The 72,089-nt window shown below is 48.4% G+C and overlaps 1 protein-coding gene across 2 annotated transcripts; it reads left to right on the forward strand.

Annotated features, from left to right (window-relative positions):
• The first annotated feature begins 8,771 nt into the window (after positions 1-8,771).
• On the forward strand, positions 8,772-45,314 carry LOC127580817 (uncharacterized). 2 transcript variants are annotated; one of them, XM_052034731.1, is made up of 6 exons: positions 8,772-8,969; positions 29,270-29,442; positions 29,716-29,784; positions 31,828-32,048; positions 39,052-39,186; positions 43,099-45,296. In XM_052034731.1, the coding sequence occupies exons 3-6, from the start codon at positions 29,748-29,750 to the stop codon at positions 43,294-43,296; spliced, it is 591 nt and encodes a 196-aa protein (XP_051890691.1). In that variant the 5' UTR covers positions 8,772-8,969; positions 29,270-29,442; positions 29,716-29,747; the 3' UTR covers positions 43,297-45,296. The 2 variants fall into 2 exon arrangements, with proteins under 2 accessions (XP_051890691.1, XP_051890690.1); XM_052034730.1 differs by lacking the exon at positions 29,270-29,442 and having other exon boundaries at positions 43,099-45,314.
• The last annotated feature ends 26,775 nt before the right edge of the window (positions 45,315-72,089 follow it).

The raw sequence follows: 72,089 nt of genomic DNA on the forward strand, positions 1-72,089 counted from the left end.
AGTTTTTCACTGGACCTCGGTACATGTGACAATAATAAACCAATTACCAACTGCTCAACACCCTGACCTATGAAGGCTATGTATGCTACACCTTCTTTACCGCCCTATCCACTTGTGTCACCACTTTCAGGGAGCTGCAGACCTGAACCCCAAGATCCCACTTTACATCAGTGGTCCTTAGGATCCTGCCATTTACAGTACACATTCCTCTTACATTTGACCTCCTGAAGTTCAACACCTTGCACTTGTGCAGATTAAACTCCATCTGCCAAGTTGGCTGCTCAAATTTCCAGCTGCTCTATATCCTGCTGTATCCCTTGACAACCTTCCTCACTCTTGGTGTTGGGATTGGTTTATTATTGTCACTTGTACCGAGGTCCAGGGAAAAGCTTGTCTTACAAACCGATCGTACAGGTCAATTCATTACACAGTGCAGTTACATTGAGTCAGTACAGAGTGCATTGATGTAGTACAGGTAAAAACAGTAACAGTACAGAGTAAAGTGTCGCAGCTACAGAGAAAGTGCAGTGCAATAAGGTGCAAGGTCACAACAAGGTAGATCGTGAGGTCAGAGTCCATCTCATTGTATAAGGGAACTGTTCAATAGCCTTATCACAGTGGGGTAGAAACTGTCCTTAAGTCTGGTGGTACGTGCCCTCAGGCTCCTGTATCTTCTACCCGATGGAAGAGGAGAAAAGAGGGAATGTTCCAGGTGGGTGGGGTCTTTGATTATGCTGGCTGCTACACCAAGACAACGAGAGGTAAAGACCAAGGAGGGGAGGCTGGTGTCCGTGATGCGCTGGGCTGTGTCCATAACTCTCTGCAGCTTCTTGCGGTCCTGGGCAGAGCAGTTGCCGTACCAAGCCGTGATACATCCAGATAAGATGCTTTCTATGGTGCATCTGTAAAAGTTGGTGAGAGTCAAAGGGGACAAACCAAATTTCTTTAGCCTCCTGAGGAAGTAGAGGTGCTGGTGAGCTTCCTTGGCCGTGGCATCTACATGATTTGACCAGGACAGGCTGTTGGTGATGTTCACTCCCAGGAACTTGAAGCTCTCAACCCTCTCGACCTCAGCACCATTGATGTAGACAGGTGCATGTACACCGCCTCCTTTCCTGAAGTCAATGACCAGCTCTTTAGTTTTGTTGACATTGAGGGAAAGGTTGTTGTCATGACACCATTCCACTAAGCTCTCTATCTCCTTCCTGTACTCCGACTCATCGCTGTTTGAGATACGGCCTACAATGGTGGTATCACCTGCAAACTTGTAGATGGAGTTAGAGCAGAATCTGGCCACACAGTCATGAGTGTATAGGGAGTAGAGTAGATGGCTGAGGACGCAGCCTTGTGGGTCACCAGTGTTGATAATAATCATGCCAGAGGTATTGCTGCCTATCCTCACTGATTGTGGTCTGTTTGTTAGAAAGTCAAGGATCCAGTTACAGAGGGAGGTGTTGAGTCCTAGGTCTCAGAGTTTGGTGACAAGCTTGCTTGGAATTATTGTATGGAAGACAGAGCTGTAGGCAATAAACAATAGTCTAACATATGTGCCTTTACTGTCCAGAAGCTCCAGAGCTGAGTGTAAGGCCAGGGAGGTGGCATCCGCTGTAGACCTGTTTGGCCGATAGGCAAATTGCAATGGGTCCAGATTGTCTGTTAGGCTGGAGTTGATGCATGCCATGACCAACCTCTCAAAGCACTTCATGATGGTGGATGTCAGAGCCACTGGTCGGTAGTCATTGAGGCATGTTACCTTGCTTTTCTTTGGTACCGGGATGATAGTGGTCTTCTTAAAACAGGAGGGAACCTGAGATTGAAGCAGGGAGAAGCTGAATATGTCCGCAAGTACTTCTGCCAGCTGATCAACACAAGATCTGAGCACGCGGCCTGGGACACCATCTGGACCAGGTGCTTTCCTCATGTTCACTCTCCGGAAAACTGACCTTATGTCCTCCACTGTGATCACAGATTCAGCTGTGTCTCCGTCTTCCTCGTTGGTGAGGCCTGAGGTCTGAACTTAATTTTACTCAGTCTCCTTCAGTTTAATTTCAGTCTCACCATTTCCTTCTCAACATTCAGTTTTCTTCTGATGGAATAGATTCGATATTTATTCATAGGAGAGGTGGTTCTGTTAGAATACAGGGAGCAAGAACAGTGGTAAGCATGTCTTTTTAAATAGATTAATGAGGTCACCATAACAGGCACAGGAAAAACTTTCTCCCATGGTTTTGACAAAGTTCAGCTTTTTTATGCCAATTAAATCTTAATTTTTCAGTATTTCAATTTCAGTGGATGCTTGGGTGATGCATCACTTACAGAATTAAAGCTGTACAAAAGATTTCTAACAGAAGTGATCTGAAAAAGCAGTGAATGCTTCGAAGCCGGAAATGGAACTCAGGATATCGGAGGTACTTAATGCAAACTTAAGAGAACTGCTCTGGCAACGAGAAGGAAATTCCTGAGTAACTCACTACTAAAAAGAGTTCAGCATCACAGGAAATGACTGAGAAGGGGAATGTGGATATTTAGGAACACGGTGAGTGTGCAGCCATTACCAGAACTTCTGATCGTGACATGAGAGGCACCAAGATCACTAGTCAGAAAGGAGAAAGAGGGGGGCCAGACAATGACCGGTCCGTGCGACTTCAAAATTAATGAAGATGGTTCAGAACTGCAGCCGAGATGGAGAGGCCCCACCAAATGATCAAGGTCACACCTTCAAGTGTGTGACCAAATCCTTCTGCCATCTGTAATCGGTCCACTGTGTGAACATCACAAGAGGCAGGACAAGCTGGGGGTAGAAGTATGGTTTATCTCAGAATAAGGATGGGACACATTAAGATAAGCTAAGATAAGATAATATGTCTTTATTAGTCACAATACATCGAAACACACAGTGAAATGAATCTTTTGCATAGAGTGTTCTGGGGCAGCCCACAAGTGTCGCCATGTTTCCAGCGCCAACATAGTTTGAATAAATCCCAGGGATGGGTGGAATCTATCCCAGGATACTATGGGAAGCAAAGGAGGAGATCGTTAGGACTCTGGCAGAGAACTTTGCATCTTCTTCAGATGACGTTAGGTGATGTTTCAGAAGACTGGAGGACAACAGCTCATGTTCCCTAGGCTGGTAAACCTTACATCAGTGCTAGGGAAACTATTACATCAAACTCTAAGGGGCAGGATTTATTTTTCACTTGGAAAGGCAGGGGCTGATTCGAGGGAGTCAGCATGGTTTTGTGCTGGGAAGATCATGTCTCACAAACCTGACAGAGTTTTTTGAGGAGGTGACTGAGAAACCTGATGAAGACAGGGGGGTAGATGGAGTGTCCGCGGATTTTAGTTGGGCTTTTGTCTAGATCCTGCACATTAGGCTGGTACAGAAGGTTAAAGCACATGGGATCCATAGTGTGTTGGCACACTGTATCCAGAGTTGGCTTGGTGACAGGAGGCAGAGGGTGGCAATAGAAGGGTGTTTCTCTGACAGGAAGTCCTTGACCAGTGGCGTACTGCAGGGATCGGTGCCGGGACCTTCGTTGTTTATCAGATACTTAGCAATGATTTGGATGAGAATGAAGTTGGTCCTGATCAGTAAGTTTACAGATGACACTAAAATCAGTGGAGTCTTAGATAGTAAAGAAGGTTGTCTCAGGATACAGAGGGGCACAGATCAGCTGGAAACTTGACCGGAGTGGTGACAGATGGAATTTAATCTAGACAAGCGTGAGGTAATGTCTTTTGAGAAGTCAAATACTAGGAGGACATATAGAGTAAATGGTGGGGAACTCAGGAGGGTTGATGTACAGAGAGCCCTGGGGTACGTCCCTAGCTCCCTGAAAGTGGAGACACAGGTGAATAGAGTAGTTAAGAAGGCATTTGGTGTGCTTGCCTTCGTAGGCCCAGGTATTGAGTGTAAGAGTTAGGATGTCATGTTATGGTTGTACAAAACATTGGTTTGGCTGCATTTAGAGCATTGTGTACAGTGCTGGTCACCACACTGCAGGAGGGATGTGGTAACAACAGAGAGAGTGCAGAGAGATTCACCAGGATGTTGCCTGGGATTGAGGGCCGTGGTTGTAAGGAGATGTTGCACTGGATGGGTTTGTTCTCACTGAAACAGAGGAAGCTCAGTGTGTGTCCCCAGGAACAGCCTGTAGATCACTGTGTTATTCATCTGCTTGGGACAAAACCTCAGTAAGAACCACTGTATTCCTTTCTAGAACTTCTTGGCAAAGCAGAGTTCACAAGGAATCCCATAGGCGCCAGAGCCACCTCGAGGACTGAGGTGGGACCGAGACTCCAGCTGTACACAAAGGATCTGACGGAGAGGGGCCTTCTCTCTGAGCTTTCGGTGCGTGTTCTGGCAGCGAGGCATTCTGCCAAATGACTTAACAGTCTGCTCAGTGAACCATCCCACCAGATCCTGTGGGACATTCTGTGCAGACATAACAAACTCATCACCAAACACTAAACTCCGAGGCCTACGAGTCAACACCTCCCTCTGCAACTGGATCCTTGACTTTCTGACCAACAGACTGCAATCAGTGAGGATAGGCAGCAATACCTCCGGCACGATTATTCTCAACAATGGTGCCCCACAAGGCTGCATCCTCAGCCCTCTACTCTACTCTCTATACACTCATGACTGTGTGGCCAGATTCTGCTCTAACTCCATCTACAAGTTTGCAGATGATACCACAGTTGTAGGCCGTATCTCAGATAACAATGAGTCAGAGTACAGGAAGGAGATAGAGAGCTTAGTGACATGGTGTCATGACAACAACCTTTCTCGCAATGTCAGCAAAACAAAGGAACCGGTCATTGACTTCAGGAAAGGGGGCAGTGTACATACATCTGTCTACATCAATGGTGCTGAGGTCAAGAGGGTTGACAGCTTCAAGTTCCCAGGAGTAAACATCACCAACAGCCTGTCCTGGTCCAACCATATAGATGCCATGCCATGGCCAAGAAAGCTCACCAGCGCCTCTACTTCCTCAAGAGGCTAAAGAAATTTGGCATGTCCCCTTTGACCCTCAACTTTTATCGATGCACCATAGAAAGCGTCCTATCTGGATGTATCATGGCTTGGTACGGCAACTGCTCTGCCCAGGACCGCAAGAAACTGCAGAGAGTTGTGGACACAGCCCAGCGCATCATGGAAACCAGCCTCCCCTCCATGGACTCTGTCTATTCTTCTTGCTGCCTCAGTAAAGCAACCAACATAATCAAAACCCCACCCACCCCGGACATTCTCTCTTCTCTCTTCTCCCATTGGACAGAAGCTACAAAAGCCTGAGGGTTTGCACCAGGCTCAAGGACAGCTCCTATCCCGCTGTGATAAGACTATTGAACAGTTCCCTTAAAAGATGAGATGGATTCTTGACCTTACAATCTACCCTGTTATGACCTTGCACCTTATTGTCAACCTGCAATGCACTTCCTCTGTAGCTGTGACACTTTACTCTGCATTCTGTATTGTTTTACCCTGTACTGCCTCAATGCTCTGTGTAATGAATTGATCTGTATGAATGGCACGCAAGACAAGTTTTTCACTGTACCTCGGTACATGTGACAATAATAAACCAATTTGCCAACTTCCCTTTCTACAACAGCTGTGTGGAAGGGATGTCTGTGGACCTGTCTGCTGTTTGTACATATCACTGATACTCCACTGAGGGTTTGTTTCAGTCTACAACCTGTGCTCTGAGGCACCGGTACAAGTCTCCAGCGCACCGCCCTACACATTACGCAACAACTAACTGGCCTCGGCACTTCCCTGCAGCAGCCACGATATCCAAAAGTGATTTCTGGAGAAGTTAAAGCACAGTGTTGACCAGGTGTAGTAAGAGCTCACAACAAACATTGCATACCACAACAAAAGGAAACTTGCATTCTTAGACGTTTGATAAGGTTCCTCATGGAGGCTTATTCGGAAAGTCAGGAGGAATGAGATCCAGGGCAAGTTGGCTGTGTGGATTCAGAATTGGCTCACTCATAGATGATGGTGGTAGACGGAGTGTATTCTGCCTCGAGGTTGGTGACAAGTGGTGTTCCGCAGGGATCTGTTCTGGGACCCCTGCTCTTTGTGATTTTTATAAATGACTTGGATGAGGAACTGGCAGGGTGGGTGAGATAGTTTGAAGATGACACAAAGGTTGGTGGTGTTGTGGATAGTGTAGAAGGTTGCTGTAGGTTACAACAGGACATTGATAGGATGCAGAGCTGGGCTGAGAAGTGGCAGATGGATTTCAACACAGATGTGTGAAGTGATGCACTTTGGAAGATCGAATTTGAAGGCAGAATACAAGGTTAATGGCAGGGCTGTTAGCAGTGTGGAGAAACAGAGGGATCTTGGAATCCACATCCATAGATCCCTCAAGGTTGCCACGCAGGTTGATAGGGTTGTTAAGAAAGCATATGGTGTGTTGGCCTTCATTAGTCAGGGTATTGAGTTCAAGAGCCACGAGGTAATGTTCCAGCTCTATAAAACTCTGGTTGGACCACACTTGGAGTATTGTGTTCAGTTCTGGTCGCCTGTGAGGTTCTTTGGTCCTGAAAGAGATGTGAAAGCTGCTATAGAACGTAGAACCCTACAGCACAGTACAGGCCCTTCAGCCCACAATATTGTGCCAACTTTTTATCCTGCTCTAAGATCTAAAGGAAGGATGTGGAAGCTTTAAAGAGGGTGCCGAGGAGATTTACCAGGATGCTGCCTGGATTGGAGAGCATGTCTTATGAGGATAGGTTGAGTGAGTTAGGGCTTTTCTCTTTGGAGAGAAGGAGGATGAGAGGTGATTTGATAGAGGTGTACAAGATGATAAGAGGCACAGATCGAGTGCACAGTCAGAGACTTTTTCCCAGGGCCACAATGGCTCACACGAGGGTGCATAATTTTAAGGTGATTGGAGGAAGGTATAAGAAGGATGTCAGGAGTAAGTTTTTTACAAAGAGAGTGGTGGGTGCATGGAACGCACTGCCTGCAGAGGTTGTGGGGGCAGATACATTACAGTTACTTAAGAAATTCTTAGATAGACACATGAATGATAGAAAAATGGGAGGTTATGTGGGAGGGAGGGGTTAGATAGATCTTAGAGCAGGATAAAAAGTTGGCACAACATTGTGGGCCGAAGGGCCTGTACTGTGCTGTAGTGTTCTATGTTCTATAGCAGCTTTCAAATCTCTTTCAGGACCATCCAAAGAACCTCACAGCAACAAAGAAGTATTTTGAAGTGTGCCCATTACCAATGCAGGAAATATGGCAGACAATTGATGCAGAGCAAGCTCCCACAAATAACAATGTGATCATGACTAAATAATTGCCTGTCAGCTTTCTGCCATATTTAGAATCACAGGGTCATAGAATAACACAGCAGGAAACAGGCCCTTCAGCCTAACTGGTCCATGTCGACCAAGATGCCCATCTAAGCCAGTCCCATTTGCCCACGTTTGGCCCATATCCCTCTAAACCTTTCCTTTCCATGTACCTGTCCAAGTACCTTTTATATGTTGTTAATGTACCTGCCTCAACCTCTTCCTCTGGCAGCTCATTCCATATATGGACCACCCTCTGGGTGAAGAAGTTGCCCCTCAGTTCCTATGAAATCTCTCCCCTCTCACCTTAAACCTGTGCCCTCTAGTTCTTGATTCCCCTAAGCTGGGGAAAAGACTGAGCGCATTCACCCCCATCTTCACCCCTCTATAAGATCACCCCTCATTTTCCTGCACTCTAATGAATAAAGTCCTAGCCTGCTCAACTGAGCCTCGCAGGTCCTGGCAGCATCCCCATAAATCTCTTCTCCCCTTTACTGTGTGCTGTGTAATTAACTTCCATGAAAAATAAAATGCAAACAAATATCGAGGGCTTCCCACATTGAACATGGTCCATCACGATGCTGATTTATGTGGGGTCAGACTTGAACCAGCGACTCTCTGACACCAGAAGTATTGCATGGAAATGGGAGAGTACATTTCAGCCTGAAGTACTGGGAGTTGGTCGATGAGCAAGATAACAGATGGATTGATGCCTTAGTATAAGCATTCATTCTGACTATTGATATATAAACATTGGAACTCCACCCAGGTGGATCTTGCCAGATGTCATCACCATGGGATCTTGGGTGGAAGAGGGAGTTGCACATAGCTGTATGTGGAGGAGTTAGTCTCCAGATCCTGAGGATGGAATTCTTCCCACAATAAAGCTCACTCATTAACAGATTCCGGACATTTTCATATTGCTGTTTTGGGGATCTTTCTGTCCACAAGTTGCCAGTTGCATTCTAGCCTCTGATGTGTGGGACTTCAGGAAGTCCGTCGTTTGTGAATGGAGCTGTCAAGACATAAGTACTTCACCAATTCAATTCAAAGCAGAACCCTTCTGTAAACTGATCAGTAAATGCAGTGCCCACTGACTGAATCACTCCTCACAACATTCATTGCAAGAGTTTAGGATTCTAGCTAATTTGGCAAAGTAAGGGTTAATAGGCACACACTTAATTAAGTGTGTTTAGTGCTCATATCCCAGAGGAAATAAAGCAGGTCAGGATACAGGGGAAAATGTGTCTCACAGAGTGATGTGTAACACAGAGAACGCCTTTATAACCTTTTTTTTGTTTCTCTGCTGTTTCCTGATGCTGTCACAACTATCCACGCAGCAGTTACATCCACACACACTTACTTCCTCTATGAGGGGCACTACAGACCAGAAGGCTGGCTTTCAGAGTGTGTTTGTTAGTAAAGGAGGTGGAGAGAATGGGAGGGGGGATTGTGAATAATTGAGTATAAAACATCCATTCCCAACAGAAACGCTCCATACCAGTCTGGGTGTAACGTTGGCCACTGAGTTTGCAAAGTAACCAAAAGCAACTGCAGCAGAAATTGTGTATTAAACACAATGTCCATCTTCTGGAGCTTGGTAAATGTTTCTAAAGGACAACATTTCACCGTAATGTTGTGCGTCCTGAGTTTGGTCGGTAAGTAACAACATGCAAATGATAAGCTGACAGTTGCTTCCAGCGGTGTGAGAAGTTGCATTCGGTTCCAGGTTTAACAAGGGATGTGGCTTTTGTTCAGGGTGCTATTTACTCAATGGAAATGTTTACTCACAAAGCAGAGAAACGTTAATTTACATTCTACAAAAGCAATCACAGTTATTTTCAGAAAAGAGCAGTTTGTTTTTCACCATGTTAAAGTGTAATAAAATAATTTCAACAGTTAAATGGCAAGGAATTGGTTATCTTCAAGTGGTGAGCTAGTAATTCTGAGTTTTGATAAGAATTCTGACCACTGTTTTATTCCAAAATCCCAAAATGTCATCTGATATGGCTTTAACATTTTGCATTTCAAGATTCAAATGCATTTTGAAGAAATTGTTCACTTGAAAATTTATATAAAGTTTATGAACTACTCAGAGTCCCTGCCAAGGTTTCATTGTGTTAACACCGTGCCAAGATAACAGAACTGGTAACGTACACTGCACATGCTTGAAAGCTGAAATAAAGCATAAAATGCTGGAGACATTCACCGTGTGTGACAGTATCTGTGGGGAAGGAAACAGACTTAATGTTCCAGCTCGACAATCAGAACCAAGTAAAACTTGTAGGCAATTTAAAATCTGATCAGCTCCCAGTGAGCGTTGGAACCAAGTTATCAAGTGGCTTCCAAAGAGTGAATAGATTATGACTGTTAAATTTAAGCATTTTAAATCAATCTCATTCCTGTAATTTCCTTATTTCTGGAAATTATTAATTAATGTGATATCGATAAGAGCGTGGAAAATTCCTTAAACTCTCTCGAGAAGGAGATGCAGGGAGATAAACAGAAAGTTCTAGGCTGACCCTGAACATTGTGACTGGGTAACTACTGAAGTCCATGCAGCTGGACCCAGGGCAGATTCATGAGTCCGACTCCTGGTTACAGGCTGGCAGGGGACGGAGAGACAGCCTGAATTTTCATTCTGACCTTGGCTTCCTCCATGAGACTAGAAGCTGAGCCTTGCTTCATTTCCAGGATTTTACTGGAATTCCAGCCACATCAGATGGCTGGGTTTAGGTCCACCAGGAGTGACCACCATTGTGGCCCTCAGTGGCACGATCCACTGATCCACCTTGGAGTAGCACAATTCTTGGCTAATTAATGTTTTATTTTGCCAAGTAAAAGAACAAGGTCAGGCAGCAACCATGGAATGAGAACAGAGATAATGTTTTAGGTGGAAGACCCTTCGTCAGAGCCCATTACAGGGAGGTCTGAGGTCTATCTCCACCAATACTGCCTGACTGCTCCCGTTACCAGGAATGTTTTGATGTTACGTTACCCTGTGGCTTGGTGCCAGCCCACTAACCCAGTGAGAGTGCAGGGCGGCCCCTCCCTGTGGTCACCGGCTGCCTGGTCCCATCCCTGGGCTCCTCCTGTGCAGCACCAGAGGAACGCCCAGCTCGTGTGTCTGTGCGGCATGGGTGGGCTGCCCACCTGGTTAAGCGTCAGGGAGTCCCCAATGGTCCTGGAGCAGTGGGACCTGCGATGATCGGGCTGTGCTGAGGGTGAGCCTCGGATCTGAAGCCCACGCGGGGTTACTCACGCCAGGCTGAGCCTGAGGTTCCCATAAGTCTGGGCAGAGAGTGGTCAGGGCTCCAGTGAGTTACACCTTCCAGGTTACTGGTGGCTGGTCCGTGCACTGGATCCAGTGATTCCTCTTGGGAATGCCGGAATTTCCTGACCTATTAGAATGTGTGTCTCCCGACAACATCCGGAGACCTCTGCGGATATTCCTGCACATCAGCACCAGCCCAGCATGGGAGACAACGTGCCCAGGGGTTGTGGTGAGATGTCCCAGGAACACCAGCACCTTCCTCGCCCCGACAACCCCGCAGGCTCTGTCACACTGGGCAAAGGCTTCCCTCTTCTGCCCTGTCCCCTCACTCCTTCTTATCCCCCCCCCCACATCTGCATCGTTCTCCCCGTCCACTGCACAGCTGTATCCTCCCCTCACACACACACACACACACACACACACACACACACACACACACACACACGCACACACACACACAGTGGTGAGCAGAGTTGGGGCTGGGGGGATCCACACGCACATAGACGCGCGCACACACACACACACACACACACACACACACACACACACACACACACACACACACACAGAGTGGTGAATAGGGTCGGGATTGCATTAGCTCCTTGCACCGTACCGTTCCGGACATGCACTGGAGCCACAGGGAGCAGTCCGTGTGGCAGACGCATTACTGACACTAGCATTCCTGACAGTGGTGAGGGCCATCAGTGGGTGACCATCAGTCGCTCCATCACTGGGTGACCATCAGTTGCTCCACCAGTGGGTGACCATGGGACGGGGGGGGTCATCACGGACTGAAGCAGCAACTTGCAGGCAGAAGGTGCCCATAGAAACCATTTCACTGCACTTGGTGAAGCTGGGTGTGTGTCAGAGAGAGTGGGTAAACAGTGGGATCCGGTCCGGGTTTGAAGGTCAAACCACAGTCAACATCTGGAGAAGCATCAGTACAGAACATCTGTAATTATTTCTTCATCTTATTAATAAAAGATTTGATGACATATTTATGGGTGACATATTTCAGCCAGAATTGAAAGCATTTCCTGGCATAATTAACAATCAAAGTGATTACTTTTTCACTTTGTATTATAATAGAGGTTTCGTTAAACTGTTCAAATGACATTACACAAACTTCTGTCACTAATATCATTGAACCAGAGCTAACAGAGGCACTGACGCTGAGTCATCATGTTCTCTGCTGAGCTTTATTGTCCATTCTTTTTAAATCTGCATTTGGGCCAGTGCAGGGAGGGACCACTCTGTGTCCACTGAAGCTGTGTGTGATGCTCCTTGACCAGGGAGCTTCGATACAAAACACTCAATGTCAGGCATTTCTGTGGAAGGAGAAACACTAACTTGTGTTTCTGACAGTTTCATGTTGAAGACCCTTCATCTTAGCTCTGTTTCTCTCTCCACAGATTCTGCTTTACCTGCTGAGTGTTTCCAGCATTTTCTGATTTTACTTCAGATTTCCAGGATCTGCAGCCTTTTAGAACAATTATTTTGGAAAGAAACGGAGATGGGGGGGGGGAGGTGGGGTGGGGAAGGGATGAATTAAATTTAAGTTGGTGCAGAGGGGAATCAATCATTGAAAGCACATGATGCAGAGGGAGGCCATTGATCTCATTGTATCTGTGGTGGTCAGGAAAGGCCCATACAGTCCAATGCCACCTTGGCACGCTCTGCCTGTGGCGCTGTAGGTCATGGGTCTTCACCTACACACCCAGACACTGCTTCACTGTGATGGCAGATTCTGCTTTCTCCTCTTCCAGGATGTGAGTTCCAGACCCCACCATCTGAGTGAACAAGTTCCCTCATCTCCTTCCAAACCTCCCACCAATTACCTCAACTCTCTACCCCTGGTGTTTGACCCTCTGCTGAGGGAAATAGCTCCTTCCTACTGATTCCATCTGAGCCTCTCACCTCAGTTAGGTCTCCCCTCAGCCTCCTCTGTTCCCGAGGAAACAACCCCAGCCTCTCCAAAGTTCCTCATAGCTACAATTTGCCAGTCCTGGGAACATCCTTGTCACTTTCCTCAGCATGATAAGCTGTACCTGTACTTCACCTGTGGTCTACCTACTGTGCTACACCGTTCCAGTGTAGCCTGTACACCCAGAGCTGTACCTGTACTCCACCTGTGGTCTACCTACTGTGCTACACCGTTCCAGTGTAGCCTGTACACCCAGAGCTGTACCTGTACTCCACCTGTGGTCTACCTACTGTGCTACACCGTTCCAGTGTGACCTCCCTGCTCTTATATTCTGTGTCTTGGGTCATAAAGGAAAGCAATCCTGTGCCTTCCGAACCACGTTATCAACCTGCCCTGCTACCTTTAAAGATCTGTTGACGTACACTCCGATGTCCGTCTGTTCCTCACACCACTCAATGTCCTCCCATTGAGAGTACATTTCCTTGGCTTTCCCAAAGACATCACCCCACACTTCTCTGGATTAAGTTCCATTTGTCACCAGACCCTCTACATCTCCTGCAGTCAGGAACTTTCCTCCTCACTGCCAATTACACAGATAATTTTTCATCTGAAAAGCCTTTTGTTTGCCCCCTACATTTCAGTCACCATCAGTAATACGCACTACAGACGGTCTGGAGAGCTGTGGGAACCGCTGGTAACAACCTTGTAGTCACAAGAGACCCTGTCGACCATCACTGTTTGTTTCCTGCCACTGAACCAGTTTCAGATCCAGTCAATCCTCTCTCTCTCAGATCCCATGGGCTTTTACCTTCATGACTAGCTTTTCAGGTGGGACCTTGTCACTGGTTCTGCATCAAATGTTCTGCCCTCTGTGGCATCTCCTCAAAAACTTCAATTGCTAGTCGATTGTTAGGAGTTGCTAAAAGCATAGAGAGAGATTTAAAAGGGACATCAGGGGCAGCTTCTTCACACAAAGGGTGGTGCGTATTTGGAACGAGCTGCCAGAAATAGTGGTTGAGGCGGGCACATTAGCAATGTTTTAAAGCCATCTAGATAAGTACATTATGGGAGAGGTTTAGAGGGCTATGGGCCAAATGTGGGCAGGTGGGACCAGCTCGCTGGGCAACACAGTTGGCATGGATGAGTTGGGCCAAAGGGCCTGTTTCCATGCTGTGTGACTCTATGACTCCATGAGTCTAGTCAGACATGACCTTCATCACACATCCACGTTAATTGTTCTTACTTAAGCTGTGTCTTTCTGAACAAAAGTATATCCTTCCCTCCTGGAATAGGTTCCAGTAATTTTCCTGCCACTGAAGTTCAACTAACTAAGCTGTAGTTACCAGGTCGATGCCTCTGACCTACACCACAATGGTCCTCCACTCTCTGGCACCAGTCCTGTGGAGGGGAGGAGGAGGAAAGTGGGGATTGAAAATAATAGCAGAGCCTCTGCAGGTTCCTCCCTTGCTTCCTTCAGCGGCCTAGGACATACGTCATCTGGGCCTGGCCATGACCCACTTCCATCAGTGACAACCACTGTCATATGTCCTCTCTCAGTGCCTTTATCCTGTCCGTAAAACCATAGAACACTACAGCACAGAAAGCAGGCCATTCCGCCCTTCTAGTCTGTGCCGAAATGTTATTCCGCTAGTCCCATTTACCTGCACCCAGTCCATAACCCTCCAGACCTCTCCCGTCCATGTATCTATCCAATTTATTCTTAAAAGAGTGAGCTCGCATTTACCACATCAGATGGCAGCCCGTTCCACACTCCCACCACTCTTTGAGTGAAGAAGTTCCCTCTAATGTTCCCCCTAAACCTTTCCCCTTTCACCCTAAAGCCACGTCCTCTCGTACTTATCTCTCCTAATCTAGGTGGAAAGAGCCTATTCGCATTAACTCTGTCTATACCCCTCATAATTTTGTAAACCTCTATCAAATCTCCTGCGCTCCAAGGAATAAAGTCCTAACCTGTTCAATCTTTCCCTGTAACTCAACTCCTGAAGACCCGGCAACATTCTAGTAAATCTCATCTGCACTCTTTCAATCTTACTGATATCCTTCCTATAGTTAGGTGACCAGAACTGCACGCAATACTCCAAATTTGGCCTCACCAATGTCTTATACAACCTCACCATAACATCCCAACTCCTGTACTCAATACTTTGATTTATGAATGCCAGGATGCCAAAAGCCTTCTTTACAACCCTGTCTACCTGTGACGCCACTTTCAGGGAATTATGTATCCGAACTCCCAGATCCCTTTGTTCCTCCGATACCCTGTCCAATACCCTGTGCTACCTCAATGCACTGTGTAATGAATTGATGGGTACAATCAGTATGCAAGACAAATTGTTCACTGTACCTCGGTACAAGCGACAATAATAAACCAATTCCTCACACTTTTCCTCCATCATTCCCTTTATAGTGAGGCAAGTCACAGAGGCTTCATCAGAGACCTCGCCCACATCACGCACCCCTTTATCGAAGACCTTGCTCTTTCTTCCTTTCCTCGTGCTCTTTACGTACTGATGAAGCCACTTTAAAATTTCTCGACATGTATTTGCCAGTTTTCATTTCTCTTTGCTCTCCTAATTTCCCTTCTAATTTTCGTCCAGAATCCCCGCATCTCCCGGGTTGTCTCTCCTGCAGACTTCTCTTCCTTTGGGCCGTCCCTGCAGCTCATCCTCCAAGGGATCCCAGCTTTGGCCGACCCTCCCCGTTACTGGGGGTTGTTCACCCTGAACCCCAGATCCCCCGGTTCTCTGAGACTGATTTACCTCCCGGTGTCCGCTTCCCCTCCTCTTTGACTCAGTCACTTCCCCCTCCAATAGTATTGGACCATGAGCTAATTTAGAACATTTACAAAATTCAAGAAACTGATGGTGCTGGAAATCTGAAATAAAAGCGGAAAATTTTAGAAATGTTCAGCAGGTCAGACAGCATAATTAACATTTCTGCTCAAAGCCGCTTCCGAGCTGAAAAGTTATCTCAGCTTGCCTTTCCACAGATACTGCCTGAGCTGCCAAATGTTTGCAGAATTTTCCATTCGAATATTTCCTCCTACATTCCTGTTCCTTAGCTCTGAGTCTGACCAAATTTGGTGACCCAGTGACACCGCAGGTAGTGCTGCTGCCTCACAGCTCCAGCCTGTCTGTATGGAGCTTGCACGCTCTCCCTGTGACTGCGTGGGTTCCCCCCGGGGGCTCCAGCTTCCTCCTACACCCCAGAGACATGCAGGTCGGTGGGTGAATTGGCCGCTGTAAACTCCACTAAACGTGGGAGGGTGGGTGGAAGGATTGGGGGGTGGGGTTAATGGGGATGTGAAAGAGAACAGGTTACAGGGAAATAATGGGGCGATGGGACTGATGGGATTGCTCTGAGTGAGTCGATGGGCTGAATAGCCTCCTTCTGTGTCACAAGAAATATGGGAATTATGATCGCTACACCAAAAGCGCCCTCCCTCTGACACGTCCCACCTGGCAGTGAACACGGAGCTGCTGACCTCCAGATGGGCTCTGGGACATTCCAGATGCAGGAATTCTGAGCTTTCCATGTATTAGGGAGATGGTGTCAGTTTGTGGACAGAGATAATTATCCCTCTTGTGTTTGTTGTTCTCTTTACTGGAGATTCAGTCTCACTGGAAGCTGCCCTTTGATCTGGCCCACGACATCATTCCCCGTCCAGCTCCACTCACCTTATTGGGGATAAGGCTTCCCCTTTGTCTCTGTCTTCATCCCAACAGGGATTCATTCTGGGAGTCCAGGGATGGAGATGGGTTGGGTCCAGGGATGGAGATGGGTTGGGTCCAGGGATGGAGATGGGTTGGGTCCAGGGATGGAGATGGGTTGGGTCCAGGGATGGAGATGGGTTTTTGTATCATTTTATTTTTTATTGGGGGTAGAGAGATGACAGATGAGGGTCCCAAGAATGATGGTGGTGGTGGTGGTGTGTGTGTGTGTGTGTGTGTGTGTGTGTGTGTGTGTGTGTGTGTGTGTGTGTGTGTGTGTGTGTGTGTGTGTGTGTGTGTGTGTGCGCGCGCGCGTGTCTGTGTCTGTGTCTGTGTATGTGTCTGTGTGTCTGTGTATGGGGGTGGCGTAGGGGTGTCAGTTAGTGTTAGGGCTGGTTATGGACTGAGGAGTGGGGTATTTTAATAGGGACTGAGAGGTTTGGGCCAGGGTTGTAATCAGGATCAGGGTCCAGTTTGGGGTTCGGGTTGGGGTTAAGGATCACTCTTGGATTAGAATGAGCTTGGATTAGAAGAGATAGAAAGAAAAAGCAAGAACATATTTTTATAAAATTGGACGTTTTATATCGTTAGTAACAATTCACTAGGTGCAGGAATGATTTTCCTGTCTGGGCCAGAGAGCTGCCTTGGTATTGCATTAACCCCTGGTGTGCCAGTGAAGATCAGACATCAGATTATCAGACAGTCTTTTGTGGGCAATGAATCTGCCAGCCGGGCGGGCTCCCTGTCCGAGCACAGGGATGGCAGGAGGGGCGTGAGTTGCCGTTTCCCTGAAGTGACTGTTGGACAGAGTAAACATGTGGAGTTGGCAGCTGAACGGAGCAAATCCGCTGAGGTCAGGACTGGTGCCTCACTCTCACCCTGACTGGTTTACGCTGCAATAATGCCATGTGGCCTGTGTCACTGGGACCTCACAGCTGTTCCACCAAGGCCTGCCACTGTCACGGGGACTGGTCAATGACACTGGGGAGTGACTGGGGCTCTGGGTGTTGGGGACAGGCGGGGTGAAGCGGCAGGTGTCGCATCTGCTTTGTTTGCACAGGAAGGTGCCGAGGGAAAGGCAGTGGGTTTTGGAGGAGACGGATCCAGTGCTTCGTGGAGGGAATGGTCACTCAATCCAGAGCGGGAGGAGAAGGGAATCTGTACACGGTGCTGCTATCAGGTTAGGGACTGGAAATGCAGAGGAGCATCGACAAAGGCTGGAGGGTGGGAGGAGGGGACAATGGAACCCACCCTGACTCTGGAAGTGGGGAGAAGGGCTGAGAGCAGAAGGAAATAGTCCGATGTCCTGGGAAGCAGTGGTTGAGGATAAAGGAAGTCATCTCCGATGTACTGTAGGGAAAACTGGCACGTTGGAGCAGGTGTGAAACTGAGAATGGAACGGAGTCCTTGATAGCGACGGGGGTGATGTGTGTGGGAGTTGTGGGTGAAGGGGGCAAGTGGTCACTAACCTGTCCCAGAGCCCGGACAGAGAGCGAAGGGTTCAGAGATGGATGTGGAGCGGAGAGAAAAATTAATGTTTGGTTTTGGTTTGGACAGAATGTGGCTCAGTGTTTAAATTGTGGGTTTTTTTGTTCCTAGAAACAGATCAGTGTCTGTTGCAAGTTAACTTAAAAAGCGGCAGAGACCTTCCTCCATTTCACCAACTCTCATCCCAAACCCCGGTCATGTGCACACTTCCCCACGTGCACACTTCCCCACGTGCACACTTCCCCACGTGCACACTTCCCAACATGCACACTTCCCAACATGCACACTTCCTAATGTGTACACTTCCCAATCTGCACCCTTCATAACGTGTACACCTCCCAATGAGCACACTGCCCAAGGTGCACACTGCCCAAGGTGCACACTTCCCAACGTGCAGCCTTCCATTGTGCACACTGCCCAACGTGCACACTGCCCAACGTGCACACTTCCCAATGTGCACACTTCCCATGTACACACTTCCCAATTTGTATACTTTCCAACATGCACACTTCCCAATTTGCATACTTCCCAATCTGTATACTTCCAAACGTGCATCCTTCCTAATGTGTACACCTCCCAATGTGCACACTTCCCAACGTGTACACTGCCCGTTTTCACTGCCCAACGTGCACACTTCCTAACATGCACACTTCCCAATGCTCCTTCTTCTCACCAATGCCTTGGGATATTTCCTCCCACTGCTAACAGAGGCAATCCAGAGTGTGTCACCATTACTGATGCTCACTTTGGATGCTTTCTGATGTCCAACCCTTGTTGTCCAAGTTGAAATATTAGTCTCCAGGCAACCACAACGTTACTTGGAGCTGGTAATATTTCACCCTCCTCTGACTGTGAACATAGAAACCAGTAATCAAAGTTTGTAGAGGAAATGTAGAAGCAGCTTTCATCAACCGCTCAGTGAATCGTTAGATCGTCATGATACCGCAGATGTTCAGCTCAGGTTTGTTGCAGTGATGGCGGTCAGCAGCAGTACCCCAGCTCTAGCAGCTTGGCAGGCACATTTTGCCAGGTTTAGGGGAGCCAAAGCGAAGCTAATGTGAGAAACTAATGTGAGCTGGGGAGTTGCCTGGAAAAAGCAGTCTTCAACTGCAGATAATTGGGACCATGTGTAATTCAAACAACCAGACGTAACGTGCAAATGAATCTGACGCTCTGTGATATTTTCTCCAGCCCATTGTTTGGATTACCCAAATTACTTTGAATTACATGTGTGTCTAAACATTAAAACAGGCAGCCTGTGCCTCACCATCAGTAAATGTTTGAGGATTTCCACATCCGGGCTAATGAGTCTGGTCATTAAAGGAACATAGGCGATATCCATCAGGAGTCTGGAGCATTGGGAGCCTGCTCTCCAGAAAGCGAATGCAGTGTAGAGGACCCATTTCCTTCACCCCACCCGATCCCTAATGAAAATGGGTGGGGCTTTCACAAGGACACAAGGAAACAGGAGCAGGAGGAGGCCACTCAGCCCCTCAAGCATGTCCCACCATTCAGCATGTTCATGGCTGATCTACCCTGGACGTTAACTTCTCCTCTGTGCTAATTCCCATTGCCCTCAATCCCCAATCTTTCAAAAAAATACCTAGCACCACTTTAAATATTTCTAATGCTCCAGCTTCCACCATTCTCTAGGGCAGAAAGTTCCTGAGATTCACCAGCCCTGGGAGAAGAAATCTCTCCGTACTTTGTGGTTTTAAAGACTGGCCCCTTATCCTGAAACCATGTCCCCTCGTTCAAGACTCCTCCACTGGTGAAAGTATCCCAACATCTATCCCTTAGAATTTAATGTTTCAGTAAGTTCATCCTTCGTTCTTCTCAACACGAAAGAATGCAGACCCAACCTGTTTAGGCTGTTTAGCCTGGTGAATCCCCACTGGACTGCTTCCAATATGACTACATCCTTTTTTAAGGTAAGGCGACTACAACTGTGCACAGTGTTTGAGGTATGGCCTCCCCAACACAGTCTACAACTGTAACCAAACCTCCCTAGTTCTAACCTCCAAACCCTTCACAATAAACAAGCCACTTCCCTTCTTAGCTGTATGTTGGAGCTGTCTGCTAACGTTTAGTGATTCATGCGCTGGAACATCGAGCTCTGAACTCCCCTCACTTTAGTCTCTCCCCATTTAGCTAATAATCCATCTTTTGATTCCTCTTACCGAAGTCCATGACCTCACACTTCACAGATTGTAGCCTAGTTGCCAGGTTTTCACCCGGTCACTTGGTCTATCTGTATCCTGTTACACAATCATAAAATCCACATCACCTTTCATCTATTTCTGAGTCACTGACAAACTTGGAGACCTTGCGATTACCACTTCCTCTAGGTCATGAATGTAGATAGTAAACAACTGAGGGCCGTGAGCCAATCGCCAGGGTGCTCCACCAGGTACATCCCCTCCAGCCTGAAAAGGACCATTTTCTGTGTGATAACCAGGCTTCAGTCCACACTGACACACTTCCTCCAATACCGTAAGCTCTTGTGCACCAGCCTCTTAGGTGGCACCTTGTCAAATGCTTCTAAAAATCCAAGTACACTCTATCCACAGGTCTCCTTCTATAGACCCTCTTGTTACATCCTCAAACAACTCCAACAGATTTGTCAAACATGATTTACCTCTCATGAAACCACATTGATGTGGTTTGATTATATTCAGCTTTCCCAAACGATTAGTTATTTCTTCTTTGATTATTGACTCTAGCATCTTGCCAACAATAGATGTCCAACTAACTGTCCCAAAGTTTCTGACATATCTTTGATGACACAGAGTTGCCCCTTCTGGTGCCATGCAGTGTAGTAACAATACAAAGAGACTTCCCACCAGTTCCATCAAATCCCTCAGCAGGTGAGGGCCGATCTTGCGAGGTCACATCCACAAGGAGAAGTCCATCCCGCTGCTGAAATCAGGATTTAAAACTGATGACCATTAGCAGCAGCACGGGACTCTGAGGAAAAGGGAAGCATTCAGAAAAGATTCCTCACCCACCGGTAATAATTTAAGGATCCAAGATTGTTTTTACAGTGAAGTCAAATGGCTTCGTTGTTAGTTGGGACGTTTTGTTCAATGTTCCTCTGCTGGATTCAATGTGCCTACTTTCTGGATTCTCCCATGGTTCAGTAGAAACTCTGTTGTTCTCATGAAGAACAGGTAATGCAGAATGTTTTACAAAATCAAGCCCTCCAGCCGGCCACCTGATGAGTTGGAAGTTTAGTGCGCTCAACGTTCCAGCCTGCACGCCTCTGTGACCAGCCTGCAGCCAATAAAAACACAAAGCCTCAGAAGGCTCTTAAACTTTAGTGAAAACAATATTACCTCACATGGCACCAACATCGTCTTTTTATTTGTTTTCCTGGACCTGGCTCAGGTGCAGTCCATGTTAGGAAGGCGATGCTAAGTGCTGTTGGGGAGGGAGGACCAAGGTTTAGACCTAGTGACGGTGTGGATTGGTGACCTATTTCCAAGTCAGGATGGTGGGTGCCTCGGAGGCAACCTGGAGGCACTGGTGTTTCATGTGCCTACTGTCCTCGTCCTTCTGATGGAGATCATGGCTTGGGACAGTGTGCTATCTGAATGGCTTGTGTGAGGAGCAGCAGTGCCTTGATGTCCAACTTTGGGAAAACACTTGAGAGAATTAGTTGCAGTGACAGGATATGTTGTAAATCAACCATTGGTCAAACACCTTCAGAGTGAATTATTTACCTCTGCCACTGCTCTCTGCCTGCTGCATATGATACTGCTTTACAAACAATGAAGTTATGAGAAACAATATTTCCTGTTTGAGTTTCTGCAGCCCCATGGACCTCAAGTAAAATCGAGTCACTGATGTTATCTCAAGGACTTTATCCAACTTGCTGTTCCTTGCAGAACAATGTGACGTATTCCAAGACATCTGCAGCATGATTCCTGCCTGATGTTTGCCAAGTGTTGGCTGGGGACTAGTCCTGAAATGTGATGAAGGCAGTTATATCAGAACCATTCAGTAAGATTTTCCAGAGTGAAGCTGGAAAACAAAACCCAGTCAGTGCATCGTCCTCAGCCCCATCTCCAGCACATTAACCCTGTGAGGACTGGCACACTGGTCACAGGGCAGGCAGAACCAGGATGTCAGGCTGTGACCCACATCTGCTGGACAGTGGATTGGCAGCTTTGTGTTTTACTGCCCGGCTGATTGATTTATACGTTTTTCATGAGGTGGGGGGGGGGGGTCAGGGTGAGAGCTGGCTGCCGGTCAAGGGTTTGGTAAGGTTGGGTCAGGGGCTGTGATGGGTGGGTGGGGGTCTCGAGTGAGGATCATGATTTGAGAATGGCGTTGGTGGGCAGTGTGAGGACATGGGGGCCAGGAGGAGAGGTGTTAAATGTCTACTGGGGAGTGGCAGAGTGAGGCCCTGGCACAAAGAGACCCCTCACCGTGACATACCACCAGCCGGGCAGTGGACCCCTGGGGTTGGGTTCTGAATGACCAGTGGCCAACCTGCTTTGGATCAACCTGACCCACTGACCCACGGAACATGGTGAACAGCTTCATCATGTCTGAATCCCAGGAGTACAGTTGGGCCACACCCGCAGGATTTACACTGGGATTTACACCGGGAACAGCCCGATGGGAATTCTGGAGGAGCAGAATTCCACCTGGAAAGCTGCACAGTCACTGTGTACTCCAGGAACCATTGGTGTACAGAGACAGTATGGAGGCAGCAGGTTCTGTGTGACTGACGGTTCCCCCTCAAGATCGTAAACATTGAATCATCGTTACCTTCCCTCCTGTCTCTTCCCTCACTTATTCCAAGCATTCAGTCCATGTATTTCTCACCGACTCAACTTACTCCTCAGTGGCTGAGGATACCAACTGTGGGACCCGTCATTGACCATGGTTCCAGGAGCCCACAGGGCTGATCCTTTCCCTGTGTCGACACCACTGGACTTCCCCACAGGACTCGGTGCCAAACAGCCCAGGCTGCAGCAGGGACTGGGCTCCTCTGGCTCTTCCCGCAGCCCAGTGTTAGCCACAAAACTGAACAAGGCTGCATGGACCTGGCGCCAGGAAACGTGGCCAGTTCTGCAGCAGACTCCCTGGAACCTTGCAGAGTCTCCAGGACTAGCTGAGACTGCTCTCCAGGTTATGAAAATCGATGATTTTTTCATTATTGGGATCAATCTGTCTTGCTGGATGGACATATTTAGTTGCTGGTGTAGCGACAGGTAATCACCATAAGCGGTCACGGAGAGTGTTTCTGTAACTGTGACATGGACTGAACCTCATTGGCACCATTCCCATGGCACTGAAACATCACCAGTTCCTGAATCACTGCTCTTCCCTCTCAGTTTTCTTGTAACAAAAGTGATTAATTAGTCTGACACCCAAGGGGCAGTTTATGTCAGAAACAGTGCTGTTCAAGCCATACAGACACAATGAAGCTTTCACATTCCAATACACAATCATATGGATAAGATAGACCTGTGACCATAAGACATAGGAGCAGAATTAGGCCACTCGGCCCATCAAATCTGCTCCGCCATTCGATCATGACTGATTTATTTTTCCCTCTCAACCCCATTCTCCTGCCTTCTCCCTGTAACCTTTGACACCCTTACGAATCAAGAACCTATCAATCTCGCTTTAACTACACCCAATGACTTGGCCTCCACAGCAGCCTGTGGCAATGAATTCCACAGGTTCACCACCCTCTGGCTAAAGGAATTCCTCCTTATCTCTGTTCTAAAGGGACGTCCTTCTATTCTGAGGCTGTGCCCTCTGGTCCTAGACTCTCCCACCACTGGAAACATCCTCTCCACAGCCACCCTATCCAGGCCTTTCAATATTCGGTAGGTTTCAATGAGATCCCCCCTCATCATTCTAAACTCTGGTGAGTACAGGCCCAGAGCCATCAAACACTCCTCATACATTAACCCTTTCATTCCCAGATTCATTCTTGTAAACCTCCTCTGGACCCTCTCCAATGCCAGCACATCCTTCCTTAGATATGGGGCCCAAAGCTGCTCACAATACTCCAGAAGTGGTCTGACCAATTCCTTATAAAGCCTCAGCATTACATCCTTGCTTTTATATTCCAGTCCTCTGGAAATGAATGCTGACATTGCATTTGCCTTCCTTACTACTGACTCAACCTGCAAGTCAGGGAATCCTGCACGAGGGCTCCCAAGTCCCTTTGCATCTCCAGTTTCTGAATTCACTCCCCATTTAGAAAGGAAGGTTAGAGGCAGGAAGGTTGTTTCCACTGGTAGGTGGGACTAGAACCAGGGGACATAGCCTCAAGATTCGGGGGAGTAGATTTAGGACGGAGATGAGGAGAACCTGCTTTTCCCAGAGTAGTGAATCTGTGGAATTCTCTGCCCAGGGAAGCAGTAGAGGCTACCTCATTAAATATATTTAAGACACAGATTTTTGCACAGTGGCGGAATTAAGGGTTATGGGGAAAAGGCAGGTCGGTGGATCTGAGTCCATGGACAGATCAGCCGTGATCTTACTGAATGGGGGAGCAGGCTCGATGGGCCGGATGGCCTCCTGCTCCTGTTTCTTATGTTCTTACGTTCATCAGATTCCGATACATTCCTATAACAATCTTCAGAGAAGCAAAATTGGAGACCATTCAGCACATTCTGCCCTTCTGGTTCTTTTGTCAAACTCTCCGATAAATCCCTCTCTCCTGTTCTCCCCTTCTGCTCCAATATTCCCCTCCCTTCCAGTTCCTGCAGAATCTGCTTCAACTTCCTCCTCAGGCAAAAACATGTCGTTGTGTCCCAGAGAGAAACACTCAACCAGTCAAAAAGCATCGTGGGGACACGGGGTAGTGGTTCCCGTCAATTGTCTGTTGTCAGGTTTCTCAGCACCTCCTGCCCCGCCTGGTTCCCCTTCACTCGGTCTCACTGACACCACTGCTCCTCCTCAACACCCCTCGTGGTTTTCAACACTCCGTCACATCCTCACTTAACCTCCCCTGTTCTAAAACAGACAACACGGCTTCTCCTGTCCCTCCACAACCTCCTCACCTTGGGCCGTCCAAAGGATCTCTTCCGCACCCTGTCCAGGACCTCAGCGTTCTGAAGCAAAGTGGCCAGAACCGATCGCTGTCCTCCAGCCGGGACCCAGAGACTCCCAGTCAGGAGTCAGTGCTGCAGTTCTTTAAGGAGCTTAGAGTTCCTCCTTGAACCTTTGTCCCCCTGACAATCTCGGAGCACAGTTGAGCTCTGGCTCCAGTGTCTGTTTCAGGATCTGGTGTTGGGCATGTTTGTGACGTGTCCTGCCCAAGATGAGTGACCCTGCTCCTATTTCGTATATTCTTAAGTTCATCGGATTCCGGTACATTCCTGAAACTCTGTGCGGATGGTGTTGGAGGTATCTCCCTGTGGGTCGCCCAGGTTTCAGAACCATACAGGAGGGCTGGGATCTGTGAGTTTTGTGTTGGTCCTCAGCTCTCCAAGTGTCCATCCAGGACCTGTTCAGATGTGTGGAAGTTTCTGGTGTAAACATGACAGTATCACTACTGGGGAGGAAGAGGAGATTCACCGGGGACTGCAGAACTTTGGTTATGAGCAGAAACTGGGTTTATTTTCTTTGGAGCCAAAGAGCTTTAGCTGTGGTATGTGAAGGTTGAACAGGGTGCAGGCCCACTGCACTTGCCTAAGGTTGATAACACCTGTCGCGGACTGAAGGTGGAGCATGAGGAGGGAGGTGAAACAAAGCGTTTCCATCCAGCAGCGTGGGGATGTCTGTGTCCCACAGCCAGAGAGGGAGGTGGAGGCAGAACCCCTCAGACATTGGGACAGTACCTGAGCAGACACTGACTGTCGTACACAGACTGTGAGCTGGGAAGGGTGATCCGTCTGGGAACTCCTTCCCAACTGGCACAGACATGATGGGCCAAGTGGCCTCCCTTTGTGTCATAAATGTCAACGATTGTCTGATATAAACTTTGTTATCCTCTTATAAGTAATGTTATGTGATTTACTTTTATTACTAAAGCAAAGGTTTTTATTTTACCAAGCTGGTAATGTACAGTTTTCACCGAGTTATCGAGCTGTATGGCACAGAGACAGGAGCTTCGGCCCAACTCGTCCATGCTGACCAAGTTGCAGAACTGAGCGAGTTCTATTTACCTGTCTGAAAATATTGAAGGACACATTAAATTGAACACTGCAACCTGTTCCTCTGGCATCTCCATATCCCCTGTGGTTTCACTGGGTTCTGTGTGGTTTCTGAGAGGGTAGGTTCAGAAGCTGTTTTTGCTTAGGTTCCAATTCAAGGACTGCAGCTTCATTTGGGAATGTTTGCTTTATTGTGTCTGAGGTTCAGTACTGTACATGTTAAAGTGAACGGCAGCTGGAGTTGAAATACGTCACATGCTGGAGCAACCAGAGTGATAAGGTCGTAAAAACACCGGTGTACAACACGGCAACTCCTTTCTCAGCTTCCCAGCTCAACTAGGTTCTGCAGCTCTCATAACACACTGACTAAATTCTCTCCACAATTAACTCCCTCCATTTGAAAGGTTTGTGGTTTGTGAAAGATTTAATTTGGTTTGATTTAAAGTAAGTTTCTACCCCTGAAACAGTTATTAATCAGAGACAAGATCTCAACCTAATGGTTGATAAATCTAGACTTTGTGCAACCTGGGACTTGTGTGTGTGTGTGTGTGTGTGTGTGTGCGCGCGTGTGTGTGCATGTGTGTGCGCGCGTGTGTGTGCATGTGTGTGCGTGTGTGTGTGTGTGTGTGTGTGTTGAGGGGTGTGAGTTTGTGTGTGTTGGGGTGTGTGCGCCTGCGTGTGTGTGTGTGGGGGGGGGTCTGTGTGTGTGTGTGTGTGGGCGGGGTCTGTGTGTGTGTGTGCGTGTGTGCGCGCGCGCGCGTGTGTGTTAGGGGGTGTGTGCCTGTGTGTCACAGAGTTCTCGAGTTCTGCAGCAGACAAACAGGCCCTTTGGCCCAACCTGCCCTGTTAATCAAGGCACCATCCTGAGCCAGTCCCATTCCCCCGTTTGGCCCAGATCCCTCTGAACCTTTCCCATCCATGGACCGGTCCAGATGTCTGTTAAACGTTGTCATTGTACCAACTTCTCCCACCTCCTCCAACAGCTCTCTCCACGCACCCACCACCCTCTGTGTGGATAACTTGCCCCTCAGGTCTGCTTTAAATCTTTCCCCTCTAACCTTAAACCTGTGCCCTCTGGAATTAGACTCCCCTGCCCTGGGGAAAACACTGTGACCATTCACATTATCTACGGCTCAGATGTTATAAAGCAGCATAAGGTCACCTCTCAGCCTCCTTCGTTCCAGGGAGACAGTCCCGGCCTGTCCAGTCTCTCCCTGGACCTCAAGCCCCCAGTCCCGGTAACATTCTGGTGATTCTTTTCTTCATGCCCTCCCTGTAGTATGGTGACGAGAAATGAACACAATATTCCAGTGTGGTCGCACCAATGAATTGTACAGCTGTAACATGAGGTCCTGACTCCTGTACTCACTGCCCTGTCTGATGAAGGCCAGCATGCTACACACCTTCTTCAGCTCCCCCTCTTCCTGTGTTGCCACTTTCAGTGAACTACGTACTTGTAGAACAGGGAGACTTAGGGGTACAACATTTTCCAGGGCCCTATCATTTACTGTGTATGTACAATACAAGAGGGCACAGCTTTAAGGTAATGGGGGGAAGTTCAAGGGTGATGTCAGAGGGAGGTTTTTCACCCAGAGAGTGGTTGGGGCATGGAACGTACTGCCTGGGGTGGTGGTGGAGGCCGATACATTGGTCAAGTTCAAGAGCTTATTAGATAAGCATATGGAGGAATTTAAGATATGTGGGAGGAAGGGGTTAGATAGTCTTAGGAGTAGTTTGAAGGGCAGCACAACATGCTGGGCCGAAGGGCCTGTATTGTGCTGTATTGTTCTATGGTTCTATGGTATGTCCTGTCTCAGTCTGAACTACCAAAACACATCACCTCCCTCTTGTCTGAGTTAAATTCCAACTGCCATTCCTTGGCCTATTTTCCCAGTTGATCAAGGTCCTGTTGTAATCTTGGAAAACCTTCTTCACTGTCACTACACCACCGATTTTGGTGTCATCTGCAAATGTTCTAACCACGCCACCTACGTTCTCATCCAAATCGTTAACATAGATGACAAACAACAGTGGACCCAGCACCGATCCCTGCAGTGCACCGCTGGTCACAGGTCTCCGATCTGAAAATCAACTCCCCCCCCCCCCCCCCCCCCCACCACCCATCTCCTTCTCCCAAACCAACTCTGTATCCAATCGGCTGGCTCACCCTGGACCCCATGTGACCTCACCTTCCGGATCAGCCTCCATGCGGGACCTTGTCAAAAGCTTTACTTCCATTGCTTCCCACAACATCCTAGGGTCCATGTTCCCGGGTATCTATCCACCTTTATGCATGTCACCACTGCCAGCACCTCCTCTTCCATAATGTCGACTAGTTTCAAGACACCACTGTTCTCTTCCCTGAACTCTGAGTTTCCAAAACCTTCTCCATGGTAAATACAGCTGAATATTCATTTAACAGCTCACCCATTTCCTGTGGCTCCACACATATATGACCACACTGTATCCTTAAGGGCTCCTGTTCTCTCCATAAATACTTTGTTGATCTTACTTTAGCTTTTAGCATCTCCTCTGATTCCCCCTCACCTCATCTGACAGGGATACCTCATGTTCCCTTCTCCTCCTCTTCACTTCCTTCTTCTGTGTACCCGTGCATCCCTGTACTTCCGTGTACCCGTGCATCCCTGTACCTCCGTGTACCCGTGCATCCCTGTACTTCCGTGTACCCGTGCATCCCTGTACTTCTGTGTACCCGTGCATCCTTGTACTTCTGTGTACCCGTGCATCCCTGTCTGAGATATGTGTGTGTGTGTGTGTGTGTGTGTGTGTGTGTGTGTGTGTGTGTGTGTGTGTGAGTGCACGCGCGAATGTGTGTGTGGGTGAGTGTGTGTGTGTGTGTGGGCATGTTTCTGTATGTGTGTGTGAGTGTGTGTGTGTGTGTGCAAGTGTGTGCAAGTATGTGTGCGTGTGTGTGTGTGTGCGTGTGTGTGTGTGTGCATGTGTGGGTGTGTGTCTGGGTGCGTGTGTGGGTGAGTGTGTGTGTGGGTGAGTGTGTGTGGGTGAGTGTGTGTGTGTGAGTGTGTGTGTGTGGGCATGTTTCTGTATGTGTGTGTGCGAGTGTGTGTGTGGGCGAGTGTGTGCAAGTGTGTGTGTGTGTGTGTGCGTGTGTGGGTGAGCGTGTGTGGGTGTGTGTCTGGGTGCGTGTGTGGGTGAGTGTGTGTGTGTGTGTGGGTGGATGTGTGTCGGAGGGTGTGGGTGGGTGAGTGTGTGTTGTTTCCGTGATGTGCTGGGCTGTGTCCACAACTCTCTGCAGTTTCTTGCGGCCCTGGGCAGAGCAGTTGCTGTACCAAGCCGTGATACATCCAGATAGGATGCTTTCTATGGTGCATTGATAAAAGTTGGTGAGGGTCGAGGGGGACATGCCGAGTTTAGCCATGTGTCTTTTATTCCTCAGTCTCTCCAAAGCCAGAATGGAAACAGGGAACACTTTCTAGGAAATTAGGGACGGTGTAAGTGAAAAGTAACAACAAGGCAAAAATCTACAAAAGTTGCAAAACAGGGAATCCTGGAAGCACTCAGTAGGTCAGACAGCATCTGCGGAGAGAGAAGCACGGCTGCATTTATCAGGTTGGTGATACTTCATCAAAATCTTGTCAGTTTAAGCTTGGAATTGAATCTTTGCAGGGTGCTTTCCGATGGTTTCATTGTCCTCTTCATCAGGATTCCCTGCCCGTTGTGGCCGGTTTTTGCTCAGTTTGTTCCCAAGAACAGTTTAATTCCACCCCGAGTGTGAGGGAGGGAGAGGTCAGTCCAGGACTAGATCCAGTCTCACGTCGGGGCTGGGGCTGTAAATGCTGCCATTAGTTAAACCACTCCTTCATGTTTTTCTTTCAACTGCAGTCCAATGGAGCTGTCACTGTTCTGAAGAAAGCATGGATGCCACCAAAGCTTCAAACACCAATACCACAGGTGAGTTTAGGGCTGGCTGTCACCTTTATTATGTAATTGTTCATCTAATTAACATTATTTGTTCACACCTAGACTACAGCTCTGATTCTAGTTCCACGGTTCTAACCGCATGTCAATCATTGAAGGTGAAAGACTGCACTGTTTCCCTAGTTTCACTTCTCACTCCTGAACTGGGGTTAACAGTCAGTGCCTTGGGGTGATTAATGGACAGGTTCGAAAGTCAAGGTCGAGTTTACTGTCAGATGCACAAGTGTGTGACTGCACAGGTGCAATGAAAACCTCACCTGCAGCAGCATTACAGGCACAGAGCGTCAGCTGGATTCTGTCTATGGGATGGTTTGCCGTCAGGTCCTGATGGACAAGGCTATTGCTGTGGCTGTTGCAGGCAAGCTGAAAGACACAAATTTATAAATGTAACAACAATAATTACTTTAAAATCTGGAATTAAAAGCAAAAAAAATGCCAGAAATACTCAGTAGGTCAGGCAGCAGCTGTGGACGAGCAACAACAGTTAACATTCAGGCTGTGAATTGTAATAATCCTTACTTCTGGCTTCTACGTAAAGAACCTTTTTCAATGAGAGAAAATAATTTCTGTTTAAAGGTGAATTTCTGTATGAACTGGAGAGGTGGTCTGTCGTCAATCCTCTGGTCATTTCATCTCTCTACAATTGTTAAACATTCACTGAAAATACTAAGAGAATTTGCTGAAGATTTCTGACATAAGCTCTCAATACTTGGGGTGCCAGGACGATAAGTAACTTTTAAATAAATTATTGGCATACCCACTCAAGAAAGCCTGTTCACTTATTAATTATTCACCATAAAAAAACCTCCAGATAACCACCTTGTAAACTCTTGTACCAGCTTCCAGATGTTTGAAGCATCTGGCCAGCCTCTGAACATTACTCCACTGATACCAAAATAAAAACAGATTGTGAAACAGAAATCAGTTAACTCTCTGTTGAAGATGACTACCGGTTTTGTTGGTGTTTTTGATCTGTCTTGGAAGCTGGAACAATTGGTTCTTCATGAGGTTCAAAGGCAGACTGACTTGTGTTAATACATTAGTAGGTGAGCCCTCTCTCCCTCTCTTCCTTTCAAACGCAGATCTCACACACACACACACACTCTCTCTCTCCACACACACACTCTTCACACACACACACACACACACACACACACACACACACACACACACACACACACACACACACACACACACTCTCCGCACACACACCAACATACACCCACACACACACTCTCCACAGGCACACACCAACATACACCCACACCCACACTCTCCACACACACACCCACACACACATGCACCCCCACACACACACTCACAGACACACACACACACACAGCCCCACACACACATACACCCCGACACACACACACAGACACACACACATTCCCAGATTTCCATCAAACCCCCGCCCCCCCCCCCCCAAGATTCTACCCCTCACCCACACACTGGGTACAATTCACTGTGGCCACTTAACCCACTGACCTGCACGTCATTGAGAAGTGGGAGAAAACCTCCATTGTAGCTGAGTACTTTGGCGATGCCAGTCCTGATTGATGGGTCACAGTGTGGTATTCAGTAGGATGGGGGCTGACCCCAGACACAGTTGAGATAACCGTGTGAGGGTTCCCAATCCCTGCTGCTCTTCTCATGAACAGACGATGTGCATTGCTTCAGTTCACTAGCAGAGATGTGTAGTGAAAGTGCCAGGACCCCTCGTTCACCTACAGATCAAAGACTACGAGGACCTGGATGAAGTTATGGATAAAAGGTGTCAGTTTCTGCTTAATAAATTCAATGCATAACATCAAAACTCAACGTGAAGGTTCCCTGATATTCAGGTTGACTCAGTTGGAGTTATGACAAGGGCATTGCTACACGGATCATTCAGCCACGCATGCTGGGGAGGGTGAGTCAACAACTCCCAGACTGGAATTGTTCTGGAGACACAAGTGACTGCAGATGTTGGAATCTGGAATTGTTGCTTGAAGTTGTTGTGGTCTTGTTCCACAGGTGCATATCCAGAAGACACCAACTCAACATATAAACCCGACACTGCCATAAAAGAGACAAAGCCTTCTGTTCCAAACAATTTCCCTGAGGAATCCTCCACAGCCCCCAAAATAATTCAGAACGGTGATGGACGTATTGTCTCTGAGGGAACCCAAGCGAATTCAGATACCATACCAGCCACTGATTCATTCAACAGAGTTAAAGAAAAATACAAAATGCAGGTAAACCAATTGTTGGTAACGTTCTTCATTCTGTGAACAGAAGAACACAGGAAGGGCATCCAACCCAAGGAATCCCCTCTGAAATTCAGGGAGACCCTGGCTAATCTTTGATCTACTTTCATCTGCCACTGTTTTCCCAGATTGCAAATAACCTTGGTTATCAGGAATGTGTCAGTCTCCACTGAAATCTACCAATTGATCCAACATCAATCACTGATTGTGGCAGAGACTTCCCAATTTCAATCACCCTCTGTGTGATTCTGAACTTCACTCCAGAATTCTGCCTCAAATTTCTAAGCTCTACCCATGTTCTATGACTGACAGAAATTGGGTGTCTGGTACCAGGTGCCCTTGATAACTTGAGATTCTATGTTGTGTGGTAAAGGGGATCGCGGTAAGAGTTGAGCTCAGCAGATTAACATTGATACACTAGCACAGCACAAGCTCGGCCAGAAGTTGTTCAGCTGTGTGGTTTGAGGATCTATTTGCACATGAAGATCACTGTGTCACATCATGACTGAAGAGTAGAGCTGAGAGTGGGAATGATTAGAGGCAAGTGTACACAGCTTCTGAACAAAACCAGTTTTTAAAGTTTCTGAATGGATAAAATTGTTCTTTTTTTCTCAACAGAGTTCTAGATTAAATGTTTTTCCATAAACTTTGTGTTTCAATATATTTGCTTTAAAAACAGGAAATGTGCTTCCTCGCTCCCACAGACTGACAATAGATCAATGGAACATTTTCTTCCATTGCTCTCCTTCAAGATGTAAACTTATAACATCCTCTCTCAAGTGACCAAGAAGCAATTTCCTGCCGTTAATAATGTGTCCTTAGAGCAGATTTTGTAACATCTTCGTGTGATTCCTCGACCCACTGTTTATCCAAAAGTCTGTAAACACTTCCTCTTTTTGTAAGATGACAGGGCAGGTCCCAAAGCTAAAATAACTTCAGCAGCCACAACTTCACTAGGCAGTCCAGTGGCACAGTGAGTTCAGCCACTGTCTCACAGCACCGGAGACCCAGGTTCAATCCCTATGCTGGGTGCCGTCCGTGTGGAGTTTGCACGTTCTTCCTATGACTATGGGGGTTTCCCCTGGGTGCTCTGGTTTCATCGCAAGTTAATTGGTTATCATAAATTGTCCTTAGCTTGTAGGAGCTGGGGAAGTTGAAGAGAATGTAGGGAGAATAAAGAGTTGGGATTAGTGTTGGATCTGTGTAAATGTGTGGTTGATGGTCGGAATGGACTAGATGGGCTGAAGGGCCTGAAGGACCTCCCTTTGTTACTCTGAGCATCCAGGCGGTGAGGCTGAAGTGAAGCTGAAATGGAGGAAGTGGGGAGCTGCTCAGGGAGACACAGGAACGGATGGGCCCAGTGACACACTGACCACCTCTACCTCCCCACTCACCTCCCTGCCAGGACCACAGTTACACTAAGCAGATGTCCCAGCCAGTGAGCAAAGGCAGTACAAGCTCCACACCGTGCAGGGACTGTGCAAGGGGAAGGCCATCGACCCGGATATTTGGGGGAATTGTTGGGAATTACTGATATCTCTGCACACAACTTTGGAAATCCATGCACATCTGGAAGCCCTGAGCTAGTGATAGATCTTGGGACCTCTTGGATTATCTTGGGGAATCCTTACAAACATCCCGTGGCAGGGTGGCTTGCACATCCAAGTGAGGGTTGACTGAGCTTTTCGTAAATGAAAGGCAAAATACCGCAGCTGCAAGAAATCTGAACTAAAAACAAAATGCTGGAAACACTCAGCAGGTCAGGCAGCATCTGTGGAGAGAGAGAGACAGTTAATGTTTCAGGACAGTGACTTTTCATCACAACTGATCTGCTAAAATGTCCTCAAGCTGAAACATTAACCCCTGTCACAACAGATGCTGCTCGACCTGCTGAGAATTTGCATTTTCTGTTTTTATTTCAGGTGCTGTATTTAAATCTATGGGCTTGTTACTGATGAGCTTCTGAGTGGTTCTGAGGCATTTAAAGATGTTGAAGTTTTATGTATTGAAATTTTGAAACCTCTAATAACTTTTGATTCTGATACAGAGAGGTTCCAAGTTTTTGACAGCACTGACTGATGGTGGGAGACAACACCTCTATAACCTTCTGTGGGGGAGCCCCATCCCGCCCCCAACGCCCCCACCCTCTCTCCCAGCAACTCCCATTGCCATGGGGAGTGTGGTGAGTGGGACCAGCTCTGGGACACAGCTTCCTTCAGGAGGATGCACTGAGGTAGATCCAGACCTTATCCAACGGTTACTGGTGATGGTGCTGGTTCCCCGGGGGCTGCAGATTCTGGACTACGATCCCTGTGAACCTGCCCAAACATGTTTCCTGACCGGAATCCCAGCAGTCACTCCCGATTTCTACTCAGTCTGTTACTACTTTCCCCTTGCACTACCTCAATGTACTGATGTGGTGAAATGATCTGTATGGATGGCATGCAAAACGAAGTTTCTCACCATATCTCAGTACATGTGACAATAATAAACCAATACCATTAACAATATGAACAAGGGGTCTCTCCCTTCCCCCACCTACCTATCACCCCCTCACCTGGATCTACCAATCACCTGCCAGCTCTTGCTCCACCCCTCCACCCACCTCCCTATCCCGGCTCCCTCCTCCCCTCTTTCTTTCCAGTCCTGATGAAGGGTTTTGACCCAAAACGTCGACTGCCCATTTCCCTCCACAGATGCTGCCTGACCCGCTGACTTCCTCCAGCTGATGCTCCAGGTTCCAGCATCCGCTGTCCCTCTTGTGTCTCCCTTGACAACACCAATGTTTTCAGCCCTCAGGTGTGAGCCTCAGCCTCTAACCCCAACGGTGAATTCATCCTTGTGGTTGGCAGCAATAAACTCACAGTGGCCCTGCGTAAATTGCCCATTATCCTGCAGAATAAGCACCCAAAGACAATTACTCCTGACCCAGGCATGAAACCACTTGGCAAAGTCAGAGGTTTGTCCGTTCTTGTATATCTGTCAAAGAACCAGTCAGAGCAACAAGGATTCGTACTGTGTAAAAGTATTTCTGTGGGTTGAGATATTCCAGTCACACCCCGTTTGTTTCTCTTCTCATTATTTTCCCTCAAAGAGTTCGATTGAGCTCGTGGATTAAGTAGTGGTGAGTTATCATTCCTTGCACTTTTCCCAGAGGCACTTCAATATGTTTGGTCTGAAAGTGAAAGCTTTCTGATTTGCATTGACCCTCAGTGCCAAGAACTGCTCAACAATTCCACCAATGGTCCAGTCCCTGAGCAAGTGTTACCTGCACTTAAATGTGATCACACAAACTGATGGTGGACGTTGGACAAGGTATGAGGTAAAGTAGGAACTGACTCACCATCTTCACATCCATAACCAGCAACAGAACCTTCTGGAAGCAGTCAGCAGCTTGGGCAGCGTGCGTCGAGATAACGTTTCAGGTCAACGTTTCAGGTCAACCGCTAAAACCGGGAAAAAAACAAAAGTAGTTTTGTGTGGCAGAGGAAGCGGAGAGGGTGAACGAGGAGATGTCCGAGGTGTCGAGGCTCAGGGCACCTCACTGAGGGAGAGGAAATGTCCGAGGTGCCGAGGCTCAGGGAGCCTCACTGAGGGAGAGGAGATGTCGGAGGTGTCGAGGCTCTGGGATTTAAATCCTTCAGCTGCCAGACTGATTTTGAACTCACATCATCACATTGGTACTGAGTAGGTGCTGAGGTACCATGTATGTGCTGAGGTCCTGTGTATGTGCTGAGGTCCTGTGAAAGTACTGAGGTCCTGTGTAGGTGCTGAGGTCCTGTGTAGGTGCTGAGGTCTTGTGTAAGTACTGAGGTCCTGTGTAGGTGCTGAGGTCGTGTGTAAGTACTGAGGTCCTGTGTAATTGCTGACATAAGGTGTAATTGTGTGAATCTCGTACTTTCAATGTTACTACTTAATTAATTCTAAAATGCTGGAGAAGAGCCACGTCCTAAGCATTACGTAACTGATCCCATTTGTCATACTTGATCCCTGCATGAGTTTAATTTGGTATCAGCTGCAATCACTGTACATTAAACGATCTGCTTCTATGCCACAGAACTCTTGTGTCTAATCCCATATTTACACATGGCCTTCAGTAACTTGCCACTGATATCAGCTACTTGAAAGGAATGGTGTTCTGTATGTCTCTGTCTAATAACTTCACATTCTTGTTAACCTGTCTCTATCTTCCAAGTGCAGTATAAATGAAATTTAACCAATCAATTAGCTTCAGACAAGCACAATCAGGCATCCAAATATAATTAGGAAACATCTCACATTGTGTCATGTTAGAATATCATCACAAATTTGCCATGACAAACCAGACTGCAGAGGAGCTACAGAACGCTGCCAATTTAAACAGAAATCAGCATCAGTTTACTCATCTCAGTCAAAGAGACGATAAAGATTCCTGTTGTAGATCCTGCAACACGAGTTTAGGGAGCTAGGAAGCTGCTTAAGGAGCAGGAGCCCATCGGTTGTAATCTCTGCTTGTGGTGACACAGCTGGTGGGGACAGGAACAGAAGGCTGGGTCAGATAAAGGCAGGGCTGAAACAATGGCGCAGGATGATGGGCTTTAGGTTCCTATGTCACTGGGACTGTTTCTGGGGAAAGTGGGATTTTATGGTTGGGGAATTCAGTGACTGGGGAGCAGGAAGATAGGCTTTAGGTTCCTACATCACTGGGACTGTTTCTGGGGAAAGTAGGATTTTATGGTTGGGGAATTCAGTGACTGGGGAGGTGAAAGTCTAGCACCATAAATGGAGAGGAGGTACTTGCTGCCTTGGTGGACCTAATGGTGGATACATCCCCAGGACCAGATGGGATTGATCCAAGACTACTGTGGGAGGCATAGGAAGAGACTGCATGAAAGAGCTCTGACTGAGAATTTTAAATCTTCACTGGGCATGTGAGGTACCAGGAGGAGACACCAGAGGCTGCAGATGCTGGAATCTGGAGCAACACACGACCTGCTGGAGGAACTCAGCGGGTCGGGCAGCGTTTGTGGAGGGAAATGGACAGTCGATGTTTCAGGCTGAGCCCCTTCATCTGGACTGAGGTACCAGATGACTGAAGGACAACAAATGTGGTCCCCTTTCCAAGAAAGGCAGCAGGAAAAGCCTGGTAACAATGGACCTGTGAGCCCAACGACAGTGGGAGGGAAGATACTGGAAAGAATTCTGAGGGAGAGGATTAATGGTCACTTGGACAGGCAGGGACTGATCAGAGGTAGCCAGAGTGGCTTTGTCAAGGGCAGATCTTGCCTGGCCAATTTGACTGAATTTTTTGAAAAGAGGTAACAAAGAGTATCAATGAGGGCAGGGTAGTAGATGTGATTTACATGGACTTTTGTAAGGCCTTTGACCAGGTCCCACATGAGAGACAGATTTAAAAGGCAAACTGGAGCCAAACTTGGGTTGCCAATAGGAGGCAGAGGGAGGTGGAGGGTTGTTTCTGTGATTGGAAGCCTGTGAGGAGCGGTGTCCCATGGGATTAGTGCTGGGACCCCTGTCATTTGTAACATACGTGAATGACTTGGATGTGGATGCGGAGGCACGATCAGTAAGTTCACGGATGACACAACGATTGGTGGAGTTGACAGGGTGGATGGTGGTCTTAGGCTGCATAGGCTTAGGGACATACACCATGAATGGTAGGTCTTGGGGACTACTGAGCAATAGAGGGACCTTGGAGTATGTCCGTAGATCCTTGGTAGATAATGTGGTGAGGAAGGCATATGAGACACTGGCCTTCATTAGACGGGGCACTGAGTTCAGAAGCGGGGAGTTGCTCCAGCTTTATAAAACCCTGGACAGACCTCAGCTGGAGCACTGGGTGCAATTCTGGTCACCACACTGTGGGAAAGATGGGGCAGAGCTGGAGGGGGAGCAGAGGAGAGTCACCAGGGTGTTGCCTGGGATGGAGCAGCTCAGTTATGAGGAGAGACCGGAGATGCTGGGTCTGTTCCCTTTGGTGTAGGGCACCCCTCCTCAGCCCACCATTCACCTCTGGCCCCTGTCTCACCATTCCCCCTCTCCTCTTTATTCTGACCATCTCCCTCCTCCACCCTCAGTCCTGATGCAGAGTCACCAGGACCGTCCCCTCTGTCCCAGCCCAGCCGTTGATTCAAGGTGCCCAGGGGTCCGGTGATGAGCCCCTGAGCAGCAGCAGCACCTGGGATATGTGGGTGGTCAGAACAAGCTTCAGGCAGGAAACTCCACTGGAGATGTCAGAAAGCCCTCCCCAGCTTTGCTGGCTGTCGAAGCGGTCAAGGATTTGTATATTTCTGAATGCCCTGTATTCAAAAACAATCAAAACCATTCAAAATGAAATCAATTAGAAATAAAACTGGCATCACTAAAAACACTTTTAACAAATTAAAGACATTAAACAAATAATTTAAAAAAGGAACTTACGTCCCCCATGCAGAGGGGACAACGTTACAATCCCTCACGAGATCAGATTATTGGGACCCTGTTTGGGACTCCTGTATTATCCAGGTGTCCCAACATTTACCAGCACCCACACTGGGGAATGCTGAAGCTTCCCAGCACTGTCCCCAAGGACTTTGGCACTCCGGTGCTGTGGTGGGCTCATCAGTGCTTGGAGCTAGAAATCCTTCTGCATGTTTAACAAATTCATTCACTAAATCACCCAGTTTGCCTGCTGAGCTGTGATCCAGTGAACACTGGATAAATAATAAGCATCATTGCCATTTGGAAAACTGTTACTGCTCTCTGACCCGGTGTTAAACTTTGATGATTGTGATAAATTGAGACAGTGATCAGCCAAATGTTGTGGGGTTAAAATCAAGACTGTACGTGATGATCCAATTGTCGAATAGCTGCGTAAGGTGACTTCATGCCTGGAGAATCAGAATATCATTACAACAACATTCAGTTAACCAAAGATATTTAGCAGCCAATTACTTTTTTGGGGGGAGGAGTAAGTTAAGTTTTCACACCATGATTGGCATCTTCTATCTTACAGGGTGAAGAGCCCCAGTCTGACCACCCTGTGGTGTTCACCACTTTACTTGTCACTGGGCTACTGGCTGCTACAGGGATACTGGCTGGGTCCTACTACTCCTACAAGAAGAAGAAGACTGCCCCGTGCACGAGACTGGTAATTGTCAAGCGCAGAGGTTTACAGATGTTCTGTAGGCAGAGGGAGCAGCATTAGAACAGGACGCAGCAGTTAGGTGGTGCTGATGCTGGGTGTGTGCGTGAGCAGAGGGCAGAGACACGGGGCAATTTGTGAAAGTTCTACACCCTAAGGGACCTTGGGGTCCAAGTCCACAGCTCCCTGAAAGTGACCACACAGGTAGATAGGGAGGTAAACATAGAACATAGAACACTACAGCACAGTACAGGCCCTTCGGCCCACAATGTTGTGCCAACATTTTATCCTGCTCTAAGATCCATCTAACCCTTCCCTCCCACATAGCCCCCCACTTCTTTATCATTCGTGTGTTTATCTAAGAGTCTCTTAAATGTCCCTAATGTATCTGCCCCCACAACCTCTGCCGGCAGTACGTTCCACGCACCCACCACTCTCTGTGTAAAAAAACTTACCTCTGACATCCCCCTTATACCTCCCTCCAATCACCTTAAAATTATGTCCACTCATGTTAGCTATTGTAGCACTGGGAAAAAGTCTCTGACTGTCCACTCGATCAGTACCTCTTATCATCTTGTACACCTCTATCAAGTCACCACTCATCCTCCCTCCCTCCAAAGAGAAAAGCCCTAACTCACTCAACCTATCCTCATAAGACATGCTCTCCAATCCAGAAAGCATCCTGGTAAATCTCCTCTGCACCCTCTCTAAAGCTTCCACATCCTTCCTATAATGAGGTGACCAGAACTGAACCAATACTCCAAGTGTGGTCCAATCAGAGTTCTGTAGAGCTGCAACATCACCTCGCGGCTCTTAAACTTATTATCCCGACTAATGAAGGCCAACACTCCACACACCGTACGCTTGCCTTCATCGGTCGGGGTATTGAGTATAAGAGACAGGAAGTCACGCTGCAGCTGCGTAAAACATTGGTCAGGCTGCACTTGGAGTATTGTGTGCAGTTCTGGTCGCCCCGTTACAGGAAGGATGTGGAGGCTTTCGGGAGGGTGCAGAAGTGGTTCACCAGGATGCTGTCTGGATTAAAGGAAAGAATGTACAAATTTGAGTTGTTTTCTCTGGAGCGTCGGAGGCTGAGGGGAGACCTGATAGAAGTTTATAAGATTATGAGAGGCATGGATAGGGTAGAGAGTCCAGAGTCTTTCTCCCAGGGCTGAAATGTCAAATACTAAAGGGTATGCATTTAAGATGAGAAGGGGAAAGTTCAAAGGGGATGTGTGGGGCATGTATTTCATAAAGAGAGCAGTGGGTGTCTGGAACAGGTTGCCGGGGGTGGAGGTGGAGGCAGATACTATAGAGGGGTTTAGGAGTCTGTTAGATAGGCCCATGAAGATGCAGGGGATGGAGGGATATGGATCATGTGCAGGCAGAAGAGATATGGTTTAATTCGGCACTGTGTTTGGCACAGACATGGGGTGCTGAAGGGCCTGTTCCTGTGCTGTACTGTCCAGGTGACAAGCACTGGGAGAAGCAGGAGGAGGCCATTTGGCCCCTCGTGCATGCTGCACCCTTCATGGTTGATCGTTTACCTCAGTGTCAATGTTCCTGCACATCCCGACTTCCTCGTCTGGGACGTGAGGGAGAGCTGGATGTAAAAGGCAGGGAGGTGGTGAGCAAACCGGGCAGCGGGAAGGCCGGAGGTGGGCAGTGGCGGGGGGGGGGGCAGTGAGGGGGTAGGCAGTGAGGAGGGGGGCAGTGGGGTGGGGAGTGAGGAGGTGGTCAGTGACGGGGTGGACAGTGAGGGGGCGGTGAGGGAGCAGAGGAGGGGGGACAGTGAGGGGGTGGGCAATGAGGGGGGGGCAGTGAGGGGGGGCAGTGAGGGGGTGGGGAGTGAGGGGGTGGGGAGTGTGGGGGAGGGGAGCGAGGGGTAGCAGTTCTCTACCGTGCTCCAGTCTCGCTGAAAGCTTCTCCAAGGTCACAATTTACACAGCCACACGTGTGTTTGGAATATCAACACGTGTGTGTGTGTGCAGATGTGCTGCCAGCTGTTCACTGTTGCTGGAGCACAGCTCTCGCCCCCACCCTGCCCATGCCCCCCATTACTCCCTCCACCTCCCGACCCCCTCCCTACCCTCCTCGGATCCAGCCCTGGGAATGTCCTCCCTGTGGGTCGGTCCCAGAGCAGAGGTGTGTGTGAGCTTGGTGATCCCCAAGGACCTCCCTCCCAGAGTGTGGAACATGGGATGTGGAGTGGAGGACACTCAGGATATCAGTGCATTCTGGAATGGTTCCTGGGGATGGAAGGGGTGCAAAAGTGGCGTCACTGATTCAGAAAGGAACGAGGGAGACAACAGTGAACTGCTGACCCGTGCCTCACACAGTGGTGGGACAGTGCTGGAGCCCATCCCGCAGGGTGTCGTAACAGAGCACCTGGTATTTTCACTGTAACCATCAAACAGTTTAATAGATTCATGCATTTTCCAATAAATGCATTATTTTTAATTTTTTAATATTTGTAAAGTTTGTATTTATTTAAAGTTCCCAACTGTTTCCAAAAGGCTCCAGTTGTCAGTGCTACTGGGTCAGGGTGAAAGGCCTTTGACAGCAGAACCTGTCAGATGGTCATCAGGGCGGTCGATGGGCGGGGTCTGTTCCTGATCCCAGGACCCTGGTGGCACCTTATGGGACCACCAAGCCGGAGGAGCCAGAAGGCAGTGGGTGCCACAGTGCCGCTGAAACCTCTTGAGGCGGTGACCACAAATTGCAGACCGATTGGTCTTATGTTAAGTTTTATGATCCTGGTGCTAAATCTATTTTATCAGAACAATGCGCAGACTCTGCAGATTAAAAATGAATTCATCAAAGGTTATTGGACAGATATTAAATTCCAGTGCCAATTACCTTACGAGAGTTGTTAGCCTATTTATATTAAACTGATTGATGGTTGCAATTAAAGTAAGAAATAAATACCAAAGCCTCGATGGGCTAATGCTCAGAGGGTTCAGTGACAGCATCGTGAGAGGACAGGGGCCCAGTGGACCAACCAAGGAGTCCAGTTCTAACTCCAGTCATTGGACATGAAGCAGTCGGAACTGATGAACAGATGCTGGCGCTTCCCAAGTGGGGGGTGCAGTTTTCAAGTGAGCAACAACATGTAAAATGGGCAACTGAAGTCCAGGTGAAACATTGGCTGTCCCTCTCCCCCACCGATGCTGCTCGACCTGCTGAGGTCCTCCAGAATCTGACGTTGCTCCAGTTTCCAGCATCTGCAGTCTCCTGTGCCTCCATCTGAAGTCCACTGCCGCTGCTGGGTGCTGGGCTGTGGGATGTTCGGGGTCACCAGTGGAGGAAGGACAGAGATGCTTCACTGTGCCCCAGTGCTGGTGCTCCTTGCCCAGACGACGGGATTCGGATCCAGCTCCCAGCGAGTCCCATGTGGAACCCCTGAGCAGCCACATCACAATCTGCTGGAGGAGCTCAGCTGTGGAGCATCAGGTTCAGGGCTTCCAACCTGAAACGTCGACAATTCCTCTGCCCCCACAGACGCTGCTCGACCCTCTGTTCCTCCAGCAGATTGGATGTTGCTCCAGATCCCAGCGTCTCCTGTCTCCACAACACAACAGGCTGGTGTCCTCAGCAGCAAGAACACATCCCCTTGGCCTGCGGTCAGGCAGTGAATCCAGCCCACAGGACCGGAGGCATTGATGGTACAGGAGAGGCCATTCACCCATCCTGCCCATGGCAACCACCTGAGCTCACCAACCACAGCCTTACGTACCGAGCCCTGGAGGTGACAGCTCACAGCCAGGTGTGAAGGCTGCTGTCTCCAACCCCCACAGGCGGAGTGATCCTGAGCCCAGCCACTGCCCACTCCCCTCTGGGCGGGATGAAGCCCCCCCCACCCGCCCTGTAACCTTCCAGCACCGCTGCAGTTATTGAAACTGTCGTTTCTCTTTCAAGGCCGAGGAAGCTGATGCACTGGATCATGACAGCGTAATGTTTTCTGGTGCTTCAGAGGACCAGTCAGATGCACATGATAAGCCCAAAGTGAACGGAGAAGCCCAGGAGAAGGGAGAGAACACCAAGCCTGCAACAGGAGGAGCAACAGGGGAGAGCCAAGTGAAGAAAGGGAAAGAGGAGGGGGACACCGAGCTCTAGAGCAAGGTGTCTGACCTCACCGAAGGTACTATACCTTTGACTAAAGGAACTTGGCATAAAGCATTTGATTTTAAAACAAAGTTAAAAGGCTTGCTCACAAAGGTTAGGGTTAGGGGTAAGACAGTTCAGCTTGGACCTAGTTAACAGTCCAGAGTGGAAGATGCCTTCACTCTGAGAGGTGGTGAGGTACCAGTTCAACTCATTCTGAACAGAAAGTAACTGAGCTGGTGATTGCATGAAGGGAGTGTACCTGATCAGTGGAGTGGGAGGCAGTTACAAAGGGGTGACCTACCGTGAAGGCGGGTTAATACCTTCACTGAGTGTAGAGTGGTGAAATCTCCTCTTCCCATCTCTCTCAGACCTCAGCTCCATGGGCTTAGTTACAGAAAGAACCATCTCATCTCATCCACACACTCAGACAGTTCCCCAGTCACTCAACAACACTGGAAGGTTAACCAGCCACTGGACAGTGCTCTTAATGAGCATGTTATGTCTGCAACCCATGTGGATGGAGGAGTTGGCCCCATTTCCCCTCTGCTCCTACATGAGCTGAGGTGAGAATCCTCCATAGATCCAAAACCACCAGGTCAGCGTGCCTGGTGGATTCATGGACACTTGGGACAATTCCTTCCTTTGTGAATATATTGGTCCTCCAGGAACTGGCTGCCACACCTAGAGACTAACGGGAGCCCGTCCCTGCAGGAGGACCGGGAACTGCATCTGCCAGACATTGGAATCTTCTCCCACCACCTCTGAGCTGCTTTGCTTGGTTGGGTTCCCAGTTGGGAAGTGGTCCAAAGTGAATTAATCAGCAAAAGCTGACACCAATGCAGTAGAACGATTAGGATGCACATTAACACACCAACCAACACCAGGTCCTCCCCAGAAGCACACTGCCTGAACTGCCCCTTCACCACCCGCCCCGGAACCTACCTGGGATGGTGCAACAGTGACGGGGGCAGGAACACATCTCAGTGACTGCACTGGATGGATGTTCACTCAGGCAGCTCCGGGAACAAGGGACGTTTTCCTCAGTCCCTCTGCCCTCGGTCCCTCTGCCATCAGTCCCTTCTTCCTCAGTCCCTTCCTCCCTCAGTCCCCACCTCCCTCAGCCCCCACCTGCCTCAGCCCCCACCTCCCTCAGTTGCCACCTCACGCTCCTCGGGAAATTTGTGCCGGTCCCAGGGAGCGTCAGTTGTCCGCAGAAGGTGACTTTGGCCCAGCCTCGGGAGAGCTCCTGGCCCTGTGGCCAAGCTCTTCCAGTCCCTTTTAAATAAAATGCTTTACAGTCGGCTGTCTTGTTCCGATAACGGACATAGTACCAGATCCCTGTGAACAGGAGCGTGTTCCACACACCCTACCTGGGAGTGTTATAACATCCTGTAAATGGTTCATATCAAATCATCATTGGAATGTTGTAGATGTAGATACAAGCTAATTTAATGATCACAGGATATTTTTCTTTACTGTGCTAATTCAACACGTGTGACCACAGAACCAGAAATGGCAGGAGCTCACTCGATGGGGTAGGGAATGTGAACTGCTTCCTGTGTCAATGGACTGTGTTTTAACATAATGAGTTCAGGCTACCTGAAGAAATCTAAAGGGAAATTCATCTCCTAACTCTTCAAACCCTCCTGCAAGGTTTTCTATAGTCCTGTGTGTTTGATTATTGAACTGTATAGAATACAGACACTTGTAATAATGTGCCACTAATCTTTGATCTTCAGGCCAGACTTTAGAGATGGTAAAATATGAAATGCATTGTTGCATTTTTCTTCTGTCTGGGTGCTTTGAAATATGTTAAATGCTTGTTTTTGATTACAAATGACAAAACAATATTTGGAGAAAAACCTTGTGTTTAACCACATTGTGAGCGTATTGTCTCACCTGAGTTTCTCCAGGTGTTAAGATAACTAACACTGACCTGCCCCTGGGGTAGGGACCCAGAATGTTTTAACATTGTCTGATGAATGTGAATTGTATTTTTAACAGAAATAAAAGTGTCTGAAACAATTAACATTCCACTTTTGATTGGATTCATTGGTTGCAGAGTTCTGTCGGACACAGTCATTGCTTCACAGACCACACAATGTCCCACCATTGTTTGCAGAAGTGCCACATTAAGCCTTCCCTGCCCTGGTATTCCACTGCCTATAGTTGATGATATTGATGGCTGGCAGACCACACACACACACACACACACACGCACACACGCACACGCACACTCTCACATGCGCGCGCGCACACACACACTCTCACACACACACAGACGCACATACATGCACAGACAGACAGACACACACACTCTCACACACACACACTCTCACATGCACACACACACACACACACACACACACACACACACACACACACAGTCTTGCACACACACTCAGTACCCACTGACACGTGCAGAGTGACAGAGGACCTGTGTCACTGTCCCAAACCCCGGATCTCAGCAGTAGCTGAGCCTTAGGCAATGCAGAGCTTCGATGCCTTCCCTTCCCTCCTTTTCATCTTTTTAAAAATGTTACTTTTCATTAGGTTACTTATTTTTATCAATTATTTGCCATTTTAAAGATATTAAAATCACTGACAGCCTTTGCCAGCTGCCAAAACGGGGTGGGACTTTGTTGGTGGTAAGTGTGGTGATCGATTGGGATCGTGTGGTGCATTGGGATCGTGTGGTGACAGATTGGGATCGTGTGGTGTATTGGGAGGGGTCGGCCCAGTGAGACTGCAGTAAGTGAACTCAGTGTCGGAACTCGTGGTTAACAGTAAAGCACCACATGTACCTCCATCACAGCCAGTACCTTTCTCCCGGGGTTGAAATGTCTAACACCAGAGGGCATGCACTTAAGATGAGAGGGGAAAGTTCAAAGGAGATGTGTGGGGTAAGTTTTTTACACAGAGAGCGGTGGGTGCCTGGAATGTGCTGCTGGGGGCGGTGGTGGAGGCAGATACGATAGAGGCGTTTAAGAGGCTGTTAGACAGGCCCATGGATGTGCGGGGAATGGAGGGAGATGGACACCGTGCAGGCAGAAGGGATTAGACAGTTTGACACAACATCGTGGGCTGAAGTGCCTGTTCCTGTGCTGTACTGTTCTATGTTCTATGTATATAACATACAATGGTGCACCAAACACATGCCTCATTTACATATTTACAGACAAATGCACCAGACTGTCTCCCCCCTGACATGGTCAGTTCACCACCGGCTTCCCCACGCCCTCCCACCTGGCTCCCTCTTGCTCCCAGCGCTGATTCCTCCATGGCCCCGGCTCTCAGTGGGTGGTTCCACTGAAGAACATAAGAAGCAGGGCCAGGCCATTCGGCTCTCGTGCATACCCTGCTGTAACAGAAGGACATGGCTGATCCTTCACCTCGGCACCCCTCTCCTGCACTAACCTCATATATACGCAAACCTCCATCAATCTCTGTCCTGAACACACTCAGACTGAGCCTCCACAGCCCTCTGGGTAGAGAAGTCCAAAGACTCCCTGCCATCTGAGTTACAGAATTTCTCCTCAACTTGGTCCTGAAAACTTGGCCCCTTGTAATGTCAGCTCCACATCGATCCTATCAGGGCAGAGAGAAATTGTGTACGGTTCCATGTGGTCACCTCCCATTCCTTGAAACCGAAGACTGCACAGACCCAGTCCACCCGACCTCTCCCCATCAGATGGAACCTAAGGTAGGAGTGTGGCTGGTGTAGTATTTAAGTCAAACTTCAGTGGCGGGAAATTACTGGAGGGGGTTCTGAAGGGCAGGATTTATTTGCTTTTGGGAAGGATGGATTAGGAACAGTCAGCGTGGCTTTGTGCTTGGGAAATTGTGTCTCACCAACTTGATTGAGTTTTTTTGAAGGGGGGACCAAGACGATTTACTCCAGGTGGTAGATGTTGTCTACATGGACTTTAGCAAGGCCTTGACAAGGTCCCACATGGTAGACTGGTTGGGAAGGTTAGATCACATGGGATCCATGGTGAGCTGGCCAATTGGATATAAAATTGGCTTGGTGGTAGGAGTCAGAGGGTGGTGGTGGAGGGGTGTGAATGGCAGGGCCCTGGAGGGTGTTGCTGAACAGAGAGAGGCCTAGACTACAGGTACATGGTTCCCTGAAAGTGGTGGCACAGGTAGATGGGAGGTGAAGAAGGTGTTTGGCACACTTGCCTTGATCGGTCGGGGCATTGAGTACAGGAGTTAGGACACTATGGTACAGCTGTACAGGACATTGGTGAGGCCACACTTGCAGTACTGGGTGCAGTTCTGGTCACCTAGCTATAGGAAAGATGTCATTAAGTTTGAAAAAGTGCAGAAAAAATTCACAAGGATGTTACCAGGACCGGAGGGCTTGAGTTATAAGGAGATGCTGGACAGGCTGGGACTGTTTTCCCTGTAGTGAAGGAGGCTGAGGGGTGACCTTACAGAGGTTTATAAAATCATGAGGGGAATCGATAAGGTGGATGGTCACAGTGTTTTCCCCAGGGTGGGGGAGTCTAAAACTTGAGAATGTAGATTTAAAATGAGAGGGGAAAAATTTAAGGGGATCTGAGGGGCAGGTTTACCACACAGAGGGTGGTGGGTATGTGGAACGAGCTGCCAGAGGTAGAGGCGGGTACAATTACAGCATTTGGACGGGTACATGGATAGGAAAGGTTTAGAGCAATGTGGGCCAAACATGGGCAAATGAAACTTACTCAGGTCAGCACGGATGACTTGGGCCGAAAGGCCTGCTTCCATGCTGTATGACTCCAGCACTCTACAACACCATGTACAGAAACAGAGGCATTGGGAGGTGGTCGGCTGGGTGTGAAGGGAATTCTGGAAGCCAGAGGATGACTCACTGCTCCCATCCCTCCCCACCCTTCCACTTCCCAGGCATCCCCTTGTGGGCGGAAACGAGTGAAGTTGGCAGAGCCGTGGGTGGGATTACTGTGGAGAGAGCAGGGACTCTGTGCCGGGTCACACAGAGCCGGTGTCACCAGTGTCTATGGTGTGAACACTGTCTGCACCGTGCAGACGTGCTGAACTGTACTGAGGTGTCCTGATTTATGAGAGTGTGCAGGAAGGGTGTGAGTGTGTGTCGGGACATGGGGAAAGGTTTGGCCTGGACATGACGCCAACATCTGGAAAGCCAGGCTGCTGAGCCAGCTGTTGCAGTAAACAGGGATGTGTTGTTGCAGGGGGTGGGGTGCACTGGTCTCTCAGGTGGGACGGTGCATGGGGTTCCCATGGCGGGGGGGTGGGGGGGTGGGGAGAGCCAGCGGGGAGCGGGCAGTCACTGCTGAAGCTTCAGCCTGGAGCTCAGAGACTGTGGACAGGGTGCAGAGTATCACCCATGTCCATTCTGCCTCCAGAGGTTCAACATCCTGAACTATCCCATCTGTAGGTCATCGACCCATGGGCCACATACAAGGAGACAAACCTTGTATTACACCCCATGGACATTGGGCAGCAAATGTTCCCAAGCACATGCACCTGCTGTGTTTGATTGGCCAAATCTGCCAGTTTCCATGGTGCCTGGAATCTTCCCCTCTCCCTAACCCTTCCCCCCCTCGACCTGCACTCCCTTGGAGTCCCGGGGTGGCTGGGATTGTCCAGCAGCCAGTCCTGAGGGACACCTAGCTTCCAGAGTGGCTAACGTCCTCCTGTTAGCACCAGGGGCAGAACTCTCATCAACCTCTGGTTGTAGTGTAGCAGAGTGACTTTGACGGTGTATCAGAGTGAGCTCCACCCATCGTGGGCACGGGAGAAACTGAAAAACCCACTGCTCCTTCCAGATGGTGAGGAGTGCTGGACCGTTGGAGGATGAGGCACTTCATCCGATGAGACCTCACTGGTCAATGGGACCTTCCACAACCTTCACCACCTTCCCACGCCAGGAACAGTGGTGGTCTTACAGAGTCATACAACATGGAAACAGGCCCTTCAGCCCAAGTCCATACCAACCATCATGCACCTATTCACACTGACCCGACATAAATCCCATTCTGTTCTCCCCCCAGATTCTACCACTCACCTACACACAAGGCTCGGAAACTGGGGCGTCATAGATAGCAAGGAAGGTTGTCTAAGGACAGCAGGAACGTTGGATGGAGCGGTGGCAGATGGAATTTAATCCAAGCAAGTGTGAGGTAATGCAGTTTGGGAAGTCAAATTCCCGTAGAACATGGATAGTAAATGGCAGGATCCTTCGGAGCATTGATGTACAGGGAGACCTTGCGAGGCCACTCTATAGCTCCCTGAATCACAGGTGGATGGGGGGGGGGTGACATAGGCAGCTGGCACACTTGCCTTCGTGGTCTGAGGCACTCAGTATAAGAGTTGGGTTGTTGTGTTTCAGCTGTACAAAACATTGGTCAGGCCACACTTGGAGCATTGTGTACAGTGCTGGTCACCACGCTACAGGAGGGATGTGGCAGCAACAGAGAGAGTGCAGAGAGATTCACCAGGGTGTTGCCTGGAATGAAGGGCTGTGGCTATAAGGAGAGATTGGACAGGCTGGGTTTGTTTTCACTGAGACGTCAGAGGCTGAGGGGTGACCTTACAGAGGTTTGTAAAATTACGAAGGGCATAGATAGGGGAGACAGTCAGAGTCATTGTTTCATTTCAGGGGAGTCTAGAACTAGAGGGCACAGGTTTAAGGTGAGGGGGAGAAATTTAAAGGAGATCTGAGGGGTGAATTTATCACCCAGAGGGTGGTGGGCATATGGAACAAGCTGCCAGAGGAGGTGGTGGAGGTAGGTACACTTACAGTGTTTAAGAAATAGTTGAACAGTTTCCTGGGCAGGTCCAACGCCTTTGTCAATCGGGGCACTGAGTGTAAAATGCAGCAAGTCATGTTGCAGCTGTATAAAACTTTGGTTAAGCCTCATTTGGAGTATTGTGTGCAGTTCTGGTCGCCCCGTTACAGGAAGGATGTGGAGGCTTTGGAGAGGGTGCAGAAGAGGTTCACCAGGATGTTGTCTGGATTAGAGGTATGAGCTACAAGGAGAGGTTGGACAAACTTGGGTTGTTTTCTCTGGAGCGGTGGAGGCTGAGAGGAGACGTGATAGAAGTTTATAAGATTATGAGAGACATAGATAGTCTTTTTCCCAGCATGGAATTGTCAAATCCTAGAATGTGAGAAGGTGAGAGGGGAAAGTTTAAAGGAGATTTATGAGGCAGGTTTTTCACACATAGAATGGTGGGTGCTTGGAACGGGCTGCCAGGGGAGGTGGTGGACGCAGATACAACAGCAACGTTTCAGAGGCATTCAGACAGACACATGAACAGGCCGGGAATGGAGGGATACGGACCGTGTGCAGCAGGTGGGATTAGCTTGGATTGGCATCATGGTCGGCACAGACATGGTGGGCCAAAGGGCCACCTCTGTCTGTACTGTTCTGTCATTCTCGGGGCAACTTACAGCAGCCAATTACCCACCAGTCTGCACATCTCTGGGGCATAGAACAAAAGTGAAGCAGTCACAGGAAGAACGTGCAAACTCCGCACAGACAGCACCGGAGGTCAGGATCAAACCTGGCTCTCTGGAGCTGGGAGGCAGTGACTGTCCCCACAGCCACTGCCTGCCCATTTTCAGTGAGGCTGTGGCAAGCCTCAGTCGTGACCCCTGAACCGTGACCTACACGCCTGTGTGCCTGGTAGTCGCTGAGGTTCAAGTGTGTCGGTGGTCAGAGACGGGTCTGCTGCCTGTTCTCACTGCCAGCCCAGAGCCCTGGAGCCAGCGGGTCCACATTGGGAAGATTGTCCTCACGGGATTGGGACATTAGGACACTGGAACATGAGATGTAGAAGCAGGTGGAGACCATTCAGCCCCTCGTGCCTACACTGCAACTCAACAAGATCGCAACTAACCTCAGCACCATTGCCTGTACTAACCCCACGTCCCATGATTCCCTGAGCAGCATATAGAACAGCACAGGAACAGGCCCTTCGGCCCACTGTGTTGTGCCGAACTAATCAAATGGCCAGCTAAACTCATCCCTTCTGCCTACACAATGTCCATCTCCCTCCATTCCCTGCACATCCATGAGCCTACCTAAGAGCCTCTTAAACCCCTCCATCATATCTGCCTCCACCCCTACCCCTGGCAGCACATTCCAGGCACCTATCGCTCCCTGTGTAAAAAACTTGTCCTCCTTTAAACTTACCCCCTCTCACCTTAAATACACGCCCTCTGGTATTAGACATTTGAAGCCTGGGAAAAAGATACTGGCTGTCTATCTATGCCACTCATAATCTTATAAACCTCTACCAGGTCTCACCTCAGCCTCCGCTGTTCCACAGAGAACACCCCTAGTTTGTCCACTCTCTATAAGGAGTACCCAGAAATGTCTCCATCTCCATCCTGAAGATGTGACTGAACCTCACGGCCTGTTGGACAGACCCAGTCTCCGCACAGGACCAACTGGCCTACCCAGAACCCAAAGGCCCCAAACAACTGAGGTGGGCGGGGCAGAAGAAGTCCCGCCCATGAAACTCTGCTGACAGCGTTGACAGATGGTAAAGTCCCACCCCCGTGCAGCCGCCTGTCAATGCTGTCAGACAGTTTCATTGTGAACATCCCTGGGTCTTAAAAACAGTTAGAGTCAAAGTCAAGTGTATTGTCACACGCACGCGTCCATGTGTGCACAGGTGCAATGAAAAACTTACTTGCAGCAGCATCACAGGCACAGAGCATCAGATAAACAACATTCACGAGAAGAACATAAATTAATCATAAATTATACACAATTTTTACAAGAAAGTACACAATTAGAACAAAAACGAACAAAGTTCATTTTAGTGCAAAGTGATCAGAGTGGTCACAGTGTTGGTATACTGTAGTGATTAGGGTTGTGCCGGTTGGTTCAAGAACCAAATGGTTGAAGGGAAGTAGCTGTTCCTGAACCTGGTGACGTGGGACTTCAGGCTTCTGTACCTCCTGCCCAATGGGAGCTGCGAGAAGATGGCACGGCCCGGATGGTGGGGATCTTTGATGATGGATGTTGCCTTCTTGAGGCAGAGGCTCCTGTAGATACTCCCAATGGTGGGGAGGGATGTGCCCGTGATGTATTGGGCTGAGTCCACTACTCTCTGCAGGCTCTTGCATTCCTGTGCATTCAAATTGCCGTACCAGACCGTGATGCAACCAGTCAGGACATTTTCAACAGGTCATCTGTAGAAGTCTGTTGGAGTGTTCGGTGACAAGCCAAACCTCCTTCACCTCCTAAGAAAGTAAATATGCTTGTGCACCTTCCTTGTGATTGCATCTATGTGCTGGGCCCAGGAGAGGCCATCCGATATGTAACGCCCGGGGATTTAAGGCTGCTGACCCTCCCCATCGCTGATCCCCCAATGTAGACAGTTACATGTATGAAGGTGAAAACTACAATTAAAAACTTCAGAAAAGGGTTAGAAGTAAAAGAAATTACACCTCCAAACAACCAAAACCATGACAGCAAAAACTAAAACGTAGAACCATGGAATGTATCCCCTCCGTTCCTGTCCTCCTGACTGCTGTGGGAATGACCAGAGCGGTGTGGACCACAGCGGGTGGATCTCAGGCATGGCACAGGGCACAGCACCTGCTCCACCTCGGGATTCTGTACAGAGTCCAGGGGCAGGAATGTGGGAGCAGAATGGACCAGCAAGGACCACATGGGCGAAGGGTGAGGGTAACGCTCTCCTGTCAGAAGCCCACCATGTCCAACCATTGCATCTGCCTCACACCCACCTCACTCTTGCCCTGTTCATCCCATTCACTCTCATCTGCTCACTGCACATTTGGTCACTGTTCTGTGTTTTGGTTTCCAGGTTGTCGATATCAATGAGAAACTCGCTGCCCTTCACTCCATCGTGAACCTCGTGTCAGAACAGGAACGGCGCCCTTAACGTCAGCGAGACGAGAGAGTGGTTATTGACCCGGGGAAGGGGGGAGGAGGGTGAACACAACCCGGTCCTCACCAACAGAGCTGCAGCAGAGATGGTCGACAGCTTCAAGTTCCCAGCCATCCACCTCACCAGCAACCTCTCCCGGCCCCTCCACTCTGATGCAGTCATCGAGAAAGCAGATCAGTGTATTTACTGAGAAGATTCGGCTTGTCCGTGAGGATTCTCTCGAACTTCCACAGAAGCGCTATAGAATGTACTCTGATGGGCTGCATCCCAGCCGGGTACACCATATGCCCTGCTCTGGACTGACAGAACCTGCAGACAGCAGTACACACTGCCCAGTCCGTCATCTGCCTCCCAGCCGGGTACAGCACCTGCCCTGCTCTGGACCGACAGAACCTGCAGACAGCAGTAAACACTGCCCAGTCTGTCACCGGCTCCTCACTTCCTCCCATCCAGTCCATCTGCACGGTGTGTCGCATCAGGAAGACTGACAGTATCGTCAAGGATACTGACTGTCTTAAATCCACTTCACCTTGTGTCAGCCTGGAATTTTGATGACCCTTTCAGTCTCACAAAGCCTGGAATCTGGCTCTGAGCTGCCCCCTCCTGGCAGAACAAGGCAAATTTGTTGCCGGTTTAATGGCTGCTCACGTTACACCATCGTGGAGATTCTTTCAATGTGGTTCTGCTGGTCTGACCATCACTTGAGCAACAGAGACAGAACCTGCATTTGGGAGTAAAATTAATTATCAATTTTAGTGAAAGTAGAAAGTTAAGATACATTTTATTGCTAAGGGATTCCAATCCTCTCCATCCAAGCACAGGAGAAGCTCAGAACTTGTCTGCAGTTGATAATTGACGCAGGGCCTATTGTTCATTGTAATGCTCGAGTTGACCAGAGTAGAGAGTTTCAACCTGTTCACTTCTACAGGTTCCCTTCTATCAACTCTGATACATCCTCAAAAAATTTGTAAATTTGTCAAACATGATTTACCTTCATAAAATCATGTTGATAAGATTTAATTCAACTTTCCTAAGTGATTAGCAATTTCCTCTTTGATTATTGACTCTAGCATCTTGCCAACAATAGCTGTTAACCTACCTGGCCTGTAGTTCTCTGCCTACTGCCGTTCTTTTTTGAATAGAAGGGTCACACGGTCTGTTTTCCAACCTCCTGGTACCTCCCAGAGTTTAGTGATTTACGAAAAATTTCAACCAATGAGTCCGTTACCTCTGCAGCCACTTCCTTCAAACCCCTGGATGCAGTTGATCGGGTCCCAGAGATTCGTCTGCCTTTAGCCTCAGGTGTTCCTCTAATACTTATCCCATGTGACTGAGATCTACAGGTTCCTCCATTATTTGAAATTAGCACATCCATTATCTGAGGGCATCAGCAATGTTCTCCATGGTGAAGACTGATGCAAAAAATTAATTTAACATATCTGCCAATTTCTTTGTTTCCCATTATTAACTGACCAGCCTCGTCCTCGAGAGACCGCCACAGCTGCCTTATCTTCCGATTTACATATCTAGAGAAACTCTTTCTATTTGTTTTGATATTAGACACAAATTTTCTCTCAAAATCAATTCCCTACCTTCCTTTGAGCTTTTTAGTCTTTTGCTGCTCAATGCTGCAAACTCCACAGTCCTCTGTTCTACCACCAGCCCTGGCCACTTTGTATGCCCTACTTTTTAATCTATCATCTTTGGCCTACTTTGTTAACCGCAGATTGTGCCTCTTTCCCAGGGAATCCCTCCTTCTAACTCGGTTAAATTCATGCCAAATGTTTACAGACCAGCTGTTTGAATATCTGCCACTGTTCACCTACTGATCTGTCTCTTAACTCATTTTCACAGTTCACCATCGACAACTCCTCCTTCATACCATTGTAACTGCACTTGTTTAAGTCCTGTGGTACTCACCCTCAAGCTGCATCTGGAATTCTAGCACACTGTGGTCACTGCCTCCCGGGGGATCTTTAACCACAAGGTCTCTTATTAACCCTTCCTCATTATTTGTGACCGAATCTAAACTAGCCTGTTCCGGGTAAGTTCCGTAACACACTGCTCTAAGAAGCAGTCCCTGACGTACTCCACAAATCCACGGTACACTTGCCAGTTCATCCAATCAACAGACTTAAAGGAACTGCCAAGAAAGCTCACCAGTGCCTCTACTTCCTCAGGAGGCTAAAGAAATTTGGCATGTCCCCTTTGACCTCACCAACTTTTATTGATGCACCACAGAAAGCATCCTATCCAGAGGCATCACAGCTTGGTACAGCAACTGCTCTGCCCAGGACCACAGGAAACTGCAGAGTGTTGTGGACACAGCTCAGCACATCACAGACCCCAGCCTCCCCTCCATGACTCTGTCTACACTTCTCGCTGCCTCAGGAATGCAGCCAACATAATCAAAGACCCCTCCCAACCCAGACATTCTCTCTTCTCCCCTCTCCCATCAGGCAGAAGATACAGGAGCCTGAGGGCACGTACCACCAGGCTCAAGGACAGCTTCTATCCCACGGTGATAAGACTATGGAACGGTTCCCTTATACGATCTGAGAGATCGGATATACAAGTATTTGGACAACCAAGGGCTGATTAAGAATAATCAGCATGGCTTTGTGCGTGGTAGATCGCATTTAACGAATCTTGTAGAGTGTTTCGAGGAGGTTACCAAGAAAGTAGATGAAGGAAAGGCTATGGATGTTGTCTTTAGTAAGACATGGACTTTAGTAAGGCCTTTGACAAGGTCCCACATGGGAGGTTAGTTCAAAGGTTCAGACACTAGGTATCCATGGAAAGGTTGTAAACTGGATTCGAAATTGGCTGAGTGGGAGAAGACAGAGAGTGGTTGTGGATGATTGTTTCTCAGACTGGAGGCCTGTGACTAGTGGTGTGCCTCAGGGATCTGTGCTGGGGCCATTGTTGTTTGTTGTCTACATCAATGATCTAGATGATAATGTGGTAAACTGGATCAGCAAGTTTGCTGATGACACTAAGATTGGAGGCGTTGTGGACAGCGAGGAAGGCTTTCAAAGCTTGCAGAGGGATCTGAAACAAATGGAAGAACGGGCCAGAAAATGGCAGATGGAATTTAATGCAGACAAGTGTGAGGTGTTGCATTTTGGAAGGACAAATCAAGGTAGGACATGCACAGTAAATGGTCGGGCACTGAGAAGTGCAGAGGAACAAAGGGATCTGGGAATTCAGATACATAATTCCCTGAAAGTGGCATCGCAGGTAGACAGGGTTGTAAAGAAGGCTTTTGGCATCCTGGCATTCATAAATCAAAATATTGAGTATAGGAATTGGGATGTTATGGTGAGGTTGTATGAGAAATTGGTGAGGCCAAACGGAGTATTACGTGCAGTTCTGGTCACCTAACTATAGGAAGGATATCAGTGAGATTGAAAGAGTGCAGAGGAGATTTACTAGAATGTTGTCGGGTCTTCAGGAGTTGAGTTACAGGGAAAGATTGAACAGGTTAGGACTTTATTCCTTGGAGCGCAGAAGAATGAGGGGAGATTTGATAGAGGTTTACAAAATTATGAGGGGTATAGACAGAGTTAATACGAATAGGCTCTTCCCACCTAGATTAGGAGAGATAAGTACGAGAGGACATGGCTTTAGGGTGAAAGGGGAAAAGTTTAGGGGGAACATTAGGGGGAACTTCTTCACTCAAAGAGTGGTGGGAGTGTGGAACGGGCTGCCATCTGATGTAGTAAATGCGGGCTCACTCTTGAGTTTTAAGAATAAATTGGATAGATACATGGACGGGAGAGGTCTGGAGGGTTATGGACTGGGTGCAGGTAAATGGGACTAGCAGAATACCATTTCGGCACAGACTAGAAGGGCGGAATGGCCTGTTTTCTGTGCTGTAGTGTTCTATGATTCTACGATGAGCTGGACTCTTGACCTCACAATCTACCTTGTTGTGACCTTGCACCTTATTGTCTACCTGCACTGCACTTCCTCTGTAGCTGTGACACTTTGTACTGTTATTGTTTTACCCTGTACTACCTCAATGTGCTGTGCAATGAATTGACCTTTACGATCGGTATGCAAGACAAGTTTTTCACTGTACCTCAGTACAAGTGACAATAATAAACCAATACCAATATAAAACCCAGCAAATGAGGACAAGAAATTGATAAGGAAAAACATAGAAAAGACAGAACATGATGATAAACTGGTGATAGAAAAATATAAGACTCCAATGGCTGTGTAAAAAGAAAAATCTAGAGGGGGCAAATGTGGGTTCTGTACATGGAGAATTGACTGTGGGGAACAGGGAATGCAGGAGAATTAAACATCTGGAAGAAAACACTGTCGAGAACGAGAAACTGAAGGAAGTAAAGTATCAGCAAAGAATGTACAAGTTGGTGAGACCACGACCCGATGAATGCCAAGGAGCTGACGACCTACCTGCCAGAGTTGTGAGGGATGTGGTTGTAGAGATGGTGAATACTCCATTTACCATTTACTAAACGATAGATTGTGCAAATGTAACCAGTGCAATGCCCCAGGATCGGTTCTTGGCCCTCACTTATGTTAATAACGGAGAGAAGGGGGCAGAGTGTAGTCACATTTGGCGATGACATGACAACGGATGGAGGACATGTTGCAGTTGGGATATCCTGACATTGATAGGCTGTGGTTGGGTGAAAGCTTGGCCACTGGAGTTTAATGTGTGAGGTCAAACACTGTGGTACGAGGAATCTAAAGGCAGACTACTATCTAAATGGGAAAAGGTTGGAGATGAGTGAAGTACAGAGGGACCTAGGTGACCTTGTGCATGAACCACAAAGTGTTAGCAGGCAGGTGGTTGGAAGGCAAGTGACCTGTTGGTCTTTATTGCAAAAGGGTTGGAGTTCAGGAATTGGGAAGTATTGTTGTAGTTGTCCTGGTTACCAGTGAGCCGCACCGGGGGTATTTGGTCCCATTGCTTAAGAAAGGATGCACCAGCATTTGATGCAATTCAACAGAGATTCAATAGAACAATAGGAGTGTCCTGAGGAAGGGTCCTGACCCAAAACGTTGACTGCCAGCTTTTCTCCACGGATGCTGCCTGGCCGCTGAGTTCCTCCAGCATCGTCGTATTTTTCATTTCAATAGAGATTCACTGGGCTAATTCCCGATAGGAGAGAGTTGTCCTGTCATGAGCAGCTAATGAAATTAGATCTGTATTCTTCAGAATTTGGGAGAAGAATGTAGGTTGATCGTATTGAACCACAGAAGATGCTGAGGGTCCGTGACGGGGAGATGGAGACATGTTTCTGCTAGTGGGAGAATCTCAAACGAGGGACATAGTTACAAGATTAGGGAGCAGTCATTCAAAACTGAGGTGTGTGGGGACTTCTCATGAAACTGTGGATTTTTCAACCCCAGAGAGTTGTGGGGGCTGGATCACTGGGGGATCACCGGGGGTGATCACTGGGGGTGATCACTGGGGGTGATCACTGGGGAATCGATCACTAGGGAATCAATCACTGGGGGATCACCGGGGGTGATCACTGGGGAATCACTGGGGGATCGTGGGGATCACTGTATCACTGGGGAGGTGTGGTGGAGGGTGTTGGGGTGGAGTGGAGTGAGGTGGAGGGTTTGGGAGGTGCAGGGCGGAGGGTACAGGGGTGGTGGAGTGGATGGAGGTGGAGGGTGGAGGAGGGGATGGAGGAGGGGATGGAGGTGGAGGGTGGAGGGAAGGTGGAGGAGGGAGGGAGGGAGGGGGTGGAGGGGAGAAGGGGATGAGGGGTGAAGGAGGGAGGGAAGTGGAGGGGTGGAGGAGGGGAGTGAGGGAGGGAGGGAGGGGTGAAGGAGGGGGGTGGAGGAGGGAGGGAGGGAGGGGGTGGAGGGGAGGAGGGGATGAGGGGTGAAGGAGGGGAGGGGAGGGGTGGAGGAGGGGATAGAGGAAGGGTGGAGGGGAGGAGGGGAGGTGGAGGGAGTGAGGGAGGGAGGGAGGGGTGAAGGAGGGGAGGGTGGGGGGCGGGACTCCCGCCTGTCCATCATTCACCGACGGCGGCGCCGCTGATTGGCGGCTGCCCCGGGTTTCCATGGCAGCCGCAGTGTTTTCTGTTTTGAAAGTGCGTCACGGCCACGTGCCGCCGCGGGCCAATCACCGCGCGTCATCTTGCGTATGACGTCACGGGGTCTGCGCGCCTGCTGCTGATTTCTGAATGGGGAGCGGGAGGGGGCGGGGCCCGGGGGGGCGGCAGGTGCGGGGAGAACGGGTGCGGGGGGACAGCCACAGGAGGACAGGTGGGGAGGGGACAGGTGGGGAGGGGACAGGTGAGTCCAGGACAGGTGAGGAGGGGACAGGTGAGTCCAGGACAGGTGGGGAGGGGACAGGTGAGTCCAGGACAGGTGGGGAGGGGACAGGTGAGTCCAGGACAGGTGAGGAGGGGACAGGTGAGTCCAGGACAGGTGAGGAGGGGACAGGTGGGGAGGGGACAGGTGAGTCCAGGACAGGTGGGGAGGGGACAGGTGGGGAGGGGACAGGTGAGTCCAGGACAGGTGGGGAGGGGACAGGTGGGGAGGGGACAAGTGGGGAGGGGACAGGTGAGTCCAGGACAGGTGGGGAGGGGACAGGTGGGGAGGGGACAGGTGAGTCCAGGACATGTGGGGAGGGGACAGGTGGGGAGGGGACAGGTGGGGAGGGGACAAGTGGGGAGGGGACAGGTGAGTCCAGGACAGGTGGGGAGGGGACAGGTGAGTCCAGGACATGTGGGGAGGGGACAGGTGGGGAGGGGACAGGTGGGGAGGGGACAGGTGGGGAGGGGACAAGTGGGGAGGGGACAGGTGAGTCCAGGACAGGTGGGGAGGGGACAGGTGGGGAGGGGACAGGTGGGGAGGGGACAAGTGGGGAGGGGACAGGTGAGTCCAGGACAGGTGGGGAGGGGACAGGTGGGGAGGGGACAGGTGAGTCCAGGACAGGTGGGGAGGGGACAGGTGAGTCCAGGACAGGTGGGGAGGGGACAGGTGGGGAGGGGACAAGTGGGGAGGGGACAGGTGGAGGGTGATGGGATGGATGGGAGAGGCAGGCGTAACACACCTGTCTCCATATTGTGCAGGTACCACATCTGGGCATCACAGCTGGAACGGCACCTGGCTCGCACACAGGTGTGTTTGTCAACTGACCATTGCTGCCAGCAGGTATGCAGGGTACCGGACTGGCAGAGCAGTCAGGGATTGGGGTGGGCGTAGATCTGACCAGGGTAAATGTTACACTGCTACGTTAGGACAGTAGACAACTGCAGATGTGCTGCAGTCTCAGAGCTTGTGGGGGCATTTTCCGGTGGGAGTGAGGGACACTGTCGCTGGGACTTGAGTGAAGGACTCCCACAGTCGTACAGCCCTGGAGATCCTGTCCAAAAGGATAGTGGTAGAATCATAGAACATTACAGCACAATACAAGCCCTTGGGCCCACAATGTTGTGCTGACCTTTAAACCTCGCCTAGGACTATCTAGGAAGGAGAAGCAGAATACAGGCTATAAAAGTAGTAAGGTAGATGGACTGAGGTGTGTTTACTTAAATGCAAGAAGTGTCAGGAATAAGGGGGATGAACTAAGGGCTTGGATAAGTATGGGGGACTATGATATCGTGGCTATTACTGAGACGTGGCTGACGTCAGGAGAGGAGTGGATATTGAATATTCCTGGTTTTCAGTGTTTTAAGAGGGATAGGGAAGGGGGAAGAGGAGGAGGGGTGGCGATACTGGTCAAGGACACTGTTACGGCTGCGGAAAGGATGGATGTTGTAGAAGGATCATCTCTAGGGTCCGTACGGGTGGAATTAAGGAACAAGAAAGGGGCAGTTACTCTACTAGGCGTATTCTATAGGCCCCCCGGTAGCAATAGAGATATAGAGGAGCAGATTGGCAGGCAGTGTTTGGAGAGAAGCAAAAATAACAGGGTTGTTATAATGGGAGACTTCAACTTCCCAAATATAGACTGGAACCTGCTTAGTGCCAAAGGTTTAGATGGGACGGAATTTGTTAAATGTGTCCAGGAGGGATTCCTGACGCAGTATGTTGACAGGCTGACTAGAGGGAATGCCATGCTAGATCTAGTTTTAGGAAATGAACTGGGACAGGTGAAGGATCAATTGGTGGGTGAGCATTTGGGGGACAGTGACCATTGCTCCATAACCTTTAAAATTGTCATGGACAGGGACAGGTGCAGAGAGGACAAGAGGATTTTCAATTGGGGAAGGGCTAACTACGAGGCTATAAGGAGAGAACTTGGGAGTGTAAATTGGGATGTCCTTTTTGAAGGAAAATGTACCATGGGGATGTGGTCGATGTTCAGGGATCTTATGCAGGATGTTAGGGATAAGTATGTCCCGGTGAGGCAGAGAAGGAATGGCGGGGTGAAGGAACCATGGGTGACGAGAGGTGGAACGACTTGTTAGGGAGAAGAAGGTAGCGTACATGAGGTATAAGCAGCAAGGTTCAGGCAGGGCCCGTGAGGAATATAGGGTAGCGAGGAAGGAACTTAAGAAAGGGCTGAGGAGAGCTAGAAGGGGACATGAAAAGGTGTTGGCTAGTAGGGTTAAGGAAAATCCCAAGGCCTTTTTCAAGTACGTGAAGGGTAGGAGGATGGCTAGGGTAAAGATAGGCCCGATTAAGGACAAAGGTGGGAGAATTTGCCTGGAGGCGGCGGAAGTGGGAGAAGTTCTCAATGAGTACTTCTCTTCGGTATTCACCAGGGAGAGGGGTCTTGATGACGCGGAAGGGAGTGCTGGTAGGGGTAATGTTCTCCTGGTTGTAAATATCAAGAGAGAGGATGTGTTGAAGTTGTTAAATAATATTAAGACAGATAAATCTCCGGGACCTGACTGGATTTTCCCCAGGTTGCTTCGAGAGGCTAGGGAGGAGATCATTGAACCACTGGTAAGGATCTTTGAGTCCTCGTTGTCCACGGGGATGGTGCCAGAGGATTGGAGGGTTGCGAATGTTGTCCCCTTGTTCAAAAAAGGTAATAGGGATAGGCCAGGGAATTATAGACCGGTGAGTCTCACGTCTGTGGTGGGTAAGCTGTTAGAAAGGATTCTAAGGGATAGGATTTATGAACACCTAGAGAATCATGGACTGATTAGGGACAGCCAGCATGGCTTTGTGAAGGGAAGATCTTGCCTCACAAGCCTGATAGAGTTCTTTGAGGAGGTGACCAGGAAGATTGATGAGGGCAGTGCGGTGGATGTGGTTTACATGAATTTTAGTAAGGCGTTTGATAAGGTCCCTCATGGTAGGCTTCTTCAGAAGGTCAGAGGCCAAGGGATCCAAGGAAGCTTGGCTGTGTGGATTAGGAATTGGCTTGCATGTAGAAAGCAGAGGGTTGTGGTGGAAGGAGTGCCCTCGGATTGGAAGGCAGTGACTAGTGGTGTCCCGCAGGGATCGGTTCTGGGACCTCTACTTTTTGTGATATTTATAGATGACTTAGATGAGGGGGTGGAGGGCTGGGTTAGTAAGTTTGCAGATGACACGAAGATCGGCGGTGTTGTGGATAGTGTGGAGGGCTGTCGGAGCTTACAGAGGGATATTGATAGGATGCAGAGCTGGGCTGACAAGTGGCAGATGGAGTTCAATCTGGAGAAGTGTGAGGTGGTACACTTTGGAAGGACAAACTCCAGGGCAGTGTACAGGGTGAATGGCAAGGTATTTGGCAGTGTGGAGGAGCAGAGGGATCTGGGGGTTCATATTCACAGTTCATTGAAAGTTGCCTCACAGGTGGAAAGAGCAGTTAAGAAGGCTAATGGGATGTTAGCTTTCATAAGTTGCAGGATTGAGTTTAAGAGCCGCGAGGTGATGATGCAGCTTTACAAAACTCTAGTTAGGCCACACTTAGAGTACTGTGTTCAGTTCTGGTCGCCTCATTATAGGAAGGATGTGGAGGCGTTGGAGAGGGTGCAGAGGAGATTAACCAGGATGCTGCCTGGATTAGAGAGTATTGAATATGAGGAGAGGCTTAAGGTGCTAGGGCTTTATTCACTGGAGGAGGATGAGAGGAGACATGATAGAGGTATATAAAATATTGAGAGGAATAGATAAACAGTCAGCGCCTCCTTCCCAGGGCACCAATGCTCAAGACGAGAGGGCATGACTTTAAGGTTACGGGTGGGAGGTTCGTCAGGGGGAGGTTTTCCACCCAGAGAGTGGTTGGTGCATGGAATGCACTGCCTGGGGTGGTGGTGGAGGCAGATACATTGGACAGGTTCAAGAGCTTGTTGGATAGGCACATGGAGGAGTGTGGGATGGGGGGATATGCGGGAGGAAGGGGTTAGGTAGTGTGAGGGTGGTTTGATGGACGGAACAACATGGTGGGCTGAAGGGCCTGTTTTGTGCTGTATGGTTCTATGGTTCTAACCCCTTCCTCCCACATATCCCTCTATTTTAAATTCCTCCATATGCTTATCTAGCAATCTCTTGAATTTGACCAATGTACCTGCCTCCACCACCGCTCCAGGCAGCGCATTCCATGTCCCAACCACTCTCTGGGTAAAAAACCTCCCTCTGATATCTCCCTTGAACTTCCCACCCATTACTTTAAAGCCATGCCCTCTTGTATTGAGCATTGGTGCCCTGGGAAAGAGGCGCTGGCTGTCTATCTATTCCTCTTAATATTTTGTACACCTCTATCATGTCTCCCCTCATCCTCCTTCTCTCCAAAGAGTAAAGCCCTTGCTCCCTTAGTCTCTCCTCATAATCCATAATCTCCAAACCAGGCAGCATCCTGGTAAATCTCCCCTGCACCCTTTCCAATGCTGCCACATCCTTCCAATAATGAAGCGACCAGAACTGGACACAGTACTGTAAGTGTGGTCTAATCAGAGATTTGTAGAGCTGCATCATTGCCTCGCGGCTCTTAAACTCCATCCCACAATTTATGAATGTTAACATCTCATAAGCTTTCTTAACTACCCTATCCACCTGTGAGGCAACTGTCAGTGATCTGTGGATATGAACCCTCCCCAGATCCTCTGCTCCTCCACACTACCCAGAATCCTGCCATTTGTTTCTGAAGAAACTACAGAGGGAGTTGTGTGGGGAGTGAAGGGAGTTTGCAGTGGGTCACAGGGAGGGAACTGAGATGTGGCTCCACAGAGGACAACTGACCAGCACCAGGTGGGCAATCCCCAGTCTGAACTACTGGGCAATGCAGCAAACTAAAATAAAATACTGCAGATGCTCGAAACCTGAAATAAAAACAGAATGTTGGGCATACTCAGCATGTCAGGCAGCATCTGTGCAGAGAGAAACAGAGTCAGCAGGGTCGAATTGCTTCGTCACAACACTCTGATAAAGTATTTTAAGAACGGCACAGTAGCACAACGAGCGGGACCGCTGCCTCACAGTGTCAGTGACCTGGGTTCGATCCTGATCTCCGGTGCTGTCTGTGTGGAGTTTGCACGTTCTCCCTGTTCAGTGTCCTCCCACATCCCAAAGACGTGCAGGTTGGTCGGTTAATTTGCCGCTGTAAATTGTCCCCAGTGTGGAGGTAAACTCTAGGGCAGTTGATGGGAATATAGGAGAATAAATGAAGGGGTTAATGTAGGGTTAGTGTAATGGGCGGTTGGTGGTGAGCAGTCGGTTTCTGTGCTGTGTGTCTCTCTGACCTTTGATTCTATTTTCTGTTTTTATTAATGATCAAGCAGTGCTTTAATTGAACAAATGCCCACACTGTTTACACCAGAACATATTGATGTACAACATAAAACATCTAACTGAATGGAACAAAGGTGTAAAGCTTTATATTTCTCATCCCTTCCCACAGATTTGGTCTTCAGTGAGCTCGGGCTCAGTGACTTTATTGATCTAGTTGGGTTCTTGCTGAAGTTCAGCGGTAAATCCAGGAAACAGATAGTGCAAATTCTATCCCTACCCAATCTCCAGGCACATGTCCTGGTTAGTAAACAGCATTCCGGAGCGGAAGTCTGACCAGATGTGAAGTGACATCTCTTGTCTTGATGATCAGTGTCAACACCAAGGCATCTGTAAGCTCAGAGACTACCGCAGTATTACCCTCTCACTTCCAACAGTACACTCTGATTTCTGAGAAGGGCAGGAGTAAGTAAACCGCAGACAGCTTGGTTAAGGTCTGAGCCTAAATATAGGCTTGATCTAGATTCCTGGCAACCTCAGGGAGTTCAAGCTTGATTTGAACATCCGTTTGTTATGTTGAACAGGCTGGGCTTGTATCTGGTGGAGCTTAGAAGAAAGTGAGGGGTCTGGACAACGTGAGTGTGGGGAGGATGGTTCCTCTTGTGGGACAATCTAGAACCAGGGGTCACTGTTTAAAATACGGGGTCACCCATTTGAAATGGGGATGAGGTGAGTTTTCATTCTCTGAGAGAGACGAGTCTTTGGAACTCTTTGGCAAAGTGAGGTGAAGGCAGAATATTTTAAGGCAGATGTAGATAGATTCTCGCTGTACTTGGGGGGGGGGGGAGATTACTGTAATTAGGTAGGAATTCAGATTTAACGTCTGCAAAATATATAATATTTCCAAAATGATCATTTGCAAACTACAAAGTTGCAATTATCTTTTTATCAAACAAAGCACTGATTTACATTAGAGTGGCTTCACCTGTTCACTGATTTTGTTTTGCAAGAACTAGTTTGCCTCTGCTCTGATGGTGACTGCAGAGATAAGTGTACGGTGCAGAAAACAATTTATTTTTAAGGAGTTTAAGTTATTCCAGCTCACCAGATGGAATGAAGAGCATTTGACAAGGCTTTACACCTTGGTACAAATGATCAGATGTTGCTGAACAGATTTCCAACCATGTATTTATCGCTTCAGGGGAAGTATTTGGGAATGTTTTTGTATCTGCTTTATTTTAGACATAGTTCAGGAGACGTCATGAAGCATGTTAGGTTAGGGTTAACACTTGGGTTCCAACAGTTGGCATGAGATGAGGCCTCACAAATCTGGACCTGGAATTGGCATTGAAGTGGTCTTCCCGTAATAACCTTAGATATATCCTGTCCGGCACCGGTGACTTATCTATCCTAATGTTTTTCAAAAGTTGCATTACATCTTTTTTTCTCATGTCGACATGCCCTAGTGTATCAGCCTGTTGTACGCCATCCTCACAAACATCAAGATTTCTCTCACTGGTGGATACTGAAGCAAAGTATTCATTAAGGACCTCCCCTACCTCTTCTGAATCCAGGCACATCTTTCGTCTTTTATCCCGGATCGGTCCTACCCTCACCCTAGTCATCCTCCTATTCTTCACATTTGTGTAGAATGTCTTAGGGTTTTCCTTAATCCTACTCGCCAAGGCCTTCTTGTGCCCCCTTCTAGCGCTCCTAAGTCCATTCTTAAGCTCTCTCCTGGCTACCTTGTAACTCTCCAGGCCCCTGTCTGATCCATGCTTTCTAAACCTCAGGTAAACTTCTTTCTTCCTCTTGACAAGATATTCTACATCTCTTGTCAACCACGGTTCCTTCACTCTCCCATCCTTCCCCTGCCTCAGTGGGACAAACCTATCCAGAGCCCCATGCAAGTACTCCCTAAACAACCTCCACATTACCGCTGTGCACTTCTCCAAGAACATCTGTTCCTAATTTATGCTCCCAAGTTCCTGCCTAATAGCATCATAATTCCCCCTCCCCCAGTTAAATACTTTCCCATATCATCTGCTCCTATCCCTCTCCAAGGCGACGTTAAAGATAAACTTGGAGACGGACAAAAATGACTTGTCCTGATCCTTAGAGTCACAGTCATGGAGAGATACAGCATGGACACAGCCCTTCAGCCCATCGAGTCCCTGCCGACCATCAACCACCCAGTTACATTATCCTGCATTAATCAAATTGTATTCTCCCCACATTCCCATCAACTCGCCCCAGATCCACAACATGGATTCTGGTGTTCTGTACCCTTAATATAACAAGCAAATTAATCCAGAGGAGCAGTTAAATAAGTAGGTGGTTTCCATTCCCTTTCTGCAGTCGGAGTGCTGGGGCTCTTCTGCCTGTAATTGGAGGGGCAAGAATGAGCATGATGGAGGGATGACGCTGGCAAAACAAGGTGTACTGCCCTCTCCGCAGGCTGTTTTAGAGTGCCTTGATATGTTGGACATTGAGTTTTCCCGATACTGTTGAGGTCTTGTTGTAGATTTATGGGTCTGTGCATTTACCCTTACCTTATTCATAAACACAGCTGTGATTTATTGGGGGTAAAAAGTTAACATACTGAAAGCATTCAATTCCAGTGCTCAAAATCTAGGCTGTGACTGCAGAAAACTACTCAGGAGTTTCTGAACTTGACCTGATTTGACTTGCTGTTCAGTGACTGTGGTTTTTATGGCCTGTTCATTTTGTTCAGCTGCAGTAGTTCTGGAAATATCCTGTCAGAAGTTATACAACTGGTGAGCACTAACAACGTCCAGTTCTTTCAATGTGAACCATTTACAGATTCACTTTAATGACCTTTGCCAAGAAATAAAAGTGGAAGAAGTGCTTTCCAGTGTAATTTTTATTTTATTTGCTGCAATATCAATGTAGGAATATTTAGGAGTATTTATCCAGAGGGAAGGGATTCCCCTCTTCCAAGTGGGAGTCTAGTATCCTGGGAAAGTTGTGTTGTGAGTTATCTGGGTCCTTCCAACATTCCTTTTGTACATTTCACATATTGTGAATTGGTTTTCTTGGTTAGGGTGTCACTAGCAATCAGAACCAAGTAACGTGTTTGTAAGTCACAGCACAGAAACAGGCCCTTCGACCCACCATGTTCCTGCTGGCCATCGAGTCCTTACCCACACTAATCCCATTTATCAGCACTTGTTATGGAGCCTACGCTGTTTTGGCAATTCAAGTGCTCATCTGGATACTTATTAAATGTTGTGAGAGTCTCTGCCTCTGCCACCCCTCAGGCAGTGCCGAAACCCTCCATCCCAGGCAGCATCCTGGTGAACCTCCTCTGCACCCTCTCCAATGCATACATCCTTCCAATAGAATACAGATTAAAAACTGCACACAGTACACAGACGGAGGGTGAGGGGGGACCTGATAGAGGTGTATAAGATGATGAGAGGCATTGATCGGGTGGATAGTCAGAGGCTTTTCCCCAGGGCTGAAATGGTGGCCACAAGAGGACACAGGTTTAAGGTGCTGGGGAGCAGGTACAGAGGAGATGTCAGGGGTAAGTCTTTTACTCAGAGAGTGGTGAGTGCGTGGAATGGGCTGCCGGAAACGGTGGTGGAGGCTGATACGATAGGGTCTTTTAAGAGCCTGTTGGATAGGTACATGGAGCTGAGAAAAATGGAGGGCTATGGGTAAGCCTAGTAATTTCTAGGGTAGGGACATGTTCAGCACAGCTTTGTGGGCCGAAGGGCCTGAATTGTGCTGTAGGTTTTCTATGTTTCTAGTACCCCTTCTGTGGCCTAACCAATGTTTCATGAAATTGTACCATAATCTCCCCATTCTAGGGATTCATGGACGTGCACCAAGGCCTCTGTTCCTTAATACTTCCCAGGACACCACCATTCTTTGTGTATGCCCTCCCCTTGTCAGTCCTCCCAAACCCATCACCTCACACTTATCCAGATTACACTCTATCTGCTATCACTGTGCCCATTTTATCAACAGATCAATGTCATCCTGTAGCCCAAGACTTTTCACTATCACAGCACACTCATTTTTGATTTGGGAAGCTGTCTGCCGATAGCTGGTCCAGCCTTAATGCTGCACTCTTGTCTATGTTGGGAGCTTTTGCCTAATTTGAGATTTAACTTGAGATGCAAAGAAAACTACAAGTCCCAGAGTGTGAATTGGGCCTTTACTAATCACATGATAGTAGGCTGTGAAGTCAGGGTTGCTGTGGCAACCATTTGCAGTTAGAACCACACAAAATATTTGGAATAAGGAAGAAGATCAGTTTTATTTAATACAGCAGTTCCGTTTAAATTTGGACGTGTCCCTGTTAACCTTTTGTCACACAATATCTTACACAATAACAATGTCTGGCGCACACACAGATTTGCTCTCAGGTTACAGACGTCAATGGAATCCCTGAAAACTGGGTGAGACTCTCTGCACTCTGAGCTCCAGTTGCTCAGAGGGAATGGGAACTGCTTGATATTCCTCAAGACGTCATGTTTACTGATCTCCCCGCCCCATCAGAGAGGTTGAGCATCACATTGGGTTCTTTGCTAAACTTTACATATTGAAATGATTCAAAGCATCAAGATACAAGATGTTTAACTGTTTTGAGACTGCCTTCTATCCATGGGCTGAAATCAAGTTCCCTGTTGGGAGTACATGCAAGCAAAACTTAACTCTTTAGTGACAGTCAATAAATAGGACAAATGATAACTGGAGATAATTCTGGTCCTTGAGACAAGGGTAGCATTAAACAGCAGCATCCTATAATATCGGCCCGTTCATAAGGTGTGTTTTCAAGTAGAATGACCCCTGGTTCTCCCACCACTTCCACTGCAGAATGCGGCACGTCCTCATCTATACATTTCATTACCGCCTCAAAAATTCAGTCAGATTGGCCAGACAGGATCTCCCCCACACAAAACCATGCTGAATATTTTTGATAAGCCCCTGTCTTTCCCAGTGCAGATTAATTCCGTCTCTCAGATTTTTTGCCCCCCCCCCCCCCCCCCCCAAAAGTCTAGAGGCATCTGTGGTCCTGAGTGAGGAGGAGAATGGGTCAGGGAATGTCATCATTCACAGGTCAGGGAGCGTTCATGGTCACCGGGGAATTGTCTGCTGTTACAGCTGATGAGCAATATTCTAATTCAGTCAGACAGTCACATGAAAGTTAAGAATTGATGTTTCATATCTCTCCACCAAAATTTGGCACGTCTTCAGTGAACAGAGTTGCAACCCTGTTTTCTAATCTTTGACTCTGTTTTGACTGTTGAAACGATTCCCTCTCTGCCGTCACTGCAGGTGGCGACAATAATTCTCTCCAGTTTTTATCTGGAAACAGATTTCAGATATTGAGCTCCAGAAACAGACTGCACCTTCCAGTGTGCTCACTGATTAGTTGATTCTGGGGATTTAGTTTTCTTCAGAGGTCTCTGCCTTGACAACAAAGGTGTTTGCAAACATGGTGATGAGACAATAGCTAGTGTAGAACACTTGCATTACAGGCAATGAAAAGTGGATTTCCACAGAGTCAGAATCCAGTTTTATTATCACTGATGTATGACATGAAACTTGTTGTTTTGGAGCAGCAGTACAGTGCAAAGACAAAAATTACTATAAACTACAAAAACAAAAGGAATAATGAGGTAGTGTTCATGGACCATTCAGAAATCTGATGGCGGAGGGGAAGAAGCTGTTCCTGAATTGTTGAGTGTGGGTCTTCAGGCTCCTGTACCTCCTCCCCGATGGTAGTAATGTGAAGAGCGCATGTCCCAGGTGGTGAGGATCCTTAGTGATGGATGCCGCCTTCTTGAGGCACTGTCACTTGAAGATGTCCTTGATGGTGGGGAGGGTTGTGCCCGTGATGGAGCTGGCTGAGCCTACAACCCTCTGCAGCTTCTTGTGATCCTGTGCCTTGGAGCCTCCATACCAGGCAGTGATACAACCAGTCAGAATGTTCTCCACCACACATTTATAGAAATTTGTAAGTCTTTGGTGACATGACAGATCTCCTCAAGCTCCCAACAAAGTAGAGCCGCTGGCGTGCCTTCTCCGTGATTACATCAATGTGTTGGGCTCAGGATAGATCCTCCGAGATGTTGACGCCTAGGAACTTGAAGCTGCTCACCCTTTCCACTGCTGACCCCTCAATGAAGACTGGTGTGTGTTCTCCTGACCTCCCCTGCCTGAACTCCACAATCAGTTCCTTGGTCTTGCTGATGTTGGGTGCAAGGTTGTTGTGACCCCACTCAAGCGGTTGGTAGAGTCAGAGCAATACAGCACGGATACAGGCCCTTTGGCCCAACTAGTCCATGCTGACCACGGTGCCCACCCAGCTAGTCCCAATTTCCTGCGTTCGGCCCATATCCCTCCAAGCCCCGCCCCTCCATGTACCTATCCAAGTGCTTCTTAAATGATCCTGTTGTACCTGCTTCACCCACTTCCTCCGGCAGCTCGTTCCATAGACTCACCACCCTCTGCGTGAAAAAGTTGCCCCTCAGGTCCCTTTTAAATCTTTCCCCTCTCGCCCTTAGGTTGGACTCCCCTACCCTGGGGAAAAGACTGTTACCGTCCACCTTATCCATGCCTCTCATAATTTTAAACATTCAATGTTGCCCCTCATTCTCCTACGTTCCAAGGAATAAAGTCCCAGCCTGTCCAACCTCTCCCTGTAACTCAGGCCCTCGAGTCCTGGCAACATCCTCGTAAATCTTCTCTGCACTCTTTCCAGTTTAACCACGTCTTTCCTGTAACAGGGTGACCAAACCTGCACACAGTGCTCCAAGTGCAGACTCGCCAACGACTTATGCAACTGCAGCATAATGTTCCAAATCCTATACTCAGTGCCCTGACTGACGAAGGCCAGTGTGCTAAACGCCTTTTTCACCATCCTGTCTACCTGTGACGCCTCTTTCAACGAACTATACACTTGTACTCCTGGGTCCCTCTGTTCCATTACACTCCCTAGTGCCCTACCATTCACAGTATAAGTCCTACGCTGGTTTGACTTTCCAAAATGCATCACCTCACACTCATCTGTATTGAAATCCATTTGCCACTCCTCGGCCCACTTCCCCAACTGATTCAGATCCCCCTGTCATCCGCAAGCATACTGATCAAGCCTTGTGCATTCACATCCAAATCATTTATATAGATAACAAATAACAAGGGTCCCAACAATGACCCCTGCGGCACACCACTCGTCACCGGCCTCCATCCTGAGAAACAACCTTCAACCACTACCCTCTGCTTCCTACCTCCGAGCCAATTTTGAGTCCAGCTAACTAGTTCTCCCTGGA

The sequence above is a fragment of the Pristis pectinata genome, chromosome 20 (assembly GCF_009764475.1).
Source record: "Pristis pectinata isolate sPriPec2 chromosome 20, sPriPec2.1.pri, whole genome shotgun sequence".
In the NCBI taxonomy this organism is placed as follows: domain Eukaryota; kingdom Metazoa; phylum Chordata; class Chondrichthyes; order Rhinopristiformes; family Pristidae; genus Pristis; species Pristis pectinata.

Excerpts from the sequence above, each read along its gene's own strand:
- LOC127580817 (XM_052034730.1), top strand. The coding sequence starts at position 8,891 with ATGTCCATCTTCTGGAGCTTGGTAAATGTTTCTAAAGGACAACATTTC. Across the intron at positions 8,970-29,715 it reads GTGCGTCCTGAGTTTGGTCG|TCCAATGGAGCTGTCACTGT; the intron begins GTAAGTAACAAC and ends TTTCAACTGCAG. Across the intron at positions 39,187-43,098 it reads CTGCCCCGTGCACGAGACTG|GCCGAGGAAGCTGATGCACT; the intron begins GTAATTGTCAAG and ends TTCTCTTTCAAG.